Here is a 72,089-nt window from a genome sequence, read left to right as displayed (position 1 = left end):
TAAAAGCAGTCCTTACAAGGACTACTGTTATTGCAGCAGTCAGCAGATGAGATCAGAAGCAGGACAGCTGCCCACTGCAGCTACATACAGAGCACTGCAGTAGAAGGTAGATTACTAGCCAGCAAAGCTACCTAAGCTAAAATGTCCCTCAAACCCCTGCAGACTTCTGTCCCTCCAATAACAGAGCAGTATCAAAACGATTACTAGCCAGCAAACTTTCAACTGTCCCTGAAATCACTAACAGGCAGCAGCTCTCTCCCTACACTATCTCTTCAGCACACACAGGCAGAGTGAAAAAACGCTGCAGGGCTTCGGTTTTTATAGGGAAGGGGAGTGGTCCAGGGGAGAGCTTCCTGATTGGCTGCCATGTACCTGCTGGTCTGGGGTGAGAGGGCAAAAAAAAGCGCCCAAAATGGCGAACGTCGCGCGACGTTCGCGAACTTCCGGCGAGCGCGAACACCCGATGTTCGCGCGAACAAGTTCGCCGGCGAACAGTTCGCGACATCTCTACTTCCTAATGGATCTCAGTCCGGGACAGAGCCGCATGCCTTTAGTAACGATAATAAACTAATGGGTAGAGCGATCAAGCAGTTGTGGGCTTGGGAATGAATCCCGCATTTAAATAACGTTTGTTATTCTAGTAAAACTTGTAGCACATTGGGCGAGGAAAGTGCAGTGTCCAGCCAGGCCGAGCCCCCCAGGCAACCCGGACGGCCACATCGGGCCCCCATCGCAGCAGTGCGTAACCAAGAATGCGCGTGTGTAACCGAGGACGCACGTGCGTAAATGCGCACAACCGAGGATGGCTAAGCTTTGACTTCTGAGAGTGCTCCCACTTTTCACTAAAGTGGGTGACACTTGCCGTACTTAGGGTAGACTGGCGCACCCGAAGCACGTGCCTCTTCTGCCCACCCCTAGTTCCAGACTTCCAGCACTAAGAAAGTGGCAACTCTTTCACATTGTTACATCACAGATATCATTACTGAAGGGATGTCACAATGCTGAGTAGGGTTTCCCCTGTATTTAGGGTTGCCACCTGGCCGGTATTTTACCGGCCTGGCCAGTAAAAATGATGGTTGATCCCAATGTTATCAATAGGGAAAAAAGATAGCTTGTTGTGCTGACTTGGACTTAAATTTGTACACACTCACAACACATGGCGGTTACTTTGCCTATTAATCATTACACTATATACACCATAAGGCTGACACCAGCTGGGAATACAACTTATACCGTGCTCTGTGACGTGAACTTATTGGAGTTTATCCCATGCTCCTGTGTTTTGGCTTTACATTTACGTTTAGATTAAGGGCTCTTACTCACTGGCGTTCTGACCTGCGCTCCCCTGCGTTCCGTTTTTTGGCGTTCAGCCGCAGGGGAGCGCAGGAATAGACGCATGTCATTATTTCAAATGGGGCTGTACTCACTCAGGCGCGTGTAGGCGCCGAACGCAGGTTCAGACGCAACATGCTGCATTTTTCCTGCGTTCGGCGCCTACACGAGCCTGAGTGAGTACAGCCCCATTTGAAATAATGACATGCGTCTATTCCTGCGCTCCCCTGCGGCTGAACGCCAAAAAACGGAACGCAGGGGAGCGCAGGTCAGAACGCCAGTGAGTAAGAGCCCTTAAACACACACATTTATATATAAGCACACTTGCACACACAAGCACACTCAATAAGATTCACATTTCCACAAACACAAGGGTCCTTACTGAAGCTCCATTCTCTTCTTGCAGCACCCTCCTCTGTTGCAACAGTTCCCTTACAGTCGTCTTTACTCTCACTCCCTGGTACACTTTTGGCTTGGCTAAAATACAAAGACATTGAAATTAAAATGAAAGTCAGAATGTGAGAAAAGCAAATATTAGGCACCCTTGTAAAAAAAAAAAAACACACATTTTTTATTATAGTTTTATTTTCCCAAGATGTCTTGCTGGAGATAGAGTGATTATATTTCAGATTTACAGTAACTGGGCCAATATAAAGCAAATGCAGTGCCATTGTTATTATTTATCTCAGGAGTCCGGTCATTGAACATTCTTTTCAGATTTGAGCAAATATTGACCTATATTGTAACTCTCTGCATTAGTCTGCTGGGTAGGGCATGTCATTCATAGTTCATATACTGCAAGGACTGTATCGTATGAGTTTGTGTGATGTTGTTTGTGTGATGGGGGGGGGGGTGCTGGTTACAAAAAGGCTGTATATTTCTCAATATTTTCTGGGACATTATTTGTTAATTTATTTGCTGAAATATCCATTCTCGTTGTTATCAAACAAACTCACGTGTTTAATGCTACAGTGTATTAAAGGGGTTATTCACCTTTAAATTATCTTTTTGTTTGAAATATAGCACAATTGAGACCACTTGTTTTTCATTCTTTATAATATGTGTGCTTTTAGTTATTTAGCTTTTTTTTTTTAATTCAGCAGCACTTCAGTTTGCAATTTCAGCAAACTGGTTGCTAGGGCCCAAACTACCCTAGCAACCATGCACTGATTTGGACAAAGAACTGGAATATGAATAGGAGAGGGCCTGTTGAGAGAAAGATGAGTAATACAAATTAGCAATAACAAATACAATTGTAGTCTTAAGAGAGCATTTGTTTTTAAATGGAGTCAGTGACCCCCGTTAAAAAGCTGGAAAGAGTCAGAGAAAAACTAATTCAAAAACTATAATAAAGAAAAATATGAAGGCCATGAAGAAAAGTTGCTTAAGATTTAGCCATTCTATAGCATGTGAGTTAACTTAAAGATGAACCACCCCTTTAAACCCAGGAAAGCCATCACATAACAATTACAAAGTTGCTCCATGTTGCAGACAAGTTCCCTTTCTTACTGCTCTGTATAAGGCCAACAATTCCAACAGCTCTGACAACTTTTAAAATGAGACCACACTATTAGGGAAGGGCATATTTCTAATGTTTTCTGTAGCTAGAAAATTCTTTTTCCAAATCTTTCTTCACTCTAGAAACGGTAGTTGCCTGGCCTACAAGAGGTACTGGCTGAGCCACATCCACAATCTGCAGAGTTATCCTTATTGTTGTTAGGAAGCAGCACTAGTGCTATAGTGTTCACATACAGAGAAATCATTTATTGGCTTCTAATTGTAAGCTGCACCTCCAGCTCAAATTAAAGAATGAAAGCATGCCCTGTTTGTTTAATTAAATATGTTGGTGTTCTCTGAGAATTTAGGGACCATTATCACTGATTGGTGTATATAAAAACTGCATTATAAATCCCCTGCTCCACATTCAGTAAAGCTCCTAAAACACAAGTTTAGAACAAACTTTAATGTTGCAGTTCTAGAACTACTCAGTAAGAAACATGACCAATTTATCTTATTGAATTGGAAACTGACTATAGAGGCATAAACTCTTGAATGAACTAGGCGCTTTTAAAATTTAAGGGAAAAAACAGACTTTTCCAGTTATGTTGGAAAGCAGTCAGGAGAGATATTACTGGCTGCCTGCGATCCTGTACTGAAATCAGTGTCGGACTGGGACACCAGGGGCCTGCCTAAAAAACTTTGACCAGGGGCCCACCAATTCATTTTAGACAAGGGGCCCACTCTTAGTATTATTATTTTTCCTCTCCTATTCTCTTAGTCTCTTTTCTTTACATACTATAATCTGTTATTCCACCTATTTAGCCTCTTTGTTCTCATAGAAATAGGGAATGGCCATGAAATGTCTAAGCAGCATTAGGGTCCACTGACACCTGGGCCCACCGGGAGTTTTCCTGGTATCCCAGTGGGCCAGTCCAACACTGAAGGATATTGTTGTGTCTTTGATTGGTGTCATTGAGATCTGGTGATCAGGCAGAAGGACACCTGAGATGTAAGTAAAATCTGAACGTCTTTCTCGCTATAAAACAAATTCCTCGGCCGAGTCCCACGTGGGAATGCGGAAGTGAGAAGCAGGCAAGTTAGGGCCTTGTACTCAGCTCAGCAGCAGCTCCTATTAAAGCGACAAACCAGCCCTTCCTTTATTCCAGTGCTGTGCATTTCATTGCTCATATCGTCTAAGTTTCTGTACTTAATGTGTTATTAGTGGGAGATACAAATTGGAAAAAAAAAAAAAGAATAAATATGGATCTCTTTGTCTATTCATTCTATGTATCATCCTACATAACCTTCATACCACAACAGGGTATGGGCTTCACCCAAGTGCCCAAGTTAAAGGGGATATAGAGGCAAAAAAATAAAATCCCATTTTTACTTTCTTTAATGAAAAATAAACCTATCTCCAATATACTTTAGTTAAAACAGTGTACTGTTTTTATAACAAACCTGACTGTATGCAGTGAAATTCCCCCTTCGTTTTACTTGGCCCCACCTTACTTCCCTGATGTCGAGCAGCTTTGTTTGTTTCCCTGTAGAGCTGCCAGAGACCGTGTAGAGATTTGCAGACCCAATAGAGTCTGCATATTCTGATTATTAATCAGTCTTGCTTTATAGGCTTTTATGGCAGATGTTATTTGACTTTTGATCATTTATGACGACCCCTACTGAAGATCAGACCACACTGAGCATGTGCATGGTCTTGGTCTTGCAATGGTGTTTAACAAAATTACAAGATGACAGCCCCCTGTGGTCAAAATACAGCATTTCTAACATTATTCTATTTTAGACTTAAGTTCCCCTTTAAAGCACCACATAGAGTGAATATAATGAGAGACTACCTAGAGCCAGGGCTGCTGTTCTTCTGCCAAAGACTCTGCTGACTCATCTTGTATATAGTGAATAAAGTACCCCCTTTTGTAAAATATAGGGATATTATAAGTTACCGAGGAGTTTCATGACCATATAAAAACACGAGGCCGAAGGCCGAGTGTTTTTATACAGGTCATGGAACTCCGAGGTAACTTCTAATATCCTCATATTTTACAACTGGGGGTACTTTATTTATTATAATACACAAATTTCAATGAGTCATGTGACAGAAATTACATCAGAACTCACCGTTTATAACTGATGACATCAGAACTCACCGTTTATAAGGATATAATTTACAGGATATTCATGGCTTTTGTGTATTATATATATAATAGTCAGATCAGTAGAGATGTGCTTCCAACACCATATGACTTCTATTATACAGCACAGAGCTTGTACCAGTCATAAATATTTGCATGTTTTAGACTAAAAACAAAACATGTATCGGAGATCGTGCGACAAACCCATACACATCCATGTCAGTATTTGCGACGGTTTAGCTATTAGAGGTAGAAACGTGTATCTCTGTGTAATATCTGCAATTTCTGCAAAGCATGTAATTAACAGTTATGGAGAGAAAGAGTAGGAGACAAGGGAAAGCCAATATAGAGAGATTGCTGCTCACTAAGTATTATGCGCTAGATTGGGAGGTAGATCTTATTTTCCATTCAGAACTATAACTTGTCTCAATGACTGGGCTATAGCAGAGAACTGACAGCCTGGTAGCGACTCATTGGTATACACTCGTTCTGGTCTGGGATCACAAGGCTGTCGGTAGCAACAAGTTTAGTCGCGTTTAAAGTGGACAGACAGCGATTTGACAGCCGGACACAGCGGCCCCTGCAGGTAGAAATCAGGAAGAGTAGCAATTAGTGCAGCCGCCCCGTTTTACCGGTCAGAGAAAGTGGGACAGAACCGCCCCGTTTTACCGGTCAGAGAAAGTGGGATCTGCTAAATGCTCCTACATTTGTGTTTAAAAGAACCCAGCAAACGAATCTCTCTCTCTTTCCCTTGCAGGCACATGTTGCCTCTATTCAAATCCACTTTCCTCTATCCCTGATTTGCATCTTAAAAATACTAAATATAACTACCCTGGGAGGGTAGTCATTTTTTTTTTCCCTGTGGTCCTTTTTTTTATTTTTTATTTTTAGATTTATAGTTTATTTTAGATCTTGCTCATATATGAAGATACAATGTATGTATATGTTGGAAAAAAAACAATAAATAATAAAAAAAAACAAACAAACACAAAACTGCTGTAAAAAGAATTAAGAGTGCAATAAGAGTACTTTAGATGACTGTGTCCTAGAATACATGTAAATGTATCTGTCTGTGCAGTTGTTTTAATCAGCATCCCATGCACATAACACTATATCTAATTATTCGTGTCTTTTCTTTCTTTTTTTGCGAGGTGAAACAGAAGAAAAGAAAGAAACAAACGTGAAAACGAGCATTTAAAAAAAGAACTTACCAGACATTGTGCAAATTGAATCTTATATTTTTTCCCCTTAGATGTGACCCTGTTGCTTCACTGGAATCAGCCACTTATTCCTCAGCCAGACTGAATGAAGCACAAAAGTGGATTTTCTTCAAAGACCACGAAATAAACAAAGTAAAATTGCTCAAACTCGGGTTGAAGATATACCATACACATGTATTGTACCTACAGATATATGACTGGAGATTGTCCCCACGTGTCATCTATTTAATAACTCCAGAAACCGATGATTTGACAATCAATGATTGCGCGATAGTTTGAATTTGAATATTCAAAGGCTTAATAAAAAGACAGAGCTTTCTTTTGAAACAAAGCCCTTCCACAGTTAACTGAGGGTCTTTGGCAACAAGAATTGATGTCAATCCCGACCACTGGCCTTTATTCCCCTAGATTTTTAACATTTTATCTACCTTTCCCCAAATGAGACCTTCACCTCTAAAGATCCTCTGTAATTCCCTATCTGGTGCATCTATAGGATTAGTGATAAGTACAACTGCAAGATTAATCAATGGATGAAATGTTGGTGCATAACAGGAAAAATTAAAGGGAATATTGGGCTGTTTTAAAGAGTTTTTGGGGCTACATACAAGTATATGGCATCTAGGGGGCGTGTACAGTAATGACAGGCTCACTAGCACAGGCCTCTCTCCCAAAAGCTCTTTAAGATGATTTTAGCACAAAATTAACACCCACAACTGTGTTTTTCGTATTTATTCGTTAAAGCAGGACATGACGATCCCATGAGATTATTTCAAACAATGTTTCGTATTTGCCTTTCTCCAGCAAAATGCCTAAATTACACTTGTGCAAAGGTATTCGCACAATTATTACTAACAGATTATTTGCCTTGCTTGCAAAAATTCTAATATATATATATATATATATATATATATATACTGTCCTACTTTTAACAATACTATAATAATTCTATTTTACTATAAATACACGTTGCTGTCCTAAAAGATCCCTTGGACATATATCAAGCATCTCACTACAGGGGATCAGCTACTTGATGTGTTTATTAAAAATGTGCCATATAAAAGGGATAAACACAACAATAATTGATATTTCACTAATCATCTGACATCATTTTTACAGTTAGTACCGAGAAGAACTCTAACAGCCCTTTGGGTGCCTGAGATCTTGCCTATCATGCACACCAGGGAATTACATATTTTATCAGTATATTTCTTGCTTTTTCTGATCATAAAAAGACAATAATCTTTTTTTAATGACTATGTACACACATCCCATTTATTTATGCAGAAGCAGCAGTTACAGATCTACCTCCCATAACATTTCTAGATTCAACTTTATCAGTGCTGTCTCCCACCTTCAGACTTACTGTAGTTATTTATTTACAGTAGGTGAATTATTTATTTCAGTGTGTATTCCTCAGAAAACAATGGGCAAGGAGAAGGAATGCCTTTGTGCTGTCTGGAACACAAGGAGCAAAGCCAGGTAAGTTCTGCACAAGGGGAAATGGTCAGCTCTAGTGAAACAGAAAAGGAGTGAATGCTCCCCAGGTTTCACGCAGAGAAAATATTTTATACATAATAATTTTGTCTTCGGTGTTTTTTCTTATTTTATTTTTTTTAAAGAAGCTAAATATTTAAACAGATAATGTTCGTTTATTGCCCTGATTGAATCAGAGATTGCACTACGAAAACCTCTCAAGAGTAATGTTTTCCCTTTAATTTAACAAGCCCATTCATGTCCAGACAGGGAGGGTGAAACGAAGCAGCGAGTTTTCTCCTAATTATTTCCATTCATTTAGTTTAATAGAAAACCAATAAACGTGGTTAGTGCGCCGCCTAGAGTCAAGAAAGTGCATTCTTCTTCATACAGCAGCGGGACAGAAGAGAAGACAATCTATGGGCAGTGAATGTGTGACAGGGCAATACGGTGGCTTTATACAACTTATAATTCATTCATTCTAAAAACAGTGTAAAACAAGAACTGTTTTGCAGAAACATATTATGCAGATAGGTCCCGAATGTTTCTGTAATAATGATACAGAATTAGTTACTTGATGGTAACTTAGTAACAGAAATGTTTGTTTTTAATGATTAAATTGCTTTTTAGCAACCCTAGGGTGTGGGGATACAAATTAAAACAATATACCCCTTATCCAGAAAATGCCAGGTCCTATGCATTTAAGATAATAAATCTAGAATGAGTCCAGAGAAGTTATGATTTGTTCAGGTGGCAGAGTTGTGTGGCCTCCTGCAGATCAATATATTACAAGGTTTGTTATGTCACAGTAACCCCCAAATATCACTCTTGTACCAGCCCCCGAAGAAAAATTGGATCCCTGACTCCAATGAGACTGTCACACCATTTTTTAACTGAAGTCCTGAATTTGATTATGACTTGGTCACTATCTGTAGGGAGTTTGTATGCTCTCAAGGGCTTCCTCATACACCCCATAAAAAATAAAGGGGAGCCCAGACTGTGGGGTCTGCTTCCTCTATAGCTAATATAATAACCTCTCCTCCCCAGCCTCTCTTTTACCTGTGGCAAGGGAGGGGGATGCAAGTTGGGCAGGAGTGGGCAGAGTCAGGACAGGGAGTGGTTGGGGTGTGGGTGGAAGGATGGATATTGGGGCCCGGTGCACTCTCGTTACCCCACTGAAGGCAGGTTAACTTACCCCTGTTTAAACAGGTCCAAGTGTGTGTGCAGCCAGGCCCGGATTTGTGGAAAGGCCACCTAGGCACGGGCCTAGGGTGGCAGGATTTTAGGGGGGCGGCATGCTGCCCAACCACACCCACATTGTTTCAAAAACACTGAGGATGCGTTAGAGATACAATAATTTTTTTAATTCCCATGCGACAATCCCCATTGATTCTGTCCAGATGATGAAAATTTGCACGGATAAAGGGGAGGGGATAGGGGTGACGAACGGCAGTGGGCCTAGGGGTGCCCGCTATGTAAATCCGGCCCTGTGTGCAGCTTGCCATACACCTCTTTAGCTACTCGTGAGGCCTGATGAGATAATTCTGTGGGCCTACAGAGAGATTTGTAAAGCTGCCCAATAGATATCTGGTCAATTTCTGTCTGGAGAGGCCAAGTCCATGTATGGTGTGAAGGTAACAAGGGCCTTAGATAGGGTTGCCACCTTTTAAAAAAATCTCTACCGGTTGGTGGAGGGGGCGGGAATAAAAGAGCGGGCCCTGGCTGCAAAGGGGCGGGTTGCGACAATTATGGGGGTGGATCCATGGCGCGTGATTGGCTGGGCCAGTCTTGACGTCAAAGCCACAGCGCGCGTTTGGACTCAAGCCAGCAGCAAAAAGCTTAGTTTTTACTAGGCTGGGTGCAGGCCACGGGCATTTATTTGATGTATTACAAATTTACCGGCAGCTACATTGCAGGTAAATTTGTAATACCAGCCCCAGCCTTGGCTGGTGTTTTACCGGCTAGGCCGGTAAAATACCAGTCAGGTGGCAACACTAGCTTTAGATTGTGAGCTGTTCATGTTTCACATTTGGGATATGGACACAGGCTGAAGGCTCCAGCTGTTGTCACCTGTTTTGAAGGCTGAGAGAAGCAGATCTGCTCAGGGCCCCCACTCCATTGATTTGAATCTGATCAGCCTGTGCGCACTCACACACACAGCAGAGCTGAAGCTGAATTCAGCCCAAATATGTACTAGGAGACATCTGTGGTCCTGCACTGTGCAGTTTCAATCCACTTGATTCATTGTCCACTTGATTCATTGATTTGAACTGTACCCTGGCAACGTCTATACTTCTAAATGTAAGTGCCTCCTCTATCAACCGAGGGAGAGATGATAATTCATGGGAGCTAAAACTCCTCTTGAGTCATTGCTTTTATGCAACTCATGGTATTGAAAACTGCATGTGCACATTTTTCAACACTCAGTAAAGTGACAGAACGACAGGATTCAAAAGCAAAGTCTTCCAATAGAATCCCTACAAGAAGCTTTCGGTTGTACATCAGCATATCGTTGGGATCAATACAAGCTTGCATTTGTGTCTCACCTTACAATAGACTGGTTAACTGGGCAGTTGTGGGTCATTGGTTTGATACTTCCAAGACTAATTTTGTTTCAGGATATCTAACCGAATGGCCAAGGAATATTTTAAGAGATACAGTAGTGGATATCAGCATATTGATATGACATCAGTGGCCCATCAGTATTAAGTTTAGATCAGTTAGATTATATGAGCTGGCAGATTTACTGTAAATGTTTATTTTAAAGTGATTAAAGGGGTTGTTCACCTTCAAACACCTTTTTCAGTTAAGTTGGTTTCAGATTGTTCACCAGAAATAAAGACTTTTTGCAACAACTTTCTATTTGCCGACTCTGTTACTGTTTTTAAATTGATACATTTAGTTGATATTTTTATCTTTTCCTAAGTATATAATTGATACAATCATTGATACATTTTGTTGATACATGTTTATCTTTTGCTAAGTATTATAATTGATACAATAATTGCTAATATTCCAAGGATACAGCTGATAAATGTATCAACTTGTAGCACATTGTAATAGCTCAGATTCTGCGCCTGGATTACTGAGCTGCCAGACTAAAACAACAGAGACAGGAACGATACACTTTAAACTCTTAATTTTGGATGAAATAAAAAATGCAAAGCAATTATAAAAAAGTCTTTATTTATGGTGAACAATCTGAAAACAACTGAACTGAGAAAAGTGTTTGGAACCAGGTCCGGACTGAGAATTAAAATAGGCCCTGTCATTTCAGGTACACACAGGCCCAATCAGCCCACACAGAGGCCCAAACAGCCCCCACCAGCCCACTAAATACTGACTTTCTATGGGACCTTATAGCAGCCCCTCTGGCATTTGCCAGAACCCACAGATTGCCTGTCCGGGCCTGTTTGGAACATGAAAAACCCCTTAAATCATTGGAATTCACACAATCAGAGGGTGTTTACAACCACACGTGTATTGCCTAGGAACAGTGAAAAACATTGATTTATAATTATGAATAACACTTGTTTTGTTATATAAATTGAAATGGCTAAAATACATTCAGCACATTTCCAACACACATTTGCAATGTAACAGGCCAATTTCACAGCTGCATGTTTGAGCGTGTCAGGGCCCCAACTGCTGACAGTAATAATAGACTTTTTTAGTTTGTTTCATGACAGGTAAAATATCAAAACTTCACATACCTGTGTCAGTGTCTCTCATCCTTGATATTTATCAGAACAAGATCATTTAGATATATTAGAATATATCAGAACCAGAGATGTCCTACAAGTGGCCCTCTTTCTGCTGTTAACCAGTCACCTTCTTTAGATAACAACAGGTCCAGACAGCTAATATTCTGCATAGCTACTGACTAAAGTTACATCTCTACTTTTAAATTAAGATTATGTGTGTGTGTATGTGTATGTATATATATATATATATATATATATATATATATATATATATATATATATATATATATATATATATATATATATATATATATATATATAATACACAAAAGCCATGAATATCCTGTAAATTATATCCTTATAAACGGTGAGTAGTGATGTCATCAGTTATAAACGGTGAGTAGTGATGTAATTTCTGTCATATGACTCACTAAAATTTGTGTATTATAATAAATAAAGTACCCCCAATTGCAAAATATGAGGATATTATAAGTTACCTCGGAGTTCCATGACCTGTATAAAAACACTCGGCCTGCGGCCTCGTGTTTTTATATGGTCATGAAACTCCTCGGTAACTTATAATATCCTTATATTTTACAAGAGGGGGTACTTTATTCACTATATAATACACAAGAGCCATAAATATGCTGTAAATTATATCCTTATAAACGGTGCTATAATTTCTGTCACATGACTCTCTGAAACTTGTGTATTATAATAAATAAAGTACCCCCTGTTGCAAAATATGAGGATATTAGAAGTAACTTCGGAGTTCCATGACCTGTATAAAAACATATGGTAATGGAACTCCTTGGTAACTTATAATATCATTATAGTTTACAAGAGGATGTGCTTTATTCACTATATATATATATATATATATATATATATATATATATATATATATATATATATATATATATATATACATATCAATTTGCAGCCTGCCCACTTGTACCCACAATTTTCACCCCACCTCCAATGCTGACAGTGATGCTTACAAACCCCCCTCTTCCTGTTTGCTACCCACTGTCTTGTTTTCTGTCTCACCAGGTTTACAACACTTTCACCCAACTTATTGTGCAAATGTGAAGTGTCTTAGCCACAGTTCATACCGGCAGAAATTTCAAGTTGAAGGGATAAGAGGAGACTTGCTGCTTTATAATCGATCATTTATTATGGGTGACAGAGCATTATCTAGAAATAGTGCAGGGCTAGTGGGACATAGTAGTTACTGTGTTAATTGTGCCCATCCATTACTGTAGTTACTGTGTAAATTGTGCCCATCCCTCATGTGCTTAGGCAGATGCCAAACCTACATAACCCTAGTTATGTCCTTGGCGGGCTGAGCAGAGCAGATTGGCTATTTTTCATCCTGTGTATAAATATAAATGTACCTGTGCAACTGTAACCTCACATATTTCAGGACAAATCCCTTAATCATAGGTACAACATGAGAGTAGGAGAAACCCACTGGAATCATTGAGGCATAGCACAGAAGATATCATCTTAATAACCTATTTATTTTTTAGACATTAATAAGGACCCCTCCTAAAATGAAAGGGCCCAGACCAAGGAAGACATTTAAGACAACTTTAAGACTTTATTAATAGGGAATGTAGGGTATGTTAATATGGCATGTTTCTGCCTCTCTAGATGGAAAAAGTCAAGAAAAATATCTTATACACCCTGAGTTTATGTTGTTTTAAGTTGCACATCTATATGGCAGCTCTAAAGTTCAGCATGTTGATAGAATATATGAAAGTCAGGCCTGGTCAGGCCAGACTGGCAATCTGAGGGTTCTGGCAAATGCCAGAGGGGCTGCTATAAGGTGCCATAGAAAGTCAGTATTTAGTGGGCTGGTGGGGGCTGATTGGGCCTCTGTGTGGTGATGGTTGAATTTGTTCCGTTTCACTTCGCCAAAAAATTTGCAAATTTCCAACGAAATGACGAAAAATTCGGGAAATTTTGATACCTGTATCAATCTTGACGCCCGCATCAATTTTGACGCCGGCGTTAAATTCAATGTGCATCCGAATAATGTTGACGTGGGACAGTTTTGATGTGAGCGACTTTTTCAACGCGCGTCCAAAATTTTTTGATGCTGCCGATTTTATTCGCCGGTGGCAAAACACAAAAGTTTGCCGCAAATTCGTCCAAGGTGAATTTATTGGCCCATCACTATTCAGATCTCATAAATCAGTGTTTCTCTGTTATGGATCTGAGTAGCATACAGTCACTCTAATCTTTTGAGAAGCATTGCCAGACTTCAGTTTTGTAAGAATTTGGGTATGTGCTTGTTTTTTTCTCCACTGGTGACAGTTAAAGGAGAGCCAAATGCTATTTTGGTGAATGAATGCACAAACATTAATTTTAGCCTCCAGGAGACAGACGCCTAAGTAGCCATTTTAAGTGGCATCTTCCTGGGCCGTTATTAACAGCTTTTATTAACTCTATAAGCAAAAGAAAAAAAGAACCCCAATTGCCTCCCACTCGTACCGCAGTTCCTCAGATATTACACTACTTATAAAGTATTTTGTGATTGCGTGAGGGCAATCGCTGAACGTTAAAAAAATACTAATGTGCTTGGTTTGCACAAATTACAATTTATATTAAAGTGCCAGTGCTATAAGAATTAATTCAGTTAAATGTACTTAGACTTAAAGGTTGATAGATACTCAATACAATTAATGCTTTACACAAATAAATAACCTTTTACGCCAGTGTATTGTCCAATACCTTATATTATCACCCACAATTAATCCAACCAGGAATTAATGAGAATAAAAATACTAAAGTGCTTTAAGTGCTAAAAGGTTTATTGTAAGGTCGCAATTACTAAAATTTCATAATTGCTTACAAATTAATTAGTTGTAAAGTGCTAAAAAGTGCCAAGTAATTAATGATCAATAATAAATAGTGTAGTTGATATAAAGAGGACCGCAGTTAATGGGATAAATAATTTAAAAACACAAATTGCTCAGGTTAAAAAGGTTTCAAGTAGGAAAATAGAAAATTGGAGAGGGTGGAGCTGTCCCAAAAGCTGCTACCTAAATTGTTTTCTATCCCTGGGACACCACAAAGATAAGGAGGCAGAATACCCGGGACTTGTGGTCTTGAGTTATTAACTAAATCCTGTTCTATAAGAGAGCTAAATAAGCCTAAAAAAACCACGAATCCACGGGCTCTTGTGAGCTTTAGCAACAGAGAAAGGAGATACCCGAGCACTAATTAGAAATAGATTTCTTTTCCCACCCCTTCTATTCCGTTTCCCAAGGACTGAGAATATTCTAAAAGTTATAGGTTAAAAGGATTCCAAACGCCGACGCGCGTTTCGCAGTGATAGCTTTATCAAGGCGTAATGAGGCCTCCGCCGTGGGTTAAATTCACTTTTGAAAGGATCACCTTGTTTTTGTAGCTTTTATTAACTGCCCTTTTTGGATCATTCATTGATTAAAAGGAGCAGCACAAAGCACATAGATGCAAGCGATGTATGAAAATAAACTAAACATAAACACTCCCCTGTTATACTTACAGCAGATTAAAACACTGCTCTGTTGACTGTAGCAATTTTTGCAAAAGTGGACCCCAAAAAAATCTTTGTGGGGGGTGCCTTAACCCCAAAATTAAGTCACTTGATTGGCCTATTTAGTGCCACAAACCTCTTACTACTACTTAAAATCACGTAAGGCCCAATAAGCAGCCCTATGTGCACTGAATTGGATTTTTTTTTACTGGTGAGTCCTTTACCATCTGCAATGCAGCAAGTGATGGCTACTTTTAAGAGTATAGGGGGTCACAATTTTAGAAAATTCAGATTATGCCCCTTTTAATATTGCTATAATCCAGTTAGGTGTAATTCAGGCATTTGGGCTGGTTTACCAATAGAATTGCTACACTGCACCTATCTGGGATCAGTTCCCCATTAACCCATTATACAGAAAGTTACGAATTATGAAAAGACTCCATTTTATCCAAATAATCCAATTTTTTTAAAATAATTTTTTTTTTCTGTAATAATAAAACAGTAGCTTGTACTTGATCCAAACTAAGATATAATTAATCCTTATTGGAAGCAAAACCAGATTTATTTAATGCTTACATGATTTTCTAGTAGATTTAAGGTATAAAGATCCAAATTACAAAAAGAGCAATTATCCGGAAAACCCCAGGTTTTGAGCATTCTGCTTAACAGATCACATACCTGTATTTAAAAGAAATGACAATATGTAGTGCTTTTTTAATAAAATATTTCACCTTGAACTATTAATATGATGTAGGCAACAATAGTCTAAGAAAATCTAAGTTTTTTTTCTCAGGTTTTTCTAGTAATTATTTAAAAAAATACTCAAATAACTCTAAAATGGAAAATGAATAGCAGGGGACAAGAAAAGAAAGATTTGTAATTAAAAATAAATCAGTGGTACCATCTTTTAAATGCAGACTATAAGTAAGAAGAACAGGAATGCTATTTAATTTAATCCATAGAAAATATCTAATGATCAATTGTAAAACTGCTGCCTATAGTGTACTCAAATGAGCTGAGCTCAAATTACAGTTTTAGTGTGATGTTCTACAGAAAGTGTTGGTAAAAATGATTAGCATTCATTATTTAGACAGGCAAATTCAAGAAAAGCTATATTGGCCATATCTAATGGCCAGCTGCAATATTTGCATGATGTCCTAAGGCATTTAGCTAATCACAGATGAAACTCCAAAATGTTCAGGTTTTTTTCTATACAAAGCTCTCTCATGCACAGGGTTAAAGATGGACAGAATCTTCAATTTGCACAGAAGACAACCGAGCACTAAAAGTTGGGCTTAATGTTGGATATATGTACAAAGATATTTACTAGTTGCCGGAAGTTCAGAGTTGTTTCTTTCTCTAAGTGAAGCAATCCTAGTATTCAGCTGTTAAAGGGGACTTGAAAAGAACCCCTAAAATGTCCAATTTAGAGCCACCTAGGTCTTTAATGTAGATCTTCCCAGAGCTAGGCCAATACAGATGGGCACCCAAGGAAAGCCCCAGGCCTGATGCCACAGAAAGTTGCCACAAAAGTTTTATTATGTAATATTGCTTTTAGAATACAAATATGATGTTGCTGGGCGACCAGTCCCAACATGCCTTAACCTAGATAATATGTTGCAATATTTTGGGATTTTTAGTCCAGAAACAACTTATAAAAATGAGGCTGATCAGTGCAGTGCTTCATTACAGTGTAATACAGGTATGGGACCCGTTATCCAGAATGCTTGTGACCTGGGGTTTAAGGATAAATGAACTTGTAATTTGGATCTTCATACCCTCAGGGGCCAATTTATCAAAGTTCGGCTCTTAGGGGGTTTTGAGGTTTTTGAAACCACGATTAAACTCACAAACTCTAAAACTTTAAATGTTAGGATATTCATTAAAAATCAGAATAAAAAAATCAAGAAGCGAAAATTACACTGAACAATGCACTAAAAAATACGAATAAATCAAATATTCGTGTTTTTTTGGGCAATTACTAGCAAAAAATACAAAAACCTCTAAAGCCTGAATTTATTTTGAGTTCCCACTGACTTCTACTTTTACCTTGAAAATTTTTGTTATAGAGGTTTTCCTGGTTTTTACACTTAATAAATCTCGCATTTTTGGAGCTTTTTTTTTTTAAAAAAAAGAGAAAACCACACATTTTTGAGATTTGTGGAAAAAAATTGAAATTCTATTGTTAGTAAGTGGGACCCTCAGTCTACTAGAAAATCATGTAAACATTAAGGGGCCCATTCATTAAGTTCGAGTGAAGGAATAGAAGAAAAAATACTTCGAATTTCGAAGTGTTTTTTTGGCTACTTCGACCATCTATGGGGAAGGTCCCCATAGGCTTTGGTAGTTTTTTTTGGTCGAAGGATAATCCTTCGATCGATGGATTAAAATCCTTCGAATCGTTCGATTCGAAGGATTTAATCGTTCGATCGCACGAATTGCCAGTCGAATATTGAGGGTTAATTAACCCTCGATATTTGACCCTTAATACATCTGCCCCTAAATAAACAGAATTGTTTTGCCTTCAGTACGTTTTAATTATATCTTAGTTTGGATCATGACTAGTGATTGGCAAATAAATTCGGCAGACATGAAATTGCGGTGAATTTCCATGTTTCGCCGCAAGCGAATTAATTAAAAAACGTGGCGACAATTTGCCGTTGAAAAATCCGCCGCATCAAAAGAAAAATTGGGGCATGCAGAAAAATTATTTGGATGCCCATTGACTTTAATACATTTGGACCAAATAGTCGATCGTATAAAAACTGGCACTCGCGTCAAATTTGAAAAAATAATTTTTGACGCCCATTGACTTCGATGCATTTAGCAAATTTTTTGCCGTTTCGCAAATTGCAATGTAAATTCATGAATTTTCCGGCGAAGTGATCATGAAAGGTACATGGTACTGCTTTTTTAATTACCAAGAAAAATTGTGGATTATTTATATATAATGCAGTCTATGGGAGACCATCTTTACGTAATTTGAAGCTTTCTGGATAAAGGGTTTCCAGATAATGGATCCCACACCTTAATCGTTTCCTGGAGGCAACTTCGGGCGCCTTCAGTAAAAGAACAACCGTGTGTGATTAGCGCCGGCGTTTTTTCATTTTAGCTGGCGCAGAGTGTGGGAAGGCGTTTGGGGAGATTGGTCGCCGCAAAGACGAGGCGATTAGTCCTAAGGCGACCAAATCTCCCCAAAACACCCAGTGTGGCCTTACCCTTATAGTTTGCTTTGTTTTAAGAGTTTTTTTTATGTATTTTCCATATTGCTTGGGACTTTGGCTTTGTAGATTTTTTCTCCATATTTTGAACAACGTTCATTTTGAATACATTTAAATATATGAACTCATTTTATCAAGAGGATTTATTCTAGGTTAATAGAAAGCACAGCCTTGTTTTTAGAGAATGAACAGCAAAAGAGCAAAGACATATTTTTATAAAAAAAATGCACTGCAGCAAACTGGATTGTGGTACATTTTGAAAAACCAGTTTGCTGGATAATAGATCCCATACCTTCCACAAGGCCCAATGCACTAAAATCATCAGAAATACCCACAATGGATGAAGCAATGGTGATATCTCTTCTGTGCTGTTGTGCCAAAACTGTGATATTGTCCGAGGCAGGGTTTTTAAAATAAAAATCTCTTTAAATATGAATAAAATGTGTCTTCTTTTTATTTGCTGTGTGTTATCAGTTAATGTATCCCGTAATTATCAAACATTTTAGCTGCAAGCCTGTATAAATGTCTGTTTTCAGTAATTTCTTCTGAGTTCATAAGCTCCCCATGCTGAGTTTGCATCATCCTTTGGCCAAGCAGAATTTTCCTGAAGGGATCCGCTCTCCAAATGTGCCTCTGAAGAGAGGTGATGAACCATCTTTGGGGTGAGTTCATTGGCCACTGTCATGAATGGGGAGAAGGCATAAGTGCAGGTAGCTGGATAACTGGATGAGTAATGTACATCATCAAGCGCATGAAGGGGGTAGGACTGAGTCCCTTGGGTTGAATTTCCCCTTATTGAGCCCCTGTAGTGGGCACTTCCCGATTCAGGTGACAGGCAACTTATGGATGATGAAACAGTTTGATTAGTGTCAGAGCACAGGACATCCAACTGGTTAATTGTGTCAGGCACAGTTTGCTCCAAAGAGTCCCTCTGTCAAACAAATAAAAAATAAATACAATGATACATATAAATGGATCATTAATTTATATGATAAGACACATCACATAGTATACTTTACTTTTGACATTTTCTCCAGAAAAATCCATTTTACGTGAGTATTTTCTTGGATGAGCTCCATTAGGTGCTTGAATTTCTAATCTGTTATAATTTGATACATTAATGACATTTTTGATACATCTGTAGGGGACTTGTAATACTCTCCCGGTATTTTAGCAGGCAGTCCCCTAATGTTATAGATGCCTAACTGGGTCCTTAAATACAACTAGGAGGGGGACCTGTTTCCTTATCCTGCTTAAAGCTATGCCCCATGGTGTTTACCTAGTGCCCAGTAGATGGCACTGTGCTAAAGTATAAAGTCCTGGGCAGCCATGTGCTCAAGGTCCATTTTGTGCAAGCCCTGGCCTGAACAGGCAGGAAGGTTAAAGTAGAACCTATATAAACAAAACCCTCTTGACAAAGCCACGAGTTGTGGCGAAACAGCTGTCGAAGGTTCAGCGTTGCATACGCTGCAGGGAGACCCCTCTGGACTGTATTTTGGCGTGACTGGGTGAGGTCTGGGAACAGCGAAGCTGCATAGCCGATTGAAGGACACTGAAGCCTTTTGTGAGCGTAACCTGTTACACGGTCGGTATATTTAACCATTCCTTTTGAGGGTCACAGAACCGCTACAGAGAGCGGTGGACTCAGTACTTGTGAACAGTCAGCTGTTTTTGGGGAAATACACGCTGAGACATTCGTATCTGGATTTCATAATCGCCATTGCACATTGCAGGCAAGTTAACCCCTTCCCAGACCCACTTAGATCCCAGCACGCTAAGCAAGCATTAACCCAAATATTGGAGCTACCTGATTGCGGATCTACAAGTATATAAGACCCAGGGGTTCACCCCGGAAATCCGTTTTACATTACATCAAGTAGGGCAACATTCGCATGCTGTTTGTCCACAAGCTTTGGAACTTTTTCCTGTTTAGGAACAAGATGGATTTATCTATTTGATCTCTATTGAGCTAAGGTGCCTATAAGCGCACATTCACACTCCTGCTCTTGAGCTTCTCCATCACATTACCAACGCCGCATTCATTACCACATTCAATAGCATGCTAATTTTTCCTTTAGCTGGTCTACATAATCAGCTTTTGGGGTTTTTGTCTTTTCAGAAGGGATCCCTTCAGTTCTACATGCAGCGCTGCTTTTTATTTTAAATGTTTTTAACCTCACTTGTTTAATATGGCATGGTGGTGAATAAAAATCGCTTTTTATCTTATCTTTGATATATAGTTATCTATATTGTTTGTAAATCGTTTCAGACACTTGTAGTTTGGGGAAGAGTCCCTTGTGTTCTTTTTGTTTATATATCGTCAATTTAGTGGACACCCAAACACCTGTAGTCTGTTATAATTTTCTTGAGCCTTTTTTGAGCCATTCTTGTAAATATTTAAAGTAGAACCTAGACATGTCAGGTCTAGTAAGGATAGACTACTCACCTTAAGAGGTCACTCTAGGAGTGACAGGCAATCAGGCTATTTAGCTGAGCAGCTTGAAACTCCTCCAGGGAGTTGAGTGGGATTATGATCCTGGGTACTAATTGCCCAGAAGTAGGGACTAAATGTACAGACCTAGGGATCTAGAGATTCCCCTCAGGTTCCTCTTAGGGAAAAGGCTGAAAGCTGGGTGTACCTCCTCGCTGCTGTATATGTTCACTTCCCTGTGGGGACTAATACTGACCAAAGGTGCTGTGAGTATATACCTTTCCACTGTTGCTGTATGATCCTGCTTGCTCTTCATGTACATTCCATTATGGATGTTCTTGTTCAATAAATATATTCTCCGGTTAAGTTGTAAGAACCACTGGCGCCCAATTATTGTACCCTGCACCAAGTTACAGTTTTACTACACCCTGCCTCCACACCGTTTGCGAGGGCTTACCCCCTGAATAAATAAGGTCTCATCCGGAGCACAGTATTGGGTATAGTAGAGAATGGTGCGCTCAATTTACTATATCGCTACACATTAATTACATCACATATATTTTCTCAGCAATATCAGAAAAATGCAATTAACTAATGAATCAGTTTTAACAGTTGATCAATGACAGACTTTCATAAATGTCAGGGAGCATGCTCAGTGGGAGCTGAAGATGTGACCACAGAGCATATTGGAAAAAGTTCAGAAAGTCAGTGATCTGTAGCTTATTGAGTTAATTGAGCTGCTTCTGGGAAATCAGAGTGGAGGTGTAAACAGCTGATCTCTTTTTAAACATACATTTTAAAAAAATAGTCAAATATAATATACAGTATAGCATTCCCACTTGTTATTCTTTCTCCATAGATAAATTTAAATCTCCTTTATGAAAGTTTATGTGACTAATCCTAATACACAGAATAAAGCAATCAACTTACTATTGAATAATGTGAGGGGTCAGAGAAGTGAGATACAAGAGGTGGCAGAGATGATGTGCTAAACAGCGAGCTGGTGCCGGTTGATATGGTTGTCCCTCGATAGTCTCCCATAGAATCTGTGTAGTAGGGATCTAGGATAGCCGGGTAACTTTGGATAGAGGTTGGGTCACATGCTAATGACTTTGAGCCCAGAGATGAATGGTAAAATTCATTTGAGTACTGCTTTGTAGCATAGCAATCAGAATCAAGGAACGATCTTCTAACTCCATAATACCCAGACAAGTGTGGAGAACCTGATGAGAAAAATGCCACAATGAGTGGGTAAGAATTAGAGCCAGTGTCAAAGAAAAACCTGTTATTTTGGTATCTTATTATCACAAGTAAGTTACATGCGTGTCTTGTAACTAACAATTTCGATTGGCCAAACTGTGCAAGATAGCCATACAATTCTGTTGGATTGTGTGAGGGGTTGGAGAGCACAGTGAGCCACAGTATATCTAGATGTGACACGAGGGGTCAGATTTATCAAGGGCTGGATTGAAAATTCAAATTTTTTTATTTTTTTATGGTCAAAACCGTCAAAAATGAATTTGATTTTGGAGATTTATCTTACTCTGGCCCTTTAAGAATTCGAATTCGACTATCTTCCACCTAAAACCTGCCGAATTGCTGTTTAAGTCAATGGGAGAGGTCCAGGCATCAATTTGGAGATGTTTGCATCCTTCCTGACATTCGAGTTTTTTGCGGAGAAAAAACTCGAATCGAGTTTGATCGAATTCAATTAGAATTTTCAGGTTGTTTCAATTTGTCCAAGTTTTAAAAAGTTCGATTTTAATAATATATTTTGAATTTAGAATTTATGGGAGTATAGGGGAGTTTTTAAAAACTTACATGAATTCAAAATTGCGCCTGGTTCAGTAGTTGCTTTGCTTAATGCAAAAAATTAAAGTGTTTTATACACATTTAAATAAATGGTAAATGCTATGGGTTTGCTTTTATATAAATAAACTATATTCAAGTTGAATTCAGCAAAAATGCACATATTTACCTAGATAAGCAGTGTAATATACAATGGTTTTACTTTGAAAACAGTAAGATAGGCAGAGAACAAATGTCATCCATGGCTCTCTACAGGATAATACTATGGAAAAACGTTTTTATAGAATAGGACAACTGTTTATTTGCAGGAGTTGAATGAACCAATACAAATGTAAAAAAAAAAACCTGCTTTCACTTTTTGGCTACTGGTCCTTTAAGTACAGGTTTTCAGATGTGTTTTTCCTTTATAGGTTCTCTATGAACACCTTGTGAATAATGTCTAGATAAGGGTGATCAAGGGGGAATGTGCTGCTCCTTACATGTGGACATCCTTGAGCTTTACTAATGGGAAGAAAATATGCACACTGGTGCATATATCTAGAAAGAATGGGGGCATCCAGGTTTTTTAAATTAGCTCTTATAGCTTTCCCGTGCTTCCCATGTGATCTTATTCCATATCCACAGGAATAAATGATTTGTTAAATGTTATATCCCCACTCAATTGCTGTCAAATACCACACAGTGTGACTAGTTACTGTAGTTCCCAGACCACATATATACTATTAGCATTCAAGAAAGGAAGATTATCATTAAAAAAGTTTTCATTATTGTTTAAAGAGGAAACTATGGGACTGCACATTATAGTAGAGAAGGCTCTGAAAAAAAATAATGTAGAATATGCACACATAAACCACATTATTTTCTTTTACTTTGTTCAAATGCAATGAAATAACTGCAATAAAAGTAATTAAATGCTAACTGCAGTTATTCTGCTGACTCTAACATTTCCTTCTTCATCTTACTCCTTTTCTATGTTAACATGTGTTTCTCTGTTCTTCATTTCATACGATTGTCACAGGAGGCATTAAATATGTTTGTCCCAGCTCTGTCCACCTAAATAATTATATATCAAGATTATGAAGTGTGATTACAGTCTAATATTGGCAAAATTGCTTTTTTTTTTTTTTTTTTGAGTATGTTACATAACCAACTGCTAGTAAGGGTGATACATATTTTGTGTATTAAAGTCAAAGTTAGATTTCCTACTTCAGGGTCAGGGGGCACAAAAAAGCCAATTGTTTTGAAGGTACATGCCTTATTTTATGAGATAGTCTGTAATAATGTTCTAATTCTAAAACTTCAACTTTTTATTACCCCCTCTTTTTGAAGATTTTTTCGTTAAACCAAAATATCACTCACATTTGTTTACTAGCTCAGACCTGAGAAATTTCATTATTTCCTATAGGAGAATGAAGAATATTTTGGGTAACAGGGGTAGAAGAATCTATTTATTTATATCCATCAATTAATTTGTTGAAGTGATTGAATGCTGTTTAAACATGTTTGAATTAGTTACATGTCTGGTTATTGCGCAGATACCTATACTGGCACCTATTTTATATCAAGAAACCCCTGATGCTTTTGTTTCATAAGCTCTTTGATCTTTGATGAACTATAAGGACAGCCACCACAAAGACTTCAATGTGCAAGGAGAAAAGGATTCTGTACATTTTATACATTATTTATGAAATAACCACAGAATTATTTTTAAGATTCATATCACAATAAAATGACTCACAAGGGCCACATAATAAAACAATGTGTTTAAATACATTGGCAAATAAGAAATACATTTATTTTTTCAGTAGTCTGAAAACACTTTGATTTCTGTGATCTCATATAAAAACCTACTTACTTGACATTTGGACAAATGGAGTCTGGGATGCGCTGGTACTGTTCTGTAACACAAAGACATGTTAAAGTCTGTTCTGTGTATATTTATAAAGTTGACATGTAAAACCACAAGAAAAAATGTGATTTAATCATTTTTGAACTCTACAATCACAAAATAATAGGTAGAAATACGCTTTTAGTTGAAAAATAGCATATTGGAGTGATTTAATTTATATGCAAATACTAGGGTTTTGGGCTACTAGCTTTTTTTTTTTTTTTAATTCCTGTCTTTTAATTCCCATATGCTGATTTCCTCTGTTGACACTTTTTTCTTAAATCCCTATTTTCAGCAGAACAGTTGCCCAAACTTCTTGGCTCAATTTGTTAGGGAGCTTTGAAAATTGGGGTAGTTGCCAGGCTTTCCCTGTGGGCTACCATATGCTAATAAAACAACCTATGTTCTTAACCCTTGTATGATGTTTTCAGTTTGACTATTTCTTAACATCAACAGGGGGAATATAATAAAAGTCAGTAACGGAAAAACTATTCGCAATGCGAAAAGTTATGCCTTTGCGCGAACAAAATGTGATTTACTTAGACTTTGCTAAAGCAATGCTCAATTTTATCTGATTCATTAAGAATTCTATTGCTTCATTATACATTTTAGAAAGGGACTAAGTTTTACCTGCAACTTACTAGCTATACAGGAGCAGTGACCAGCTCCTTGTTGTAGCTCCCACCCTTCCCAGCTATAGTCAGGTGATCCCACTGGTGTCTAATAAAAGGGCAGCCAAGTTTGGGAGTTTTACTTTGAAAGCAGCTAGTAAGTTGCAGGTAAAACGTAGTCCCTTTGTAAAATGTATAATTAAGCAATTGAATTCTTAATGAATCAGATGAAAATGAAGCGTAGGACTGGCCAGATATGGGATGACTTTGACGTAGTTGGCCAGCTTAAATATATTGCAATATATGGATAAACAATCCCTGTGTTGATTAAAGGGTAAGGCATTTTTTAGTAGCAGTATGCACAAAATGTGTCTGTCTTAAATATATTGATAATGGGTTGAGTGCAGAGGATCTCTTGTAGTTGACTATATGTATTTTGTGGTCACACCCTGATTGCACCCCCGCCTAATGGTTTTAAAAAATAGTGGTGAGCACAACTTTCCCTTGTTTTTTATTTATATATATATATATATATATATATATATATATATATATATATATATATATATATATATATACACACACACTAAATGGCAGTGTGTTGGGAGTTTCCTTAAATGAGAAGGATATTGGGGTTTTTGTAGATAATAAGTTGTCTAATTCTGGGCAGTGTCATTCTGTGGCTACTAAAGCAAATAAAGTTCTGTCTTTCATAAAAAAGGGCATTAACTCAAGGGATGAAAACATAATTATGCCTCTTTATAGGTCCCTGGTGAGGCCTCATCTGGAGTATGCAGTGCAGTTTTGGACTCCAGTCTTTAAGAGGGATATAAATGAGCTGGAGAGAGTGCAGAGACTAAGTGCAACTAAATTGGTTAGAGGGATGGAAGACTTAAATTATGAGGGTAGACTGTCAAGGTTGGGGTTGTTTTCTCTGGAAAAAAGGCGCTTGCGAGGGGACATGATTACACTTTACAAGTACATTAGAGGACATTATAGACAAATAGCAGGGGACCTTTTTACCCATAAAGTGGATCACCGTACCAGAGGCCACCCCTTTAGACTAGAAGAAAAGAACTTTCATTTGAAGCAACGTAGGGGGTTCTTCACAGTCAGGACAGTGAGGTTGTGGAATGCACTGCCGGGTGATGTTGTGATGGCTGATTCAGTTAATGCCTTTAAGAATGGCTTGGATGATTTTTTGGACAGACATAATATCAAAGGCTATTGTGATACTAAACTCTATAGTTAGTATAGGTATGGGTATATAGAATTTAATTAAAAGTAGGGAGGGGTGTGTGTATGGATGCTGGGATTTCATTTGGAGGGGTTGAACTTGATGGACGTTGTCGATTTAACTATGTAACTATGAGTGCGCAATTAAAATTCGCAATGCAGTAAGAGTTTAAGGAACAATATTACATTGTGAGATGTGGATTTTTATTGGTGCGAATTGTTTTGCTCTTTGCAACTTTAATTACATTCCCCTACAAATGTCCTATTTTATATGAGATGAGGTTTTGTAGTAGTTTTGTGTACAGCTATAAATGGTACTTAATCCCTGTGAGTAAGAATTAAAACCATAATTTTTTGCTCTGCAGCTTATTTAAATAAATATTGGTGGAGCACATATGCATTTTTTACTAGTAACAGTTCAACAGTTTTACGAGTAACAGTTCAAATTCATATTAAAAAAACATTTGGTTTTACTTTTATTGCATGTAAAATTGGCACATCTTAGTCAGAAAAGGGGATACTTATGGATAATAAGGTATTATAGATTCATGGGAGATGAGGATATATTTTTTTTTCTTCAGTCTTCAGTTTTCTTCAGTTTTTCAGCTAAGTTAAAGTGGACCTGTCACCCAGACACAAAAATCTGTATAATAAAAGTCCTTTTCAAATTAAACATGAAGTCCAATTTCTATTTTTTATTAAAGCATTCATAGCTGTTGTAAGCTCATTTAAACATCTCAGCTGTCAATCAAATATTGTCTGCCCATCCTCTATGCCCTGGGCATAGAGGCGGGGCAGACAATTACTTTCACTTTCCATTCAGCACTTCCTAGATTTCACTGCTCTCCACATATTCCCCCGTTCTCTTTACCATTTAATTGTGTAGCCAGTGCATGTGGATGGACATCAGGTCCCCCATTCTGGTGCACAAACAAGATTCTGAGATGATGCAAGGCTTGTCTTAATAACAGTGTCCACAAAATGGCTGCTGCCTGCTTGCTATCATTTTGAATTCCCAGACTGAAGTAAACAAGATTCAAATAATTTATACAGTGTAATTTAAGTTCATTTTGCTTGACTAATGTGATAAAATAGGATTTTGAATATTTTTTTTGGTGACGGGTCCCCTTTAAGGCCTCTCCAGAATATACAATGCAGTTTTGGTCTCTAGAATTGAAAATAAACTATTCCCCTGAAAACTGCAGGTCTCTTTAAATGATACTGCATAATTCAAAATCAAGTATTGTCATAAAAATATCCCTCCCTACTAGAATTTTAATTGCGCACTCTTAAGTAGTGCTTGAAGGTGTCATAGTCTTTTGGCGCAAACATAGCAACTTTTTTTAGTAAAAAAGAAGTTTTATAACATTTATTGCGCATTGGTACAAACTATAAAATTCACAAACGGTCTTCCACTGTTGGAAGTGGTCATTAAACAGTTTCCGGGTTCGCAAAAGCTATATTAAATTCGAGAAAAGCAAAAATTGTTCGCACGAAGACATAGCTTTTCGCATTGTGAATAGTTTTTCTGTTACCGACTTTTATTACATTCCCCCGAACATCTCTACCCACAGATGTTTAGTATCCAATAGAGAATTACATGTCAAGGCATGTGTGTGATTTACAGTATATGTTCGGAAACCACTGTAATTTGTTTTATATACAGGTATATTGTTTAATATTGGTAACACTAATATGTTAAAATTCTATGTTAAAAGATTGGTTTTCTATACATAATTGTATTATCAAGCGAGATGGAAAAATTGTCTGTCATGGTACAACAGATTGTGGAGACTAAAAAGAGTCTGAAACTAATAGAAGTACGGTATTACTAGAGATGGATCTACAACCTTAGGTCTATTTATTCTATGGCTCAAAATAAGGAGTTAAAGGGGTTGTTCACCTTCCAAACACTTTTTTTCAGTTCAGTTGTTTTCAGATTGTTCACTATAAACAAGAATTTTTTCAATTGCTTTCCATCTTTAATTTTTTACCATTTTAACAAAACTGAAGTTTAAAGGAGACATATAGGATAAATGAAAAAAAACTCTAATTTTTTAGCCAATTATAAGTAAAATATGGTGTTGCTTTTACATGGTGCTAAAAATTTATATTATCTTTAAAAATAGCCCCTTTTTCGGAGCTCCCTATAGATGTTCTCTGGTCCCTGTCTGTGTTTCAAATGAGGGGTGGGCGTGTCCTAATGGCCCCTGTCAGAAGCACAGTAGGAGGGAGACAGCCAATAACAGCCCTGCAGCTACACAAGCACAGACAGGCTTCAGTTCCCTATCAGGTCATGCTAGCTGCTGATTGGTTTCTGTCCTACAGTGCAGTGAGCTGAGAGCCACCGGCACCCCTGCACAGCCTGGGAATTCAGGGAGCAGGAGGTGGAAGAGAAGGGAGGGATTATTAGGGTTTTTGCTGAAATATTCAATAAATCAGCCAGAAACACTACTTTTTTAAGCACAATTTTTCTATATCTAAAAGAGTATAAAGCACTGGTACGTTCTTATTTTTTTACACAAAATGTCTCCTTTAAAGTTTAAAGTTCATGGTGTTTCAGTCTGGCAGTTCAGTGATCCAGGACCATCTGAACTGTTACAATTTGCTACATTTAGTTGATACATTTAGTTGATACAATTAGTTGCTCCATTTCTCAGCAGTATCTGTGGAATATTAGCAACTATTGTATCAATTCTGTCAATCAATCAATCAATCAATCAATCAACAGCTGCCTTTAATGAAACGCAGGGATTCTGCTTAACAGGGACATATGATATATGTATCAACTAAATATATCAATTTAGAACAGTTAAAGAGTTGGGCTCTTGGGCTTGATTTGCACATATACTACAGCTGTACATATGTAAAAATAACACTGATACTCATCTGGAAAAGCAGAAAAAAAGGTGGTATATAAATAAGTGCTCAGCTCAAACATGTGCCTGTTTTTCCTTGATTTTTTACACACACAGAGGAGATGACAAACAATATGATTTTTGCATTCGGCAAATAGTGGGTTCCTGTTATGTACTGCAGACAAATTTAGAGGTTAAAATTTGAATGAAATGTGCCCATCAGAGTCTTCCGTTGCTAATATTAAAGCTGAACAGCTGTCCAGAAAATAAAACCCTACATGGAAATAGGTTCATCAAAAGCATCATGTTTACCATTCGACGAACTGATTCATGTGCTGATGAAAGATGAAACAAAAGGCTTTCTGTAAGAACAGTCTTCTTTGCAAATACTAAATTGAATTGTCCTATACAATATAAAATCCCTGTCACACATCAATGTTGAAATACTACATGAACCTTTTTAAAGGGACAAGAATATGGAATTCCTCTAAATCCTGTTATGGAAAGCAGAGCGTTTTTGTGTTACAGATCATGCAGCTCAAAACCTGTCACTGGAAAAAAGAGATACAAATTCTGGTACATTGTGAAGTGCAGGCAACATTTTGTAAGGTGTATGTTTGTGGGAGGGGGCAGAGCTACATCAATCAAATAATAACTGTAGTGAAAATGAAAATTAGATTTTCATCTCATGGAAATAAGAAGCTTTATAGATGAAAGTATGTTTAGACTTAGCTCTAATATGCTTTCTAAGCAAAGGGTGCCCAATCACAATCCACTACTGCGTATTTGCAAATTTTCCCCTTTGGCCTCCTGTCTGTCCGGACTTTGATTCTTGTTACCCGCCCTTAACTTTGTTCATTGATGTTTGCTAATCCTATCTATAACACAAGTAGATTTTCTGTTGGTACTGCTACAGAAATTTCTAGAGCCCCAATAGAACGCCAGTGAAGACCAGTGATAGCAATGAGTTTTTGTGCTTCATGGAACAGTAATACTCTAGCTATCTGTCCTCTCAGCAGTGGAGTAACAAGTGCTTGCCCCCCCGCCAAAAATCATTGAAGGGGCCCGGTGAGCGTAGACATAGTCCCCATTAAACGTGCACGCCTGCTCGATCAGCAAAATTTTATTTAAGAGAGTGCCAGAGGGAGGTTTTAGAGCTTCAAACCCAATGTTAGTTCTATAGTTATTCACCTTTCTCTCAGGGTTCTGTTTCCTTCAGAATAAGCATATCAGGGAGTCATACAGACCTAAACAACCCCTTTATACTGGTTGCCCCAAATGGAAATACTCATCGCTGTAAGTCAAAAAGTCATCTGGGGATGTTCTCATCTCATGGGCACCAGACCCTTTACAAACTGTACATTCCTGAATGCCACATATTTGTTAGGCAAATGTCATACATGGAATCAGTTATTAATGCGAAGTGCTCACCTCACTGATACACACTTTTTGTAGTGTCAGGTGCTGAACTGGAAGACCCACTCCTGTCGCCGGGTCATAACAATATGCAAAAAGGAAACCAGCAGCACAGTGTGTTGAATTGCACCAAATGTGCACCAAAAATGTATTAAAGGAGAAGGAAACCCCCAGGGCGCTAAACCCCTCCCCCCCTCCCCTGTGCTGCCCCCCTCCCTCCTCCCCCCTGGCCTACCTGTCCCCCTGGGCAAATGCCCCTAACTTTTTACTCACCCCTCTGCGCAGGTCCTGTCCACGGAGTACGCAGTCGCCATCTTCTCCCACGCGCGTCTTCTTCCTGCTCTGATCGGCGTTTTCTGGCGCATGCGCAGTAGGAACAGGTACCGGTACGGCTCTACTGCGCATGCGCCGAATGAAATCGGAAAACTTCGTGACATTCGGCGCATGCGCAGTAGAGCCGTACCGGTACCTGTTCCTACTGCGCATGCGCCAGAAAACGACGATCAGAGCAGGAAGAAGACGCGCGTGGGAGAAGATGGTGACTGCGTACTCCGTGGACAGGACCTGCGCAGAGGGGTGAGTAAAAAGTTAGGGGCATTTGCCCAGGGGGACAGGTAGGCCAGGGGGGAGGAGGGAGGGGGGGCAGCACAGGGGAGGGGGGAGGGGTTTAGCGCCCTGGGGGTTTCCTTCTCCTTTAAGCCCACATCATGCAATCAACTGAGGGTAGTACTTATCCATGTTAAGGACCCCATACACGGACAGATATAAGCTGCTGACAGAATATGTTGGCAGTGTATGGGGCCCTCCGAACGGGCTTCTCTGATCAAATCCTGTTGAGTCAATGGCCGTTGATCAGTTCATTGATGCCGCCCTCAATCTGACCGCCTGTTTTTTTCTTGTTGTGTTGTTGGGCCCACCTCAAGGTAGACATATCAGGGAGAGATCCACTCATTTGGCGAGTGGATCTCTTCCTGATATGTCTACCTTGAGGTGGGCCCAACAATCTGATCACAGCATCAATGAACTGATCAACAGCCATTGATTCAACAGCCCGTCTTTCAGCCAGATATCGATGAGGGAAGCCTGTTCGGAGGGCCAAACGAGCGGATCTCTGTATGCATGGCCACCATAACTGGGTAGGCCTCCCAATTCAAGATGCAAATCTAGTCTCAGTTCCTTTATTGCCCTCCCCTTATTTCGGTACAGAAAATTGTGAATTTTGCAGTGTTGGGCAAGACCTTTGATATTGGCTAGGAACACAAGCACAAATAACTTAAAGTAACTTATATTGTTTTATGAATTCTTACTGAGCTTCCTTAGGGAGGTTGTTATCATATTTGCTGGTCATGCCTACAAATACATTAAAACCAGTCTTCTTCTGGTCTCCTTTTTTTGTTAGTTTTTAAATGAAGAAACTATTTGGGTTATCTATCTTTTACTTTACATACAGATTTTCTATTTTCTTAAAATTCTTTACCATACATCAATTATGTTCTTGTGTTAATCCCTGATTAAAAAATTATTTTGAGCCAGGGAGTACTTTCTACACATCCTACTTTTGCAACTGACAACAGGAGGAATTTTTATAAAAGTATGTAAAATATGTCACATCAAAAACAGTGAAAATGATTGTGAAACTATAAGCAATGGAAATATGTCTAACTATCTTGTTTTATATAGTCATTAATCCAGTAATGAGATCGAGATCCAGGAAACAAATTAGAAACATTCACCAAAGTGGTATCGCTGACCCGCTTTATTAAACTGAACAGTATCGTTTTAAACTGCTGGAGGTACTCCATGCCACATTGACTTGAAGAGTCCACCCCTTTGGAGGCAAAAAATATGGCAAAAAAACACAAAACCAATATAACCCTCTATACTTCCTGGTTTGATCAATATAAGTGAAACAAAAGCCATCCACTTATACCAAGCTGTGAATCTCTAGAATTTTGAGGTTTCTTAAGACTCCAACATAACTGAGTGTTTCCATTTTCAACTAAAAGGGGTTGTTCACCTTTGAGTTAACTTTTAGTATGACGTAGAGAGTGGTATTCTAAGACAATTTGCAACTGGTTTTAATTTTTTATTATTTGTGGTTCTTGAGTTATTTAGCTTTTTATTTGGCAGCTCTCCAGTTTGCAGTTTCAATAATCTGGTTACTATGGTTCAAATAACCCTAGCAACAATGCATTGCTTTGAATAAGAGACTGGAATATGAATAGGAGAGGGTGTAAATAGTAGGGATGCACCAAATCCAGGATTCGGTTCGGGATTCAGCCAGGATTCGGCCTTTTTAAGCAGGAATCGGCTGAATCCTTCTGCCAGGCCGAACTGAATCTGAATCCTAATTTGCATATGCAAATGACAGGGAGGGAAATTGCGTGTTTTTTTGTCACAAAACAAGAAAGTAAATAATGTTTTCCCCTTTCCACCCATAATTTGCATATTGATTCAGGGGTTCGGCCGAATCCAAAATAGTGGATTCGGTGCATCCCTAGTAAATAGGAAGACGAGTGATAAAAAAGTACCAAATTTACAAAGCATTTGTTTTTAGATGGGGTCAGTCAACCCCATTTGAAAACTGGAAAGAGTAAACGAGGCAAATTATTCAAAAGCTATAAACAATGAAGACCAATTGAAACGTTGCTTAGTATTGGCCATCCTATAACATACTAAAAGTAAACTTAAAGGGGTGGTTCGCCTTTAAGTCAACTTTTGGTATGTTACAGAATGACCAATTCTAAGCAATTTCTTAATTGGGTTACACAGTGCTGGAACATTCACACCTGGGTATGTCTTTTAACACAGCAATAAAGAAGCATGCTTAAAGGGGAAGGAAACCTAGTCAGCGCAAACCCCCCACCCCCCCTCTCGTTTGTTGCCCACCCTCCCTCCTCCCCCTGGCCTACCCGTCCCGCTGGGCAAATGCCCCTAACTTGTTACTTACCCTTCTGCGCAGGTCCAGTCCAGGGAGTTTACAGACGACATCTTCTTCCACGCGATCTTCTTCCTCTTGTGAACGGCGCATGCGCAGTAGATCCGTACCGGCGAAATGATCCTACTGCGCATGCGCCAAAACGCTGTTCACAGCAGGAAGAAGATCGCATGGATGAAGATGTCGTCTGTGAACTCCCTGGACTGGACCTGCGCAGAAGGGTAAGTAACAAGTTAGGGGCATTTGCCCAGCGGGACAGGTAGGCCAGGGGGGAGGAGGGAGGGTGGGCAACAAACGGGAGGGGGGGTGGGGGGTTTGCGCTGACTAGGTTTCCTTCCCCTTTAAGACATCATACATAAAAATTAAGCAGCAGCCCTTTTAAATTAATTATTTGAATCAGCAGTGCTTTAATAAACAAGGCAGACTATACTAAAAGTCAGTTTACAGTAAAGCAGACATTAAGGGGGTTATTTACCAAAATCCGATTTTTCCTGATTTTTTAAAATAAAAAAGTCTGACATACTAGAATGAACAACATGACCGTATTTATTATTTAAAAAAACGCAATTTGGCATCCCGCACAAAAAATGGTTAATTGCATACTTACGGCGGCTAGGGGATTAATAGCAAAAAATTGGAAGGCTTTGGCTCCCCCATCAGAGAAGGAATTCCTGGATAGAATCAGATATGTTAGGAGGATGGATTATCTGACGGCACTCAAACATGATACGGTAGATCTGTTTAATAGGATCTGGGGTAGTTGGGATGCTAGTGAGGCCTTGTCACACTTTTGAGCTATTGTTGGGAAATGAGGTAAACCGGGTTGAGGGGATGTCAAATAATGTCAAATAAAGTCAATAAAGATGTCTTGGTTGGTCGGTTGGGGGGTTTGATATGTCTGTATGAGGGGGTGGGGCAGGATGGTGACTTGCCGGTATCATTGGGACAAGTATTTTGCTGTCATGCATAGGAAAAGTTTTGTTTTCTATGGGTTTGTATTGCTGGAATTCATCTCAAGCTGTTTATTTTGTAATGGAAGAAAATGTCATGGCCCATTGAGGGCCATCTGTTTTCTGTCTATGTGAAATTTGAAAACAAATAAAAATTCAATTTAATCAGTTCAGCTAAAAACTTGAACTTGAAACCCGAATCATATGTTTTTTTCTGATTTTTTTCCTGAATTGCTTGATTTTTTCTGCCTCTTTCCTGAACAGCCAGAAAAGGTCGGATTTCAGAGCAGACCACCGAAACTTCAATATAGGACAGGGACCTCTGCTATTGACTTATACACAACCTCAGCAGGATTCAGGCTTTTTGCTGAATCACAAAAAATGTGAGTTTTAAAAAATAAACCCAAACATTTGAGTTTTGCCCCAAAAAGCCCAACCGGAATTTTGTAAATAACCCCCTAAGGGTGATGACACCTGTGATTTCAGTGAAAAATTGTCATGTCAAAATGTTTTTTTTATCTTACAGTAATAACACTTGATATGACTATGAGGGCTGACAGGGTTTACAATGATGATTTATTTTCCACATGCTCTGAATTTCACTAACCTTTCACTAACGTTTACTAGGAGGGGCTTTGCTACATTGAATATAGTCTATTATTAAAGTATTGCTATTTCATAAAACGAACTACAATGCCTAAGTACTTTCTTTCAACAGCCTCCATACATGTATAATAGATATTTCAATCACGCAAATCACTGCACACAAGTATTTGCCAGTGCAGATTAATTCAAGTTTTTCTTCTGGCTGCAGACAATGTACACTCCAAGGAATCAAGAGCCCGAATATAATGCTTACAGAGAAAGGGAAGGTGAAGCTGAGTGAGTAAAACAGTTGACGGAAAGCTTCTGTGAATATAGAGTCAGAGGGTTAAATGCAAATGTTATTTCATTTAAAAATTAATTTTTCATTCATTTGTCATTTCAGTCGATTTTGGACTCTGCTGGGACCTGGACCCACAGACTAGAAAGTGCTATGAGAGTGAAGGCACTGCGCACTGGATGGCGCCCGAGGCCATAAGGAGGAGAGGCAAACCAGTGGCGTATGACACCAAAGTATGTTGTACTTATGATACTTGGTGCACTCACCTTTCATTGTTACTGTACATTTTTCTCTAACCTCTCCCCTCCTGTCTGCACAAATAAGTGCTGCATTCAGTTAACATCAATTTATGTTACAGAAGAGCTAAACTTGAAGCCATAGGGGCCAATTCTTCTTTGTTTTCCATTGATTGTATGTAGGCACTGGTGGAAAAACCAACTGGGCAACAAGTAACTTACAAATACACTAACCCAATGTCTCCTTCTAATGCTTTTTGGTGTCTTTTTTTCCAGTGTGACATCTGGTCGCTGGGGATTACCGCCATCGAAATGGCCGAGGGAGAAACACGTAAGTGACTCATAATTGTTGTGGGTCTCCTGCTGCTCCAATTAATAAAATAATTGAATATCTTATACAGTATTTGTATGAATGGTCTAATATATATATATATATATATATATATATATATATATATATATATATATATTTGTTTTTGTTTTTTTTTACTTTTAGCATATGCCAAGCAGTATCCAGTGTCAGACCTCATTCTGAACAACGATGCACCAGAGCTTCAATCAAAGACCTGGTGAGTCCTTCCCAGCTCATGATGTGCTTGTGTGTAGTTACTGTGTAAAACCTCTCTGGGAATAATGATCTTTTTCTCACCTATATACTGCTCTCCACTAAATCCTCTACATACCTGAGTCTGCCATCACCACACACCTTGGGTACTAACTGTCCATGTAGCCACAGTTGAACTGGATTAAAGTGGGTACATCAAACAAGGCAATACCCTGCATTTATAGCTAAACCCCAAAGTCATTGCATTTTGATGTTTCATTAGATAACGCTAAAAGCTGTTCTCATTTCATTTATTTTTACAGGTCACAGAATTTTGTGTCCTTTTTAAAATCTTGTCTGCAAAAGGAACCATCAAAGAGGTGGAGTGCAGAAGAACTTCTGCAGCACCCGTTCATTACTGAACTGCCCCCAAAGAAGACCATAAGGGCTGAAATAAGAAACACCTTCAGGTGCTGCAGAACCATCCGACCAAGAAAGGTGAGTGAATCCATTATGTTAAGTTTAAATCCCCCCCTTTTGCATAACTTAAATCAGCATTAAATTGAGAAGCTGAAAAAGGTGGTCGTATTATATTGGTGCTAAGAGGAGAAGGATAGGCTTTATTTACTTTGGAGTGACAAAAATTAGCCACCCCCAAGTGATTGTATATACTTACCTTAATCCCCAGGCCGGTGCTCCTATCAGCAGAAAACTGCACTGGCCCAGGGTTTCAGGAAAGTATACACAATCACTTGGGGTGCCTATATTTTGGCACCCCCAAGTAAATGGCCCTTTCCTTTTCCTTTTATCTCATTACATTTCAGGATAACACTGACAATGGAATTCAAAAACAATTTGCATTTCTATTTTTGAATCATGCACATTTTGTCCTGTAGCAATTCTGTGCAGCAATACACACTCACTAGCTTACATCTGTGCAGCACTTGCGTCCGTTTTGATTATATCCAATAAATTAGTATTAATTTTGGCTATTTCCTTACTGTGATTTTATTAATTTACACAGGATTGAAGGGAGCAGCTGCTTGGACCATGAAGAATCTACAGAGTGCTTGTTCCTTCTGCACTCACCAGACATTGCCAGAACAAAGCGTGGCTGAGCAAATGGCACTGGAGGGCTTTCCCTCTTACTGATATTGTGGCGAATAACATCAATGCTCAAGATGAATCTCCTGAATAACATCCAAGGAGAAAAATCCACAGGGAAAGGTACCATCTTTATTAAATATTCCTACATATTGGTCCTAGAGAGCTTTAGGACAATCCCAGTTTGGTCCCCTTCTACTCAGTGTGTGTATGCATTGAGAGTAACTAAATCCACCTGTCACTGTGCACAAGAGGTGGATTTCTGCTACAAAAAGTCGTATGTATTTTCCGATCAAAATCCTCTCCATGAGCTTAGTGATAATTGGGTGCATACACACACCAGGCCGTGGTTGATAAATGAACCAGCCCTGGAAAAATAACTAATTTGCCATCTTTCCTTTCCTAGTCATCCCTGCAGACTTGGGAGCAAATTAATAGTAAAATTAATGGAATTTATCAAGCTGTATATTTTTACGCCATGTGAATGCCAGATTTAAAGCCATTATTTTACATTGCTTCCAGCTTTAAGAAATAAACGTGTTAAAAAATGTACACCGTTTTTTTACATGGCGAAGCCTGGCAATGTGTGATATATTATGGTCTATTATCCTGCTGTTTTTTACACAGCATAATAGATAAGCTCCTTATACTTGCACATGTGTGGTAAACTAATATTTTCTGATTTTACTATGCTGCACATGAGCGAATTGTGCCAATAAATTTTATTTACTAAAGGAGCCCAAAAAAACAAAACTCCCTAACATGTTAGCACCCCACAGTGAATAAGCCTTTCCTTCTCCATTAATGCCATGCTACTTAACGAATATTCATAATTATAAACAGTATTACTTATTGATGTTTATTTTGTTTCTCAAACAGCACCAGTGCCAATGACAGCTCCACCAGAACCATCTCCTTTGAAGTCACCACAGCTGAACCAGTCGTGTCTAGAACATCCACTGACAGTGTCTTCACCTTCATCCAGAGCTCCATACTTACTGTATCCTTTTCAGACCACCATATTTTCACCAGTGGTGCAACTGCACCAGCAGTCTCACTTTGAAAGACCACATCACCACCAGTGGTACCTTACTTTCTATCTAATGGCTCCACCACCAGCCTTTTCTCTCCCTTCTAGTGCACTTTTACCACCAGACTGCCAATCTTTTCACAGGTCCACTTGCCACACAAGCCGCTTTTTCAAGAACCACAGCTCCACTTGTGATGCCTAAGTTTCCATCTACTATAGTTCCAACAACAGCCTCTTCTCCTTATTCTTCTGCACCTCTACCAGCACATTCTACCATGTGCTGCACCTTCAACATCTGCAGCTCATCATTATGCTCATCATTATGCAGCATTATTCTGGTGTATTCTCTTCATATTACTGAAGACTATCACCATTTTCACCAGAGGTGTCTTTAGATCATGCAACTCCACCAGCATTCATATTTTCTGTAAGGCTCCACTATGTCCTCCAGATTCATGTCTGCCTGTGCGCAGATGTGGGGGTGCACATTCTTTTGCGCATTCTTGGCAGTTGCTGCCAACTATGTGCACGTCCACGTACCATATCTGACTCTATAACATCGCGTGTGCATGTTTAAGCCTTTCCTTAAATAGACACCAAAGGAAGTATATTGAGCTTGGTTATACTTCCTCGCTCTTGATCTTGTGTTTGCTGCTTCTGACTTCTGGATTATGACTCGGCCTGATTCCTGGACTTTCTATTGCTTGAACTCCACCGGCCTCTTGACCTCTGCCTGTCCCCGACCATGAATGAACTCAGCCTGCCTCTGTTTTTTGGCCTGTCCCTGATTATGATTGAACTCTGCCTGCCTCTTGACCTCTGCCTATCCCCGACCATGAATGAATGCAGCCTGCCTCTGTCTTTCGGCCTGTTCCTGATTATGCTTGAACTCAGCCTGCCCAGACCTCGGCTTGACTTCCGGAAATGTCTTCCTTCCTGGTTTTCTACCATCTGTATTTACACTATCAGAGCTCCAACAGTGGTGTCCACATTTGATTGTCACAGCTCCACCAGTTAGATTTTGTCTTTATAGTCCACAGCTCCAACAGTTGTGCCTTATTTTGTGACAACCATTCTTTTTTTTCATGCATCTTTGGATCCACAACCAGACTCTCTTTCTTATTCTGCTTCAACTCTACCACCATGCTAACATACTTCCAGAATTTGCATCTCCGTCAGCATTACATATTACACCTGCCACAGTTAAAACACACTCACATACCCCTCCACTTCCTCTTACTGAAATCATCTTTCTTACAGTCCTCAACTACTGTATACTAATTTTCATTTATATATTACCCTAGTACCCTGCTCCCCACGGGTGCACAGCACATCTGCCTCTCTCTGGAACAATAGATAGAGGAGGATCCCACCCCACCAGGGTATCCAGGAAGGATCCTTCTGCTAAATGAGAGATGTAAACTTACCAATGATACTGCTATTAGCTGTATTAGCTTCTTTGTTCTGTTTGGCCCAAGGCCTTTTAAAGACACTTTGATATTAGTCTCCTCGCCCCCTGCTGGACATTGCTTTCCCACACTATTGAATACAGTAGAACAGGGATCCCCAACCTTTAGAACTCGTGAGCAACATTCAGAAGTAAAAGGAGTTGGGGAGCAACACTAGAATGAAAAATGTTCCTGGGGTGCCAAATAAGTGCTGTGATTGGTCATTGGATAGCCCCTATGTGGATTCTCAACCTACATTGAGGCTCTGTTTGGCAGTGCACCTGATTTTATACAACCAAAACTTGCCTCCAAGCCTGGAATTCAAAAATAAGCTCCTGCTTTGAGGCCACTGGGAGCAACATCCAAGGGGTTGGAGAGCAACATGTTGCTCATGAGCTACTGGTTGGGGATCACTGCAGCAGGGCCGGACTGGGACTAAAAAGCAGCCCGGGCAAAAAAAATCAAAGCAGCCCACATGTAAACACTCGATGGTCTTGTACTCGTCCACTTATATATTGGGGTAAAACTGCAAAAAATTATGTTCATAAAGAGCTGCCTCTCTTATTTAAAGTGATACTGACATTAAAAATTTTAATTTCAAAATATTAATCTACAATAAAAATTACATATAGGTCAAGTTGATGATACAGTAGTTCTTAGTAATTCTTCTTTTGTAATTAATTAGTACTTGAAGTTCCCAAACCTGACTGTGTTGCCAATCTGACTGTCCCATCTCAGCCTGTCAGAGTCTCTAATGCTAACGGACTCCTGCTGCACAAATATGGCAGCCCCCTCATAGAGGAACATGGGGGCAAGAAAAGTAATGTAAAAGCATCAGGCAAATAGTTTTATGACAAATTATAAATAGCATTCAAAGATAATGTTATGATGGATATTAAACAAGGTTATGTAATGTAAAATATGTTAAAGATTCCGCAGCCTTGTGCCTTTATATGGCCACGGAACCCCTCAGTGACTTCTAATATACTTATCATTTACAGTAGGGGGTACATTATGCCTTAAAATACAGGAGTGTACTGGGCTTCATATATATTTTCCCTATTATTTACATTGACAGGAAACATTGTTTTTACTCCATTTACTTTTCAGTCTGACTGGCTTCAGTGCAGCCAGCTCCAACACTGACATATCCTGCACATTAATGTCCGACTGGGGTGGGGGGCAGGGGCCACCAGGGCTGCCACATTAGGCCCCCAAGGGCCCCCCTCCGTCGCAGGGCCCCTCTGTAATCCTCCCCCACCTCTCCTCAGTCGCAGGGCACACTCTGTAATCCTCCCCCACCCCTGCTGCTCGCACATACTGTACTTACTTTGCACAATCTTTTTCATGCGATCAGGCAGGGGAGGGGAGGTGAGGAGCGTCTGCTCTGTGCAGTGGGTCTGAGCCGGCACGGCCCACACATGCTGCTGCACATCCTCTAGATGTCGCCACCATGTTTTAACTACTTTCCAGCCGTGACTATGGCTCCCTGTGTATTTCCTTGGCAGCTGGGACTATTGATGTTGAGAAGGCAGGCACAAGGGGCGTGTCACATGGCTCCGGAAACAGCCGGAGACACTCACTGCAGCACAGTTTATGATTAGGAGCGAGAGAGCGGGCCGGCCCACCTGAATGAAATTTAAAGCGGCCCTTCGGGCAATTGCCCGAATCCACAGATCGTCAGTCCGGGCCTGCACTGCAGTAGAATGAACCTGGTCAGGCCACCATACTGCACAAATCTTATTGATCATAGTGTCCATGCCAGCTGATATCCATGAGTATTAGAAACAGGATACTACTCCTGGGAGATGGTGTCCCTTGCACTCGTTTACAGAGTACCAATGTATAATCCAGTGGCATGGGTCAAGACACGTTTGCCTGTATAACATATAGCCTCCTCTATTCCCAGAATATATTGAATACCTTATTAAGTTTTGAAGCAACGTGTGCTAAGTGTGTGCAGTGTGCTCATCATTTCCTAGTCATGCTGTTAATGTTGAAATATGGGAAACACATAAAAAAGGAAAAAGCTAATATTTGTCTGTGTAAAAAAAATGTATGGAACATGGAACATTTTGTAAAAGTTGATGTAATTAACAAAAGTGACCCCCCATACAGGCATACAGGTATAGCATTTGTTATCTGGAAAGCTCTGCATTATAGGAAGGCTATCTTCTATAGACTCAATTTTAATCAAATACTACAACATTTAAATTTTTTTCTGTACCCTGTAAATATTACCAACTAAAATATGTTTAATCCTTATTGGAGGCGAAACAATCCTATTGGGTTTATTTCATGTGTAAATGATTTGTATCAGACTTAAAGTATGGATATCCAAATTACATAAATACCCCTTATATGGAAAACACCAGGTCCCGAGCAGTCTGGATAACAGACCCATACCGTTACTATATCCAGTATTGATTGAAATCTGAAAATTTTGGTTGGTTGAAATGGTTATTTGACAATGACGAGGGATGGGACTACAGGTTTATTTAAGATTAAATTGGATCACAAGAAGATTAAATTGGATCAGAAGATAAAAGTAATAATTTATGCTGACCATGTGAGAAGCACAAAAGTACTTAGGGGCACAAATGATCATGCACAGAACAATTTTGCCTGGAGTCTGGTGACTTTGTGGTGCAAGATACAGAGGGTGGCCAGTCCGGTCCTTACTGCTTGCCATAGGGCAGGTGGTAAATAGAGAGCCCCATTGTGGCTTGAGTCACTACTATCCATCTTCCATGTTTGAGGGGACGTGGAGAGGAAGGGTACCACAAAAGACTGGCCATGGCCATGGTGAATGGTATAAAGCACTATTTCTTTCCCTTAAATAAACCATATTCTAACTGAAAGTACACACCAAGTAAATTACTCCTGTGGAGACCATTTTGTAAAATAAAAAAGAAGGATATGACAGCACCTGTTAACATAAAAAGGAGTAATACCCAGTATATAAACAGAATTGTTTATTGGCCTAGTGTCTTCTAATTATTCAGTCTATGGTAGATAAGCAAAACTGGCCCTTCAGTTGTCACCCTAAGCCTTGTTTTTGATGCCTTGAAGCATTTAAACGATTATTTGCTGGATCATCAGGGAGTTAAACCTCTTCAGTTGTAAAGCATGCCAAATAAATTGGGAGTGTTATTATCTTTTGCTATCTGCTTTCATGGACTGCCCAGAATCTCAAAGATTTAGGGTAAGGTGACACTGGGAGTGCGGCATGGCACTCGCGACTCTTCGTTTTCCGAAGTCGCCCAAGTTTCCTGGGCAACTTCAGAAAACGAACAGCCGCGAGTGCCATGCCGCAGGAGATTTTTGATTCTAGCAGGCAGAAGACAGGGGGAAGCAGTTTGGGGAGAGTAGTCATAAAGTACAGGTATGGGACCTGTTATCCAAAATGCTCAAGACCTGGATTTTTTCAGATAAGGCGTCTTTCTGTAATTTGGAATGCCATATCTTAAATCTACTAAAACATACTTTAAACATAAATTAATCCCAATAGGATTATTCTGCATCCAGTATGGATTAATTATATTTTAGTTGGCATCAGGTACAAGGTACTGTTTTATTACTACCGAGAAAAAAGGAATAATTGAAATTTTTTAAACTATTTCATTAACATAGAGACTATGGGAGACGACCTTCCCATAATTCTGAGCTTTCTGCGTAGCAGGTCTCCACATTATGAATCCCTTACCTATAGTTATTGTTTTAGGCAATAAAAATGCTATGTATATAGAGGTACATATAGGTCAGGTATAACATTTGCCACAATGTAGATTTTGCTGCAGTCATTCCGCACAGAGGTTACCAAAATCCATGATCCAATATATGTATATATATTTTTTTATGGCAACACTCCATAAAATTTAGGAAGTCTGAGCACATTTCTGAGAGTTTTAGGGCAATTTTTTGCTAATGAAGGTGAAACTGCTTTTTAGGCTATGGGCACACAGGCTGTTGGCTCTGACTATTGTCAGCCTGAGTATTTGAGCAGGCTGAGAAAAGCAGATCTACTCAGTGCCCCTGCCCCATTGATTTGCATAAATCCGACTTTGTGTGACTGCACACAGGCTGAATGTATGCAAATCAATGGGGCAGGGGCACCAACCAGAACTGCTTCTCTCAGCCTGCTAAAATACTCAGGCTAACAATAGTCAGAGCCAATAGCATGTGTGCCCATAGCCTTAAGGCAGAGACACATGCTCAGATTCGGGGAGATTTAGTCGCCTGGCGATAAATCTCCTCTTATTTTCGGCGACTAATCTCCCCAAACTGCCTCCCGCCTGCTAGAATCTAAATCGACGACAGAATGGCACTCCGAGCGATTTGTTTTCTGAAGTCGCCCCACATTTCCCCATGAGGCAACTTCGGGTTACAAATCTAAGCTACAGAGTGTTCTTGACTCTCTACCAAAAAGTCTATTATTTTAATTAAGTTTCAGAAAAGTATATTTTTCAGTGCAGGAGATCAAAGAGAAACTCTGAACTTTTTAACAAAAATCCGGGACTGCGGTCTATAGATGGGTAGCACAACCATGCAGTGTCTAGAAAACAGAATTATACTGGTGGCTTCTATTTATTATTATCACTTGCTCACAAAATAAATATTATCCCCTGGAAGTATGACATTTATAAACAGGTTCCATCTTGCCTTTGCTTTATTTGTTAACTGACTTTTATTGTTCTTGAAACAGGTTTTCATACAGAGTATACAGAGTTGTAAACCCCTTTTCAGTGCTTTTACTACTTTTAGTTTCTTATGTGTTAACGTTATATCATGGTTTATCAACAGAGATAAATATGGTACTTACATTTAACCTTGAACTAGTTGTCTGGCTAGATCTTTTTTCTGCAAGAAGGTCTTTAACTGTGTGTTTTACCCGGACTCCCTGGTAAATTCTTTTATTGAAGTCACTTGGAACTATGAAGAAAACAGATGGTTTTAGTATACAGCACCGAGTATTCCCTATATACTGTATCACAGGTAAACAAACAGTCTATTTTGAATGGACCAACAACTTGACCCAATCAAGAATTAAACTTTTAAAACATTTTGGATAAAATGATGGTCTTTGAGTGGAAAACAGATGCAGAAGAAAAAGATTGAAAACTATAAACCAGCATTACCTAAGAATAACAAAGGTCATGTAACAAATACAGTAATGCCAGATCTATACTTAGCAATCATTGTGATACTTTTTGCATTACCTAATTAATCGGAGGATGATACTTCTCCTGTGCATGGTAGCAAGCACTACATACAGTGAATTCACAGTCAACTCAGAAACGGAAAAATCATGATAACTGAATGCTTTCCCTGCAATAAATATGCTCATACCATAACTAATTCTTACAAACCCACAGCATTATTAAGCTTCATCTGTTTCAGGAATAGGTTTTGGTGTAGCACTGGATTGTTGTTTGTATATTGGGACACATACAAAAAAAGCAAATGTTTCTGCTCAGGTGGGACAGCTCTGATTTTTGCCACCCAGCACTTGGTTCATGGTTGCCCATTTGATGCCCTTTTCTTCCTGCCAACTTGGTCAACGTCTGAGATATAATTCCTACACAGTATGTAAAACATTGCTGCCTGGAGACCAAGAGGATGGGAAGCACAGTTTGGCAAGCACAGTTTGGGATGCAATTTGCCGCTGAGCAACAAATCTCCCCATGGGCCACCACCCTAAAGGCCCCCATACACTGGCCGATAAAAGCTGCTGACAGACCGAGTTGGCAGCTTATTGACCTGTGTGTGGGGCCATCCAACGGGCATTCCCGATTGATATCTGGCCAAAAGTCAGCCAGATGCCGATCAAGCAGGGTTAAAAATCCGCCTCCATTCTGATCTGATCAGATCAGCCCGATGACGCCCAGCTCAATGTGGGCATATAGGATAGAAATCCACTAGTTTGGCGACATAACCAAACGAGCGGATCTCCCTGTGTATGGCCACCTTAAGAAACCAATAGCAAACAAGTGATTAATAATTCACAAAATCTGTAGCATTACACCATAAATTACATTTACCCTGTACGTGCAAGCATGTAAGTTTTAGTTTCCACAGGACTTATCCAAAGATATCTGTGTACCACAAGCATGCTGATGGGCAAACAAGGCTAATCACAAAAGTTCAGTTTAAGGGGTGAAAGGCTATGGCACTGGCCTAGCCAAAAGCCAGCAATTAATCCAAATGCAGAAAAAACGCCAATACTTTAGTATGCTGCAACAGGGGTAATCCCAATTTATTCCATAGTGCTACCAGACACTGCAGTTACGTCAAACTTGGGTGATGTTTAAATAACCCTTAGGGGCATAAAAGGGTGCTGTATTACTTTGTTTGAAATGCAATTAAAGGTACAAGTTCTGAAACCTAAAACAAATATGTTCTGTTTAAACTAAAGTATCACTCGAGCTGCTCACAAGCCTTTATAGACCAAGTCTTAGCTTGTCTGTGGACTCATTTCTAAAAGCTTATTATTCTGTGATGACAATATACCCTGCTGAGGGGATCAAGGCAAAGCTTAATTGATGAAGAGACAACTTTAATATTAATAGTAGCTAAAGTTTGCATTGGAATGGGTGTGTAAGTGCTTTAAAAGTCTATTTGGTGCCACATTAAATACAAGCAAAGTTTGTTTGTTATAAGAAAGCATTGTCTCATTATTTTTCTACAGACATGTCTGTTATAAAGCAATAGTGAAATAATGATAACGCAGGGCTGTATTATGTTGGGGAACCTTCTCATCAATGGAGAAAATTTCCCATTCATGAAACAAAATTTCCCCTGTCTTTAAAGGACCAGTCTAGAGTGCTTGTTAATGTCAGAAGAATCTGCTTTTTTATCAAGAAAACTAGAAATAAGAAAATAAATGATATAGGTTATGTTTACTTTGAGCCTCACAGTTCTCAGTTTCTCTTTGTAGGTTGATTATTTTATTTGGGCAGAAAAATGCAATGAACACCAAGAGAGGCTAAATAGTATGGCTATCATACAGGACACTGCCGTTTAAATGAAGTTGGGAATATAATCGGTCATACCAGGCTCATAATGAAGATTTGCACTGATGATTATAAAGACCACTGACAAATATAATCATTAAGCAAATAAGGTATTTCCTGGCTAAGAGCGAAATGGTGAAGTACGGGTCACAAATAACTCCAGCTGAACAAGTCGGGTTACATTATCTGCAAATAATGGGTCAATGAGACAAATATAGAGGTAGCACAAAAATAACATGCTGGAACCATATGGTAATACTAGTAGATCACGCACAGGTATTTAATTCAAATGAAACCACTTCAATCAGTTCAGATATGCTCGCTGTATTTATGAGTTACCGTAGATATTATTTTTCAGCTAACGATTGACATGGCCAATACCAATACACTATGATGACAATAACTTTCTGCTACACCGTACAGCATAGGTGAATGTTCAACGGTAGTATGAACTAGTCAACTGTATGACGGGCTGGCTGCAAGTACAGTCAGTAATCTGTAATTTAAAAATGCAGCCAGCCACAGCAGGAAGGTTTACTGTACTTTATTCCTTCCAACCCCTTCTTATAGCAAAATCTAATGTATCAGCCTATACCACATTTTTATTTATTTTTTGTTCTGTTTTTATTTGGGTTAAGATTTGCTTCTGGGGTGGGGGGCGCCACAGCAGCTGGGCCCAGGGGAGCACAAAAAGTAAATCCAGCCCTGGAAATCACTAGCGAATAACCTAACCTATAGGAGTAGAATTATATATATATATATATATATATATATATATATATATATATATATATATATATAGGGATGTGAAAATCTTAGACACCCTTACACATTACAGACAGGCACATCCCTAATAATATGGACACCTCAGTGGGTCCTTATGGGGACCTTGTGCTTATGTAACCCCTGCAGTTCACACAGTGTACTCTAGAGGCACTGTGCCAGAGTATAAAAGGTTTAGGAACCATGTGCTCTGGGTCCATTGCTTTAGCCCAACCAAGCAGGCTGGAAGGGAATGGGTGATGCTGACCCTAGGCGCCTTGGCCCTAGTAATTAGATAGCTATACTCGTTTTATAGATCGCTCTAGGAGTGATAGAGAGGTTAAATAGTTGAGCAGCTCCAGGCTCCGCCGAGGAGATTAGAGGGATTAAGATCCCAGGGTATTACTGACCCAGAGTAAGGAACCAAGTGTTGAGATAGGGATGTCAGGAGTTCCCCTAGTCTGCCACTGGAAGATATACTGAAAACCGGCAATACCCATCATATGCTGTCAACTTACTCTCTGCTGTATATTCCCTAAACTGTGGGGATTCAGCCTATACGTGCTGTGAGTATATGCTTCCTTTATGCTGCTGTATATACTCCATTGTGGATCAATGTGCTAAATGATCTCTGTGCTATTGTTCAATAAATATTGTTCTTGGTTCAACTGTTAAAGAACTACTGGCGCCCAACATTGTGCTATCGCATCAGGTTACAGTTACGCTGCACCCTTGCCTCCACCCCGTTGCGAGGGCTTACCCCTGAGAAAGAGAGCTCATCGGTGGTCTCAGCCCACCAAGGAACGTAGCTAAACTGTCCCAGCACAAGTCAGTTTACTATAGCGCTACATATATATATATATATATATATATATATATATATATATATATATATATATATATAAATAAAAATATATATATTGTGTAATGGATCAAGCACTCCCACACTGCGATTCATCAAATCACCCTATCCAATTGTCGGCTATTTAGAATTGTTCAAAAGATCTGGATGCACACTGGGATTTTTAGAGAAATAAAAATGTAACTTTTATTTAATGCATAGTTAAAAGAAAACAGGCCTGTATATATGATATTTTTTAGAAAAGAAACCCTCCAGTATCATAAAATATGTAAATACAAAATCTTAAAATATACTAGCGTTGACTCTCTTGTACAGTGCAATACAAATTTATACAGTGCCAGTGTCAATCAAATGTTTTACCTCGGCGTTTGGTGTCTTACAAAATAGTTGTATAAAGAGATTGCCATTATGGTTTCAAGTTTTAATCATTTCCTCTTCCTCCGTGAGTCTCCTACTTGCTTATCCCCATAGTCCATCATCAAAGCTCCTCGTGTGTTACTATTGAACACTGAGTGAGAGCGACATTGGAATGACCAATAGAAGAATCTCATAAAAACCCAGCCGGTCACGTCGCGCCCCGCGCAGCCGTGCGTAAACGAGGGCGCGCGTGCACAAACATGCGTAAACGAGGGCGCGCGCGTGCAAAGGAACAGAAAGCGGCACCTGAACAGAGGCGGATAGCCCTGCAAAAGGAATACTAATAATGCATTATTCTGTTAATATTCAAGCCTAAAACAACTTGAAAGCATTGAATTATGGTTCATTTCTAAAGCATTTATCTTACACTTCCGAACCTTTTACTTTACCCACACAAGACAGGCGCAGATTACACTCATTATTTTTTAGGCATGAGATCTCTGGTGATTGTTGCTTAACAATATGTTTGTTATGACCCTTTGAGGAAAATATTTAAATGCTGGAAAAGATCTTGTTTAAAATGAAAAGGATCCATTCGTAGAGTCATTAAATGATCCTCCTGTTTTTCATTGCATACCTCCCAACATTTTTTAAATAAAAAGAGGGAAAAAAAGTTTCTGCGCGTAGTGTGCCCATTTTTGTGTTCACACCCTCTAATTACCATGTTCATTTTACAAAATTTGGCAGGTTATAAAAGTTCGAACATATTTTTTTTTCAGTTATTACAGTTTTGCTAATGAAGATGAATTGTCCTTTAAGCTGTGAGTCTAACTTTTCCCAAGGGACCTGTTATCTTATATTGTTACAATTTCTTATTTGCTTATCTAGATACATTTGAATTGTTACAAATGTATCTTATTTTCTGTTGTGGCTGTTCTGGGCTCTCTGCCAAAAGCCAATCAAGTTAGAAACATTGTTTGTTTTTCTGGCTGTTCAGTGCAGAGAAAAACAGGACTTTCCAGTACAAATGAGGGACTGCAGGTTGAGCTGAGAAAAGAGGGACTGTCCCGCTAAAAACGAGACAGTTCGGAGGTATGTTATAGTTTGAGGCTGTGCCTCAGGACAACAATTTCGAATGTGATTCTTTTATGTTTCTAAAGCTGCAGCACCTGCACAGTTGGCCACATTTTTTCAATGGCTTCTGCATTCAAATGATATGGTGATGGTTCTTTTCTTAAACTAAACACACTGTACTTCCAGGCTAAAGATGGCGATAGATGCAAAGTTCCTATCGTTTGAATCCTCAAACGATCAGACTTCTCCATCTCCAGACCTGCCACTAATCATTCAGATCAAATAAAGTAGTAAAAGAACAGATCAGCCGATGTTCTGCCCCTGACAGCAATCGTACGGAAGTTATGTCTGACAAAAGCTGGTGACGGTCTACCACTGATATCGTCGGATCGGCAATACATGCAGAGATATTATCGGCAGCCGACAGAAATCTTTTAACCCAGTAGTCCCCAACCAGTAGCTCGTGAGCAACATGTTGCTCTCCAGCCCCTTGGATGTTGCTCTCAGTGGCCTCAAAGCAGGTACTTATTTTTGAGTTCCTAGCTTGGAGGCAAGTTTTGTTTGTATAAAAACCAGATGTACTGCCAAACAGAACCTCAATGTAGGGTGACAATCCACAAAGGGGCTACTAAATGGCCAATCACACCATTTATTTGGCACCCCAAGAACATTTTTCATGGTAGTGTTGCTCCCCAACTCCTTTTACTTCTGAATGTTGCTCACGAGTTCAAAAGGTTGGGGATCCCTGTTTTAACCTGTCCGATCGACCAAACGACCGATCTCCATGGGACGAAAAATGTCGGGACTCTCCACACACCGTCCGAAAATCGAACGAATTGAGGGTTTGTTCGATCGGATCTTTGCATATATGGACAGCTTAAAGGAATAGCAATGTTTAAATGAACATGTAGCCCCTGACTGACTTTTCTTTTAATGGTTTGTGATTGTGGAGCACTTTACATTCTGTAGGTTTAAAAGGTATAATGGACCCCCATGTAATATGACATTTTTTTACCCTGGATGCTGAACTTTCTATAGTGTAATACATTCTAGTCTCTTTGAGTGTTCTACCTAAAATCATTATTTCATAATGAGCCACAATTGATAAAGTATTTGGGCTAGTCTTTCCCACCCCAAACTGTAAAGTAAAAGCAGTGTGTAGAATTAAAGGGGATGGGGGACAGAATTACACGCTTGTTTCTGTTTCTCTTACAAATGCAAAACAGGGCTCCTACCTCTGATGTTTTTCTTTGCAGTGGAGAAACACCTAATACGTCTCTGGGCCACCTGTCCTTCACATGAATGGAAACCACCTGGCAATGTTCAGGACAGGTGATTTTCAGCCTGGAAATGCACATTTGTTTGTGCATGGGCAATTTCATTCATGTGAAAGGCTGCACAGAGGGTATTGAGTATTTCTAGGCTGAACTATGCTGGTTGGTAGTGATGGGCGAATCTCTCCCACTTAGTTTCGCCGAAAAATTAGCGAATTTCCCGCAAAATTCGCAAACGGCAAAAAATTTGCGAAAAATCGTGAATTGAAATGTTTTCACAAAAAAATCGAGCAATTCGAACGTTTTCACTATAAAATCGAGCAATTCGAATGTTTTCATGAAAAAAACGGAAATTGACACGGGAATTCGTCGCAAATTCATGCCATCACTACTGCTTGGAACGCTCCTGCTTCTATGACTTCCATATAAGGTTGTTCTATGGCAGGATGAAAGGACAGGGCTGGTCTGCACTGCTTGATGCAACTCTTTGCACCCAACACCAGATTTTTAATCTGACACTCGGTACAGAGGGCAGCATTTCCAGGGGCACAAGTGCTTGTTAAATGAGCACTAAGGGGTGCACTCTCGAGCCACAGGGATATGTACAGGGTCAGACTGGTGCATTGAGGGCCCACCTGGGCTGCAAAACAAAGGGCCCTCCAGGTAGAGTCCTGCACGGGTCCATTTTTTGGAACCCATACCCGCAACCTGCAATCTGCAACCTGGACCCGCAACCCGCATTCTTACCCACATGGACCCGCTACCCGACCCGAAAGTACCTTATCCGCAACTCAGACCCGCTGACCATCAAGAATGTGGAAGTGCTGTCATTGTAAACCGGAAGTGACATCATCGGAAGTAGACATGCTCATAAAAAAGGAGTACATATTGCTTTTGAGAAGACCCGCGGCGCGACCCGAAAACCCGCAGAACCGCCGACCTGCGTCTATACCCACACCCGGAACTTCTACCCGCAAGCTTCAGGGTACTGCAGGTTTTTGCGGGTAACCCCTGGGTACCGGACCCGCTGCTGGACTCTACCTCTACAGGTTTTCCCCCCATGTCCCTACAACCCAGTCCGACCCTGGATATGTAAATTACCCCTTCTGAGTTTTCTCCCTGAGCTCTTTATCAACCCATTGACAGGAATGGAATGTGTCTATCAGTGTGCATATACAGCACAAACAAGCTCTAGTCACTACTGTATGTGCACTGACAGATTCCAATGCTGCTACTGTGCACATATACCAAGTGGATAGGGCCAAATCAGTGTTTTATTCTCTATTGGAAAAAAATGCAGTGTGTGCCATAAGCCTAATCATCTAACCATCTTCACATAAAGCTATTTTATATTTATTTGTATTTTTTTTAGATCTTTTGTGAAGCTTAAGTGAAAAGGCACAATTATGGCTTCAAAGGTGCTGTTCACGAAATCACTTACCTAAGTCATATGAAGGGAGAGTAAATAGTGAATTTATACAAATATCCTGAAAATATCAGATGTCTTTAAAAATGTTTTTTTTAAAAAATCAAATGGGATAGAGCTTATCATTTTTCTTTTTTTCATTTACAATTTGGAATACAACATTCCCAGGCCCTTTTCAAGGATGAAAAAGGTCCCAAGGGGGACCGAAACTTTGGAGCACTGTGATGTGTGAAAAATAAAATCACGTGATTTATTAAGGGAAGTGCTGGCCTGGGAATGTTTTATTCCAAATTGTGAGTATATGATTGATATTTGGCCATGCACCTCTGAAACTTCTTTGTTGGAATGCGGATACTGAAGATATACGTAGTGCGTCCGCACTCGCTCATCTGGCCGTTACGATTACCAGGTGCAGTGTCAATGTTGAAACAATGTAAATCCAAATGTTGCGACACGCACTCCGGATATTTTCAATAGATTTTATTAAATATCATCATAAGAAAGGCATGATGCCTTTCTTATGATGATATTTAATAAAATCTATTGAAAATATCCGGAGTGCGTGTCGCAACATTTGGATATATATATATATATATATATATATATATATATATATATATATATATATATATATATATATATATATATTCTCCTATTCACTTGGTTAGCAGATGTAGGCTCTCCTGCTGTTCCACTTTCCCACAACTTTCAGTTACATTCACTCCAGTGAAATGTACAATATCATTCTCTGTCAGACACACCCAAGCCTTGTAGCTTCTAGAGATTCCCTAAAGGTATCTTTCCTTTTCAGATGTTTTCCCATGCAACCTCACATTGAAATGATATAGAGTTTGCTTAATCAGCAGTTACAGTGAAGTTTACATTCACACAAGTCTTTACAAAAAAAAAAGAAATATATATATACTCTATATGCATGTGGCCTTTATGTTATTAATTTTTCATTGTGTTTGTTTGAATATCATAGATAAAGTACAGGTATGGGATCGGTTATCCAGAAACCCATTATCCAGAAAGCTCCAAATAACGGAAAGTCCATCTACCATAGACTCCACTATAATAAAATTATTTTTTAAAATGATTTCCCTTTTCTCAGCAATAATTAAAAAGTACCGTGTATTTGATCCAAACTTAGAAAACCATCTTATTGGGTTTAATGAATGTTTACACGATTTTCTAGGAGACTTAAGGTATGATAAAGCTTGCGGATTAGCAAGCGAAACGCGCGTCAGGCGCTCTTAGAATTTTAAAACTGTTAGGCAGGGACGGTGTCTTGAGTAACTGCGGGTTAAAAAAACGGAAGGGTGGAAGGGTGGAAGGGCGGAAGGGTGGTTTGGGTAATACCGGTATACTGATACAAGCCGCGGTGCTCCGTGGCTTTCTCACCTTCTAGCTGGCGGTTTGGTCTCATCAATGGAAGGGTGGTGCGGGTTGAAGCCGACAGTCAAATCTGATTAGAGAAGCCTCCTCTCCTTGCCGGCGCTGACGGCTATTTGTAATGGAGTAAGCGGGCGTTTGTCTCTCTGCACGTACTGGACGGTCCGCACACCTAGTATTTTCTGTCCAGCTAACTGAGTAGACGGATCTCGCAATTTGGCGGATTCGGTCTCTCCTAGCTTAGAAACACATCAGCTTTTTAAGGTTGCTAAAGGATAAGGGACACAAACTGCCTGAATACAGTGTGGTCTGTGGAATTGGGGCTCATTCACGGACCAGTTCTGGGTCATATATATAGTACCACTTAACCCTATTTCCACCCGATCCATATATACATGGTGGGCCACCAGTACCCCAAGACTGTGAGTGAAGTCGTGGGTAACTTACCATTTATTTGCAAGTAAAACCGCACCGTTCTGACAAGTAAATACCGTCTATTAGCTGATGACCTTGAGTCTACTTCAGCTTCCCTACCTAACCTTGATTTTAACATACACCTTACCTTTATTTTGTCTCATTACAATTTTAGGATGTAATTAATAAAAGTTATATTTTATAATTTTGTTGCTTTGGGAATCCAGTTAACCAGTGTGGGAAGGTGCAAATTTATGGGTCATACTTTTTCTTTTTTCTCTATATTTAAGGTATGAAGATACAAATTATGGAAATATCCATATTATGGAAATATCCATTATTCAGAAAGCCCCAGGTCCTGCCCATTCAGAATAACAGGTCCCATACCTGTATTTATATTTTCAACTCCTGATAATAATCCTTTTGTCCTTTGTTTCATTGTTGTGCTCAGGTTAATACTCTCCAACTCTGTACAGATGGAAATTACTGAAAGGCTCATTAAAGGCTCCTATTTTCTGGTAGCAGAAGGCATAATTTGTACTATGTATATGCAGAAAATGTCAGCATTGTCCATTGTAGACAACATTATCATGCGATTTGCATCAAGGTACTACTTGTAAAGTCACAGATATTTCTTAACTGTGTAATGATTTTATGTGAATGTGTATACAGCTGTAAAATTCCAGTGTACAAAGAGGTGGGAGCTTGAAAAATTTAAGCTGAAAATCACTTTGACTTCCACCACTTTTAAAACAGTATTTCGCATTCTCTCTCATAATATTTTTTTTGCCATCTGAATTTGTCTGATTGACTGCACCAGGTTTGGAATGGTGTAACATAATGGTTCTATTTTTGTTGATAGGCTTATGTAAGAAAACACAATGGAATATTTTCACAACTACAATGCACGTCATTAAATCACTCAACAGAGCATTGCATTTACTCAATTTATTTTACACCAACTCTTAAGGTAGCCATATACCTAAAGATCTTTGCCCTACATGGCCACCTGGTACTGGGCCATTTTGTGCTGCTCAGATCTTCTAATCATAATGGAGGCAAATTTGGGCCATAGGGAACATCTGCCTGATGTTTGATCAGACACCTGTCTGGAAGGAGAGCATATATTTTGCAGACTCAAGCTGAAGGGGATTGATCACCTGCTTAAATTTGGCCATGTATGTCCAGCATTACCCCTTTTTAAATAATAATACACACCCTTTATTAATATAGCCTTCTTTAGCATTTTATAATACCCTTTCCCTTAAACTCACAATTTTTTTTCCTAACTAGTTAGTTTTCCTAACTTTTTTCTAAGTATATCAGTAGAGAATGGTTTTCAGTAGTGTTATAATATGGCCAGGCAGAATGGTGTTGCCAGGCCCTGTTTTAAAATGGTCACAATAATGTCATCAATTAGTTTTTATAATAAAGTTTACCCTTTTACCTTTTTTTTAAACACATTGAAATCGCAGCTGCACTTTGTGGCTGTGATTTTGACATCTCGGTGCCACAACATTCATCAGTGAGTAAGTAATCTGAGCTATGTACCAACAAATGTGCTGTATTTTTTTCTAGTTAAGTAAAAAGGCAAATCAGATTCACAGAGATACTTCATTTTAAATAGTACACAAGCATTTACTGGTTTAAGTTGCATTCTATTTTATATTTTTACAATTTTTCTAAAATTTAAATGTAGAAATATAGTTTTCCCTCTTTTTTTGCTTCAATATGAAAAATGAATGACTTTAACAAGGCATACATTGAAACATTTGCTCCTTTGGTTAAGTTGCCATAAAAACAGTGCTTTACCCAATTTGGCCACCAGTTTGCTTGACCAATGATTGGATCATAATGACAACCTAGGGTGACCATTGTGCTTGGACCCAACAGGATTTCCTAACCTGTCCGATAGCTTCAGCCTGATTTTCAGATATCGGTTGGGCAGGTAATAAGGTGGGCCCCAAACATAGGCCCATAAGCTGCCAACTCATTCCTGAGGGACCTGGTACAATGTGAAGGACAGCACACCATATTGAGATCCAGAAAGCACTAGGTCCCAAGTATACCGTATAATTGATCCTATACTTGTATAATATTTTAATTGAATGGATATATTTGCTAGTAGTACCTGTACTTTAGTATTGGCTGCTTTTATTCATAGAACTTTGAGTTTACACTGGAGGTCATCTGGAGAGGGGTTGAACTTAATGAATTATTGTCTTCCAATCCAAATTAGTTATGTAACTATAATGGAAATGTCCCTAAAAATAGAAGTGGAATATCACTAAAAATTTTCTAATTTATCTTTTGGTTAATGTGAGAGGGCCTTTTTATCCTATACTGTTGTTTAAATGTCAGTTACTATACTATGAAGAATTGTACCCTCACACACAATACAAAGGTTTTAATTAATGTTGTTTAGTAATACAGGTTAAATTACCCAAAAGGTGATATAGAACTGTATGACTGATTTAATTGTGTATTATATTAGAGACACCTGCTTCCAAATCATTTTAAAGCCTTGCAAAGTTCAGTTATAACCTTGAGAAAAGAAATAAAATAAGGCACTAAAAGCAGCTTTAGGCTTCCTTTATATTGCCTTCAGTATACATCTTCTATTTTATTTGTTCCTCAAAATAAATATGTTTTCAGAATGGGATATTATTTATTGTTACATCAGTTCTGGCTTTGCTAAATAAAGCATACTCGTGGGTTTAGTTCAATCAAGTACGACCTCCAATAGTTTCCTCCAGACTCTGTTTTATATAACAAAGCTAAAAAAGTGCCCAAGATGTAGGGGGTTATTTACTAAACTCCAAATGCAAAAATCTTGAATTTTTTTTAAAATCAGACTTTTAAAAAATCACAAATTTTTCGGAATTTATTAAACCCTGAGAATGGAAAAGTCTGAATCAGAAAACCCTGCATCTCAGACCTGTCGAGGTTGCATAAAAGTCAGTGGGAGAAGTCCCAATGATTTTTTGATGTGCGCTGGGTTTCGTGCAATACCCCGAAGTTTTTGGTGTTTTTTGGGCAAAAAGGATTACGAAATCCGAGTTTTTTGGAAAATGTAATAATAAATAAGTGTAAAAAAACCCAAACGGATTTAATTGGAAAATGTTGAGATAAATATCGGACTTTGATAAATAACCCCTGTAATCTTTCCATAAGACATAGGGTGGCCCTCACATTCAAAGGTATTCAAAGAAGTATAGATATCCAGTGATGTTTTTACTAAACCCTATTGAAGATATAACCCTGGTGTATGGTCAGCAAACACTGGGCTTGCTGTATGTATGTAATACCAAAACATGACAGCCCTACTAGTGGGAGAAAAGATAAAACACAACAGCTACTAGTGGGAGAACAGGACCTGTATCAAAAAGCAATTCAACTGTATAAATTCACCTTGATGAGCAGAAGCTGTCCAGAGACATTAACTAAAGTTTAGACACATTGGCTAGAGTCTACATGTATCAGCAAGCACAGAGGCCTACATTCTCCTGGCTGTTGTAGATAACATCCCAAGCGATCATCTTGAAAGATTATTTGCATATCTCCCAGCTCACCCTGTCTTAACGGACTGATACAGATCTGTCATCCTGCCTGTTTACATCAAATCTACCTGTTTTACAGGACCAAGATAAAAATGATTACTGGATGGAAAGGCTTTTACATTTTCTAAATCATATTAAATTTCTGTTGTACAGGTGATGCTGAGTATGATATATGCACAGAAATGTCATAATCTGTAATCATCTAGATTAATATCATAAAGTACATGTCTACTAAATGTAGTCTCACCTGCTTTGACTGTGTTAAGATCACGTGCTTATAGATGTATCTGATAAAGCTTCCTTTGGTGGATTTAAGGGATTAGTGCACATAAAGCTCTGTAGGCTATGACTGGAGAGGTACAAGGGAAGGATTTCCATCTTCACCTCAGGGGAAGGCAGGGAAATAGCCTTGTATTTGCTCCCCTAATTCATATATAGCCTAACTGTCTAAACAGCTAAAGGCAACATGTATCTTGTCACCACAACTGTTTAAAGAAGTGCCTGAAGGCATATCACAGGTGTTTCACACAGTTAGTGTACCTTAAATTTAAAAGGGTGACCTGTAGGTCATATTTTAAGATCAACCTATGGATATAACCTTCTCAGAATAACTGTAGGCAAATCAGGTGGACTGAGCTTTATAGAAAGGCAAGCCCTTTAGCTATACAGTTTTCAGACTGAATTCCGGTATTAGCATATGACGATTATGACTACTAACCTATGCCTTTAAAATTGGCTTGCATGACTTTTGTGATCTTAAGGTCTGCAGTTACTTTAGTATAGGTATCCATATATACAGTAGTTTATGTATGTGAGTGTATAGGTAGGTCGGTATGTATGTGTATATATGTGCGCTGAGGTTCATTCATAGTAATTTTTATCTATGTAACTATGTAATTTTGTAACCTGCCCTATGAAATATGACCAATTTTATTCCATTAATGAAGGTAAACATATATATGTGTTTTTGAACTGAGATTTAACTCTATAATTAATAAAATAGACTCCATTTGTGCATGTTGATAACGATATTTGAAATGATCAACTTTGCTTATTTCATACTCATACTCAGTTCACACAATGCATTGCATGCTGTTTTCACAGATTTGTTAATTAGCTGGCAATTGCTACGTTGTTGAAATAGTCAGAATAATCATAGTAGTCAGTAGCAGTTACGTTTACAAATAACCTTAAAACCATCAATAATGTGTTGGTATATGTACATCGGAATGTTGCTTACAATTACAAGTCTTTAATTATGCCAAATAAAATTTTTGGGTTTCATTCCTCTTTAAGGTAGAACCATAAAATATGGCACTCAGCTGCACCAGAACTCCTGTTTTTTTTGTAACACTTCATAGCAAAGAAAGTTTTGACTCTTTGTTCCATAGGCCTGAAAATCCCAAGTGGCCCCCTTTACAGTGTTACCCTTAATAGAGAAAAATTGAAAGTATACCATCCAAAAGCATCAGCTGTTGGTAATGGGATGATATCTGATGTTAATATGCTCTATAGAGAACCAATACTTCAAATTAATTAACTTTTATGCACCAAATAACCAATTTCAGTTTCTTTCCAAAACATTGCCATATTTGACAGAGCACAAAAAGGTAGATGTATTGTGGCTGGGGATATTAACTGCATCTTAGATCCGGTTTAGAGCACAAGTAGGACATCTTCATACACCACCAAATTGCAAGTTTGTGCAGCTAAAAAAATAAGAGACTCATTCTACAACCTAACATTAGTGGATGTTTGGAGGGCCAAACACTCACTAGACAGGGAATGTCCCTATCACCCAGCTAGACATAGCAATGTCATCAAAAATAGATGTTGTGTTTACAGGTAGACAAACCTCAACACTCAGAACTAAGGTGGCAGAAGGCACATGTGATACCGTGGAGGCTCAACGATTCTATATTACTTTACCCTGAACTTCAGAAACAGATAGATCAAAGATAAAATATTACTATCAGCATAACCAGGTAGAGGACACAAGCCCCCAGAAGATATGGGCTTGCTATTAAGGAGCCCTAATTGCAATAGTTGCTGGAATGCACAAAAAAGGCAAAGTAAACAAAATTAATTAGAACTGAAAATCAAAGCAACAGAACTCTGATATCACATTAACCCTACCAAACAACTAAATTCAGAAATCCAAAGCAATGAAAGAGAGCTTAACCAGTTACTAATGATTAAAACCAAATACCAACTAAAATTATTCTAATATACCAAAAGCAACAAAGCAAATAAACTCCTAGCAATGCCAGACTAACTTAATTTCTTTTTACGAGAATGTAAGTAGAAACCTCGATTCTGGGATGGCAGTGGATGTGATTTACTTAGACTTTGCTAAAGCATTTGATACAGTGCCACACAAAAGGTTACTGGTTAAATTAAGGAATGTTGGACTGGAACATAGTATTTGTACCTGGATAGAGAACTGGCTAAAAGATAGACTACAAAGCGTGGTGGTAAACGGAACATTTTCTAATTGGACCAGTGTTGTTAGTGGAGTACCGCAGGGCTCTGTACTAGGTCCCTTGCTTTTCAACTTGTTTATTAATGACCTGGAGGTGGGCATTGAAAGTACTGTTTCTATTTTTGCAGATGAAACTAAATTGTGCAGAACTAGAGGTTCCATGCAGGATGCTGCCACTTTGCAAAGTGATCTGTCTAAACTGGAAAACTGGGCAGCAAACTGGAAAATGAGGTTCAACGTTGATAAATGCAAGGTTATACACTTTGGCAAAAATAATATAAATGCAAGTTATACACTAAATGGCAGTGTGTTGGGAGTTTCCATAAATGAGAAGGATCTAGGGGTCTTTGTAGATAACACGTTGTCTAATTCTGGGCAGTGTCATTCTGTGACTACTAAAGCAAATAAAGTTCTGTCTTGCATAAAAAAGGGCATTAACTCAAGGGATGAAAACATAATTATGCCTCTTTATAGGTCCCTGGTGAGGCCTCATCTGGAGTATGCAGTTCAGTTTTGGACTCCAGTCCTTAAGAGGGATATAAATGAGCTGGAGAGAGTGCAGAGACGTGCAACTAAATTGGTTAGCGGGACGGAAGACTTAAATTATGAGGGTAGACTGTCAATGTTGGGGTTGTTTTCTCTGGAAAAAAGGCGCTTGCGAGGGGACATGATTACACTTTACAAGTACATTAGAGGACACTATAGACAAATGGCAGGGGACCTTTTTACCCATAAAGTGGATCACCGTACCAGAGGCCACCCCTTTAGACTAGAAGAAAAGAACTTTCATTTGAAGCAACGTAGGGGGTTCTTCACAGTCAGGACAGTGAGGTTGTGGAATGCACTGCCGGGTGATGATGTGATGGCTGATTCAGTTAATGCCTTTAAGAATGGCTTGGATGATTTTTTGGACAGACATAATATCAAAGGCTATTGTGATACTAAACTCTATAGTTAGTATAGGTATGGGTATATAGAATTTTAATTAAAAGTAGTTAGGGGTGTGTGTATGGATGCTGGGTTTTCATTTGGAGGGGTTGAACTTGATGGACTTTGTCTTTTTTCAACCCAATTTAACTATGTAACTATGTAACTATGTAACTGAGAGCTAAGCAAGCCCAATCTAGAATAACCTATTTTATTGATCGTGACATAAAATTATGGATCCTAAGAAAATCGGGGATCATTTTGGAAACTTACTATACTTACTTTTCAAACTTATACACTAGTGCAGCAAAACCAAAACCAACAAGGGAGCGCATTAAAAACTATCTTAACTCTCTCAATCTATCACAGCCCACACAATCTCAGAGAGAACCACTGAAGAAATACTGCACCCATTTGTTGGTAGCCGGCTTTCACCTGCTCACCCTGCCCCATTTTGTGACGTCATTGGCAGGGCGGGCGGCATGGGTCTATAAAAGGAAGGGGGAAGTCAGGCGCTGGCGGGAGCGGATTGAGGGAGATGGTTCCGGGTCACTACTCAAGATCTCTAATAGGTATAGACCAGGTTGGTTTTGTAGCAGGTTGTCAAGCCCTCAATAATACCAGGAAATTCCATAACCTTCTGCATCTCATAAAGCAACATATATACCCAACCTTACTACTTTCACTAGATGCAGAAAAAGTTTTCGTCAGGATCTTCTGGGGCTTTATGGAAAATGCACTCAAAAGATTCCACCTTGGAGCTACATTTATTAAAGCAATCTTAGTACTATATACTACCGCTAGGGTCAACGCATCAGGGATACTGTTGGGCAAATTCTCCATTCTACCACCAATGGTACCAGGCAGGGGTGGCCATTATCTCCTATCAATTTAGCACTACTGGTAGAACCCGTAGCATGCAAAATCTGAATGAATCTGGATAAGTCTTTTTGCAGCCAACATCATTTTTTCCATCACAAATTCCCATATTTCCATACCCAAACTACTATCAGAATTGACTGAGTTTTATCAAGTAGCCTGGTACAAAATGAATCCGAGTAAAACCCAAGCATTACCCATAAATATCCCATCCCAGGACCTTTAAATATTAAAAAGTAACTTCCCATATGAATGGAGAGAAAATTTTCTCACTTACTTGGGGATTAAATTAGCTAGGGACCCAGCAATTTATAAGAAATTAAACTACCTTCCCCTGCAACAAGCACTTCAAGCAGATTACCAGAAATGGAAAACACTAATACATCCTGGCAAGGTAGAATCATTGCCACTAAGATGAATGTTCTCTCACTTATACTATATAACTTTAGTCATCATACAATACTACAAAGCTTCCCTCCAAGAAACTGCAGTACGGATGCACAGCCCACTACAACATAGAAAGTACTTGGACATTTAAAAAGTTATTTACCGAACATGTCAATACCCCAGCTAATATGGCTGCTTGCTAATCATACTGCCTACAACGAAAACCATCCTATCCAACTAGGACACACTCAACAAAAAAGTATATATATATACTGTAAATGCAACTATATAAGGAATGCTACTGAGTGAAAAAGTATTGTTTATATAAAATGGTTTTATCAGACATAAAAGTGTTTTTTGCATAATTAAAGTAATTCTAAGCAAGCTTCCAAATATATTTATATATTTACAACAGTATATTTATATATTTACAACAATTATTGATAGACCTAATTGCAGCTGAAAGTTGTATTTCTTTATCCATGTTCTATTCTGACTCTTGAAACAATGTAGAAGTTCTCTCAGGTCTGTTAATCAGCTGGTTTCTGCTATATTGTTTTAGGAGTCAGATAAAGGAGTGCAGAGAATATAAACAGCCAGAAAAATACTGCTATGAATTGCATTTACAAATAATGAGAGAACCAGAGAAAATGTGTAATGAACCCTTACTGGAAAGTTTCCTTTTATTATGTAAAAAAAACAAAACAGTTACAGGCACATTTACTAAGCTCGAGTGAAGGATTTGAAGTAAAAAAACTTCGAATTTCGAAGTTTTTTTTTGGGTACTTCGACCATCGAATAGGCTACTACGACCTTCGACTACGACTTTGATTCGAACGATTCCAACTAAAAATCGTTCCACTATTGAAACCATTCGATAGTCTCTTTTACAAAAACTTTGACTACCTACTTCGCCACTTTAAACCTACCGAGCTACAATGTTAGCCTATGGGGACCTTCCCCATAAGATTTCTAAGCTTTTTCTGATCGAACGAAAATCCTTCGGTCGATGGATTAAAATCCTTCGAATCATTCAATCGAACGATTTTTCCTTCGATTGTTTGCGGTAAATCCTTCGATATTCGAAGTTGTGCGCAAGGTTTGTACTGTAACAAACACTCTCCAAGGCTCACAATAGTCAAGGTGTAATGATTGAAAACATCACTTTTAAAGTGACTTTAGGAGTTTTGGACCACCATGAAAAGAAATCTGTTATGTACACATTTATAATCACTTCATACAAAATGTCATAACAGCAGAGCAGCTGAAAAGCAATGGTACTTCTGCTATGCTCTGTGCCAAAGCTGCGGCAGCTGCTACAATATATAGCGGCTTTGAAATCCACTCGAGCCCTATCAGATTTGTAAATGAGTCAAGGAAATTAGTATGGCCTTTAGCTGGAGATTCAAATCTCTATGAACTTAAACTAAACAGCACCATCTATTGGAGATAAAAGTGGTGCCATTTGTCTCCGTTTAGTGAGAAATTACTTTGCCGAATATGGTCATATGAATTCTTGCAGTAAATGTGAAGAACTACTGTTGGAGGGTAATCTAAGTTTTGATGACTATTTAAAGGAAAATAAATAAGGAAATTCTTCTATTTAGTCAACCTGAAATAGTACATTTCCATTTACAAATGCCCCGGATTCAAGGGCAAGAGGACTATAGGGGTAATTTACCATAACCACATGCAGAAATGCAGAGTATTAGTGCTGTAATTTCTTTTTTAAAAAATATGAGACAATTTATATTTACATTTCCCTGGCAGTGATAACAGGTTTGTATTTCGTTAACAAACATGATAGCTAACACAGAAACCAGCATTTGAAAACACTTGTATCCTGCTTCCTAAAATTAAATAAATACAGGTATGGGACCTGTTATACAGAATGCTCGGGAACAGGGGTTTTCCGGATAATGGATCTTTCCGTAATTTGGGTCATCATGCCTTAAATCTACTAGAAATTCATTTAAACATTAAATAAACCCAATAGGCTGATTTTGCTTCCAATACAGATTCATTATATCTTAGTTGGGATCAAGTAAAAGCTACTGTTTTATTAATACAGAGAAAAAGGAAATCATTTTTAAAAGTTTGGATTATTTGGATAAAATGGAGTCTATGGGAGACAGCCATTCCTATACCTGTACAAACAAAAGTACAAAACCTTGGGCTAAAATTACACAGAAAACAAGCTCCCTCTATCTCTAACTTTGTCATACTAATCTTTAAAAATATACAATTGTAGGGCCCACTTGCCATGCATACAGCAGTTTGTGACAATTATAAATAAGTCTGCCAGCCTTCCAGTTTCCCTTTCACTCATACTGACATCCAGTGATTTATGGCTTATATAAAGGCTCAGGTATAGGATGTATTATCCTAAAACCAATTAGCCGGAGAGCTCTGAATCACGGGGTGGCCATCTCCTATAGACTACATTTTCATCAAATAAGTCAAATTTGAAAATCTGATTTGCTTTTTCTCTGTAATAATAAAACACTACCTTGTATGTGACCCCTCCTAAGATTTAATAAAGCCTTATTGGAGCCAAAACAGCCCTATTGGGTTTAATTAATGTTTAAATGAATTTTAACAGACTTAAGGTAACAGAGATCCAATTTACGGAAAGATCATTTATCCAGAAAACCCTAGGCCCCCAAGCATTCTGGATAAAATATCCCAAACCTGGCAGTTTTCATTGCTTCAAAAGGACATCCTTCCTCCTAAGTTATTACAATAGGTGCTGACACATAAAAGACATGCCTTAGTAAATACACTTGAAAAGCTAAATAATTTTTCATAAAGTATAACCAACTCCTCCCTGAATGACAACAGTTGTTACTGACCTAGAGCATCTTTATATGGAATTTGAATCGTTTTAACATGCTGAGTGCATTCAGCATCTATAAATTGCACTGCCCAGAAATGTGTATTGTATTTCTAAGAAAACTTTGCGGTAAAAATGTGATATAGAAAACATATATTTTAATAAAAAAGAAAAAAAATGATAAAGTGATTAATACCGACAATAATATGTTTTTGTTAAGGGTGGGTCATCTTCAAGATAACTATTAGTATGTTATAGAATGGCAAATTCTTAGCCATTTTTTCAATTGGTCTTCTTTTTCTATAGTTTTTAATTTGTCTATTTCTTCTGCCTCCAGCTGTCAAATAGACGGTGTCTGACCCCAGTAGGGCATAAACTGTTGCTCCTTGAGGCTGCAAGTTTATTGTTATTTTTTGTTACTTATCTTTCGGTTCAGGTCCTCTCCTATTCATATTCCAGTCTTGCATTAAAAACACAAATAGGCTACTAGGGTAATGTGGGCCATAGCAACCAGATTGCTGCTGGAATTCTAAGCTAAACAACATCTGAACAAAGAAACTAAATCATTAAAAAGCACAGAGAATAAAAAATTAAGAGAAACTGCAAATTGTCTTAGAATATCACTCTCTATATTATACTAAAAGTAAATTTAAAGCTGAAAAACCCTTTTAAATCCAAACAGATAATTTGCAAAACGTGTGTGTGTGTGTGTGAATTATTTACTGTAGTGATATGACCAAACTGTAATTTTAATATATCAGTGCTGCGCAATAAGTCGGCGATATATAAATACATGTAAATGATATATATATATATATACACTGTACTGTATATGTACAGGTATGGGACCTATTCTGCAGAATGCTCAGGGCTTTGGGTTTTCCGAAAAAGGGGTTGTTTATGTAATTTGGGTACCTTCAGTCTACAAAAAAATAATTTAAACATTAATTAAACCCAATACAATTGTTCTGTCTCCAGCAAGGATTAATTAGTTATATATTAGTTGGGATCAATTGAAAGCTACTGTTTTATTAATATTATTCCAGAGAAAAAGGAAATCATTTAAAATATAATATATTATTTGTTTAAAATAGAGTCTATAGGAGACAGCCTACCCACAATTTGAAGCTTTCGGGATAATGGGTTTGAGGATAACGGATCCTATGTCTGTATATATTTATAATCCAGTGGTAGAATATATAACCTATTGTATATTTGTATATACATGCTTTAAGTCATTACAGTACTAAAATAATAACAGTACAGGGTGGACTTATATCAAATGCAATCCTGTATTTTAACCTACACTAAATTCCCAGGCACAAAAGCCCAGTGCCCAGTATTCTGCATTTGCCAGACTTACCTGTTTCCATGTTGGTCCCTGTTATTGGAATCGTCAGTCACTTGACCAAGCTCGCCCTCTTCACTAATCTTTCCTTCCACCAGCAGTTAACAAACTGGGAATATGTTGTGCTCATACTGTTTAGTGCAGAGGTGGGGAGAAAAGGAACATTTTTCACAGCCTGTGATGTGTCCAAGTGACTTTTTTCCCCTTATTTGTTTACATGCAAATACTCTTTCGCTTGTAAGCCTCCATGATTTGCATTGTCAGTGCAAACTATTATCCTAGTTCCAATGTGCATTGATCTCCAAGACAAGCTATTCTGTATGAATAGATGGAAAGTCCAACAAAGATGTTTTCAAAACATATATTTGTCTTTTAATATATCTGTATCTATAAATAATTATGTACCTGTGGAATTAGTATATATTTATTTTTTTAATGCCAAAGCAATATTCTGTTACACAGAGTAATATTAAAATAAAGCCATTAAGGCATTACAGAAATTGTAAGTAATTCATGTGTGAGCACACACTAATATGCACAAACATATTTTGGGTGCATTTTTGTCCTTAAGGCCAATATTTGTTGACAAAATGCCAGGAATAGCCTTATATTCCCTGCATTCTGAGGTCATATATTCTCATTCTCAATGAGTTATTGATTTACCATTAAATGTGCTGACAAGAAATTGGGGAGACAATATTGTGTCTACAAAAATCATGTGTTTGTTTATTTGCTTGTACAGAATGTACAAGTAAAAATGTATTCCAATTTAAAGTTTGATTTTGATTAATTCCGATGTTATTGAATTTCGCTCTGTTTGCTGTGTATATCTGAATGTATTGCCCTAAATGTATTTATTTAATTTAATTATCTAATCATTCTTCTGCTTTCCATTGTTCTTTGAACACGCAGAATAAGATCTTAATTCCGTAGCATAAAAAAGACTGAAAAAAGACAAAAAACAAATCTAAAGACATATTTCCTTAAAACTGCTGTGTCCTGCCAATCAGAAAACTAAGGGGCACATTTACTGAGCTCGAGTGAAGGATTAGAAGGAAAAATACTTCGAATTTCACAGTATTTTTTTGGCTACTTCGACCATCGAATTGGCTACTTCGACTTTCGACTACGACTTTGAATTGAACGATTCAAACTAAAAATCGTTAGATTATTCGACCATTCCATAGTCGAAGTACTGTCTCTTTAAAAAATACTTCGACCACCTACTTCGCCACCTAAAACCTACCGAGCACCAATGTTAGCCTATGGGGAAGGTCCCCATAGGCTTTCTAGGCAATTTGTGATCGAAGGAAAATCGTTCGATCGATGGATTAAAATCCTTTGAATCGTGATCCTTCGATCACACAAACGAATTGCGGTCGAACGAATTGCGGTAAATCCTTCGACTTCGATATTTGAAGTCAAAGGATTTAACTTCGATGGTCGAATATTGAGGGTTAATTATCCCTCGATATTCGACCCATAGTAAATGTGCCTCTAAGTGATATAGCAGAAATATCAGTTCCCTCATTGTGCATAGAAATGAGTGTGACTTTGGAATTAGCTCATGGTTCTTGGTGTATTGGGGGCTGTGGTGAATATGGTGGAAACTGGCCTTAAGCACAGCTGGCAAACCATAATTCATGCTTTCAGATCCATTATTTTGTTATTTCATTGATTTGCGTAATTTCATTTTTGTGATTTTATTGCATTTGTATCCCTGCTTTATTAACCATTTTAACTTTTGGGGACAGGGATAGGTTTCACAGCAGAGTGATATTTTTCCTGCTGGCATTTCCTGGGACAGAAATTCTGGGGGCCATGGCCCCTTTGCCCCTCTGGTTCCAACATGTATAGTTGGGGGTTCTTATGACATAAAATACACAGACACCGTTCCTTATTTACAGAAGCTTAATTTCCAGCTAATATATTAAAATTATTCAATTTTAAGGTCCTCACATGCCAGCTGATTTGTTAAATCTATTCATAATTGACATCAAACTTTTCAGTACAGGTTGAGATAAATGCAGAAAATCTTTATATTTTTTCATAGATTTTTTTAGAAATGTCAAAAAAACTGATAACTTTAGGAAAGCTTTGCAGTTGTGAAGTTACTACATGCCACATATCTCTATAATGTATGCATAGTAGGCATCAAACTCCGTAGACCTCTGGTGGTGTTATATTTTTTTATGCAAGAAATTGTGCAAGGTAATTGTGGCAAAGGGCAAAGTTTTAATTTTCAGAAATGTTACAAAAACTGCTAAATTTAGTTTGGTTGTTTGGGGGCTACATTTTAAAATTCTTCTCCTTTCATGGGTCTGCATTCTCTTGGAGGCTCACAAACTACGCAGGCAGGGGGCTTACTTTTCAGCAGCTAAATTAAGTAGGAAAAATTATATTTTCTTTTCAGGACCTATCTTTGCCATATACTTAGGCAAACCTATGTACATTGAATATAGAATAGACCCCTGGCAATTATTATTTTTTTTTTTTATCTTGTTACATGAGGATTTTTGGTTGATAAGAGGTAGTTTTTAGATGTCTTCATATGGGCTACTCATTTTAGGAAAGCCTTGCATTTTGGTTTGGAGTAGAAAGGGCTTTTTGGATTTGGCAGAATGTGTTATTTCTAAAGATACATGCTTTTCTTTTATGACTTACTTTTGTGTAGCTGTATTCCACATTAAATGCAGCAAATGTGTTTATTTTGCAATACCATACCCTATATAATTACCATGATTTGATTTATCAAAATTTCATAACTTGTAGGAAAATGTCAATGACAATCAGGTTTCTAACAAACTGACTTTATGAAAGTCGAGAAATATGTCAAATTATAAAACTGTTTTTGATATATTTGTTGGTGCTTAATTAGCATCCCTAGACAAACGATAGGACATCATACCTTCTGCCCCTACACTGGAGCTTAGGGATATCTGCTGCTTCTTTGCACTCTAGAAAGACAGGTGAGATTTCTTTGCACTCTGGAGAGACAGTTACATTTACTATAGTTAATGGAAAATTAAAAGGGGGGTTTGGTCCAAATGACTCTAGCAACCATGCATTGAATCGAGAAAACTGGAATATGAATACTGTAGGAGAGGGTCTGCACAAAAACATGTGTAAAAACATAGCAATAACATAGCAATAACAATACATTGCAATACATACGGAGCATTTGTTTTTTATGGGGTCAGTGAACCCCACTTGAAAGCGTGAGAAGAAGGAAAATAATTCAAAAACTATAAAAAAGGTAAAATGCAGACCAATTGCAAAGTTGCTTAGAATTAGCCATTCTATAACATACTAAAAGTTAAGTTAAAGATGAACCACCCCTTAAAAACCTATAAGTATACATCAAAGTTATAAAAAAAATATATGACCCAAGTTGTTGGAAGGTATGAGTAATTAAAGAAGTGGTGTATATAGCATTAGCACAATCATGGGTGAAGGCAATTCTGAGAAACGTTTATGACCATCTCTTGCATATTTTGAACCTATTTGATACTTTTTTTTAAATTAAAACAAGTACAAAAATATTCACTAGGCTTGCTGAAGTTTTGCATGTGTCACTCCTATTTTTGTAGTCGTTTCATTTGCTATATTCCCCCATCTGTGTATCATTAATTATCTCCGTGTCTTAAATGAATTTCTGTTGGAGGTAATCCTCTGCTTTGCATAAAGCTCCAAAGATAGACAGGGTTAGGCCCATTTTCCGTCTATCTGCAAGAATCATCTGAAATCTCATCCGCTCCATAAAATGTTTAGATAGTCCAGGCTATTACATACTGTTTAAATAGACCTTAATGGCTCATTCCTGTGTACACCCTGCAGGCCATGTCAATACACTGGAAATGTGAAGGTTGGTTATTATGGTTGGATGACTCTAAAACAATCCTCTATGCAAATTTTTTTTTTACTTTTGGTAATCAATGTTTGGTGCATGGTTTACTGCATGCTGTATCTATTTATTTACTGTTAGGGATCTTAATTAAAAGGGTATGTTTTTAAACTAAGGCTTTCCCTAATGTAATATTAAGGAAGACATTTATAACGGACAAGTATCTTCCCTTTCTGACTAATAAAAATATAATCACTTGCTAATAAATTGTAGGTAAAGTCTGTGAGTGCATCTTTCATCCAAAACAACCATGATGCTCTGGCAAGGTCAAGCATTTGAATCCTATTTATGCTTCTATGATAACAAACAATATGATAATAAAACAAAAAACAAGCTGTAATTGGAAAAAAATAAATATATGATCTCTTTCAACCAAACTATAGCTATGAAGTCACGATAATGTGATACGAATGTAATTGAGTAATTGTAAAAAAATAAGGTCAGATTTATTAATTGTGTTTTTTTATGCTGAAAAATGCAAATATTAAATCTGGTTTATAAGATGTGGTGTTTAAACAAACACTGAGCTTTTCTTCCCTGTAATGTAGTATTAATCCTGAAAAAACTTGCCAATATTATACAATCTACACCAGGGGGCTCAACCTTTTTTTACCTGTAGCAACAGTACTTGAACTGGAGAGAAAAAAGTAAAGGGATGTTATGCGTGCCATGTGTAGTGAGGTCTGCTAAAATAAGCCCCTTCTCACCCACCAACACTTTATAGTTTTACCCACTTTAAATCAAATCCATTTTGCTATTTACATTTTGGTATTTGCTTCTTATGAATAGTTTTATACCTGGTATGCTTATATTTACCCAAGTATGTGTCCTGTAAGGACCCCAAAATGAAAAATGTGTATATGACTTTTCTTGGCTACCAATGTAAGTCTCCCAAAGTTGCTGTGCCCCTTAACCTTTTGCATGCAGAATTGTGGAGGAGCAAAAGAAAGCTCTATTGTTACAATAAATTCTGGGATTTAAAACTCTTGCACCCCCCTACCTACCCTGAGGAGATGCTATATCACATAAATAAAGAAGTGAGGGATGCCATTCCTGCACATCCCTCCCCAGGGTCGGACTAGTTCATTTGGGGCCCACCGGGTTATGAACCTAGGGGCCCCTGATTGCATGCGCCGATAGCCAACGTGGGGGCAAATACACCGCTAAAAAATTATTTACATATTAATTAAACCCAATAGGATTGCTTTGCATCCAATTGGGATTTAATATATCTTAGTTTGGATCAAGTAAAAGGTACCGTTCCATAACTACAGAGAAAAAGCAAAACACTTTTAAAATTTTAATTATTTGATTATAATGGAGTCTATGGGAGACGGCCTTTTTCGGAATTTGGAGCTTTCTGGATAACGGGTTTCTGGATAACGGGTCCTATACCTGTACCTAGGTCTGTTGTTTGCCCTTAATATGTAGGGCTTGTCATGGGAGATATGTGTCAGTTAATGAGGCTTTTGCTCCTATATAATCCTTCTCCATTAACATGTATTAGATCAGTGCTGTCCAACTTCTGTGGTACAGAGGACTACATAGTGAAGGGCCGATAATGGAATCCACTGTTGACCACTCCCTGTTTTAAACCACACCCACTTTAAACCACACCCATGTTATCACAAGACCATATCCGCCTTAATTGTGGTAGCACACCAAAAAACCAAATGGTTGGTGCTCA

General features: G+C 38.5%; 1 protein-coding gene across 2 annotated transcripts; it reads right to left on the bottom strand.

The window, feature by feature from the left end:
* Positions 1–18,140: 18,140 nt before the first annotated feature.
* On the bottom strand, positions 18,141–66,629 carry c11orf53.S (chromosome 11 open reading frame 53 S homeolog). 2 transcript variants are annotated; one of them, XM_018227744.2, is made up of 5 exons: positions 66,514–66,629; positions 44,328–44,437; positions 24,219–24,261; positions 21,485–21,777; positions 18,141–19,054 (listed from the first exon to the last, which is right to left on the bottom strand). In XM_018227744.2, exons 1-5 carry the CDS (start codon positions 66,521–66,523, stop codon positions 18,656–18,658), a joined length of 855 nt encoding a protein of 284 aa, XP_018083233.1. In that variant the 5' UTR covers positions 66,524–66,629; the 3' UTR covers positions 18,141–18,655. The 2 variants fall into 2 exon arrangements, with proteins under 2 accessions (XP_018083233.1, XP_041427321.1); XM_041571387.1 differs by lacking the exon at positions 66,514–66,629 and adding an exon at positions 48,503–48,633 and having other exon boundaries at positions 18,142–19,054.
* Positions 66,630–72,089: the final 5,460 nt, after the last annotated feature.

This window comes from Xenopus laevis, chromosome 7S (genome assembly GCF_017654675.1).
Source record: "Xenopus laevis strain J_2021 chromosome 7S, Xenopus_laevis_v10.1, whole genome shotgun sequence".
Lineage (NCBI taxonomy): Eukaryota > Metazoa > Chordata > Amphibia > Anura > Pipidae > Xenopus > Xenopus laevis.
This window is presented reverse-complemented; position numbering and strand designations above follow the sequence as displayed.

Excerpts from the sequence above, each read along its gene's own strand:
- c11orf53.S (XM_018227744.2), bottom strand. Across the intron at positions 21,778-24,218 it reads TCCATTTGTCCAAATGTCAA|GTTCTCCACACTTGTCTGGG; the intron begins GTAAGTAGGTTT and ends TTTTCTCATCAG. Across the intron at positions 19,055-21,484 it reads ACCCCTCACATTATTCAATA|AGGGACTCTTTGGAGCAAAC; the intron begins GTAAGTTGATTG and ends TTTGTTTGACAG.